The sequence below is a fragment of the Sceloporus occidentalis genome, unplaced genomic scaffold (genome assembly GCF_023333645.1).
Source record: "Sceloporus occidentalis isolate IW3139 unplaced genomic scaffold, rSceOcc1.0.p SCAF_33, whole genome shotgun sequence".
Lineage (NCBI taxonomy): Eukaryota > Metazoa > Chordata > Lepidosauria > Squamata > Phrynosomatidae > Sceloporus > Sceloporus occidentalis.
The window spans coordinates 1,894,939-1,967,027 of NW_028317013.1; the positions used below are offsets into that span (position 1 = coordinate 1,894,939).

The 72,089-nt window shown below is 40.6% G+C and overlaps 2 protein-coding genes across 2 annotated transcripts; both read left to right on the forward strand.

Moving 5' to 3' along the window:
- Window positions 1-21,953: 21,953 nt before the first annotated feature.
- On the forward strand, window positions 21,954-25,608 carry LOC149298319 (uncharacterized). Its single transcript, XM_089487545.1, has 5 exons — window positions 21,954-22,023; window positions 23,584-23,707; window positions 24,524-24,572; window positions 25,074-25,163; window positions 25,532-25,608. The coding sequence occupies exons 2-5, from the start codon at window positions 23,585-23,587 to the stop codon at window positions 25,606-25,608; spliced, it is 339 nt and encodes a 112-aa protein (XP_089343671.1). The 5' UTR covers window positions 21,954-22,023; window position 23,584.
- Window positions 25,609-29,260: 3,652 nt separating this feature from the next.
- LOC149298320 (omega-hydroxyceramide transacylase-like) lies at window positions 29,261-44,346 on the forward strand. Its single transcript, XM_089487497.1, has 6 exons — window positions 29,261-29,459; window positions 31,316-31,548; window positions 33,145-33,210; window positions 42,065-42,274; window positions 43,024-43,134; window positions 44,251-44,346. The coding sequence occupies exons 1-6, from the start codon at window positions 29,261-29,263 to the stop codon at window positions 44,344-44,346; spliced, it is 915 nt and encodes a 304-aa protein (XP_089343623.1).
- Window positions 44,347-72,089: the final 27,743 nt, after the last annotated feature.

Here is a 72,089-nt window from a genome sequence, read left to right on the forward strand (position 1 = left end):
ATGTCCAGGCACTGCAGCAAGTCCAGCTGAGCGAAGAAAGTGATAGTCACATCAATTGTCTTTAAGGTGATGCATTTCTGTGACGTGATTGCCACGTCAATTGTCTTTAACCATAACATACATAAATCATAACTTATTTTATTAAGCAAATATATAGTTTATGTTAATGAAAGAACAAAAAAATCAGAACACACTTTAACTCATTTACTATGCCATGAAATGGAAATTTTATTTGAACTGCCAAAACTTCAATGAGAAAATTAGTGGGTGATTATTTTTTGTATCTTTCCTGATATTTTCAAACATTGTTTAAAATAATGACCTTTTCATTTCTCACTTTAACTTCTCTCAGACACAGTGTGAAAAATTAGTGTTAGAAATGACGTTTTGACCTAAAATTATATATTGGGCGACGTGTGTAAACATTTATTCCATTGCTGACATTAAACATGATGTTAAATCCCTTGCAGACTAGGAGTACAACAATATAGCATTTGAGATGGAAGCAACCAATCCATATGGCACTGTGCTCCAAAGTATTTATATATGGTTTTAAACTGAAACTAGGATTCAGTCTAATATAGACTTTTTTTATTAGGAACATTTTGAACTGAGACAATAACTGTATTGTAATGTACATATGAAATAACATATTTCCGCTAGTACCTTGTGCTGAGTCAGTTGGAATGTTGGAGTTTTGATTTTATGCACTTAGTCTGTTTAATAAAGGTTAAGTGAATATAATCAAAAACGTATACATTCATCAATTTCAGCATGACAGTGTCACGGTCTGCCCAGGCTGCGGAGCTGCATATCTGTCCTGCTTTAGTTTCTCTGCTTTGTTTTGATCCATTCCTGGATTTCCTTTTGCTTTGTTCTATTTTCCATTCCTTGCTTCTGCTCCGACTCTTTGCTTCAGCTCTGCTTCCTTTATTAGGTTTGCCCCACCTGTGTTCTGTTTGTCTCAGTCTGCAGTCTAAGGTATGTCTCTGTGCTGTGTTTGGTTTACATGTGTGGTTTGTTTTGTATCTTGTCAGCAGGGATTAGCGTTAGGACCCACCGTCATTGGAGTACTTTGGCGTAGTGGTGGGCTAAGCATACTATGGCCATATCATGTGACGAAATCTCCAATAGTTATCTTGTAGTCCTAGGCTAGTTTCTGTAGTCATGTTTGTGTGTCTTTATGTACCTTTGCCCTTCTTCCTTGAATCATCTGAGGATTCCGGTTCCTCTCTCCTCTCCCCATGTCCCTGTTAATATGTCCTATCCTTGCTTATAGGAGAAGCGTCCGAGGGTTCCGGCTCCTCACTCCTTCCCCTGTGTTCCTTGCCTTCTTCCCTGTCCTTTGTTGTGCCCTGTACTATGTATGTCTTGTCTAGTTATGTTTATTCCTCGTCTAGTGCCTGTTTATATTTTGCTCTATTCATATCTTGTTTCTAGCCACTTCTCATGTATATTCTATATCATGTTTCTTGCCTGGTCTCCCTTTCCTTGGCTGTGTTATGTGTCTGCTACATTAACCCTTTGCTTAGCCTTCATTCTCCCAGCCTGCAGCATCCTGCTCGTGATCCGTGTGATATGCTTCATGCCTGCTCCTGGGTGCCTGCAGGATTCGTTTTATTCTGGACTACATCTGCTGCCATATCAGGGCGCTGGTGTTTGGCTGCACTTCCTAGGTGCTCAACGCCTGGGTGAGTGTGGTCACCCTGCACCAGGCCCTGCCCCAGACTCCACTGCTGCATCGAGACTCTTGCAAACAACCATCGGGCGCGCTGGGTCCTTCTGCCATCAGCTTGGACCCAGTCCGTGACAGACAGTCACAATTAAAACAAACCACAAGTTGCTCAAGTTCCCAGAACCCAGAGTCGAATTGTAACAGAAAATATAGAAACTCGCACGTTCAGATGTAATTAAACCGACCACCAAATAGTCAAATTAAAAAAGTGGCTTAATGTGCAGTTAAAATTGACCCAGAAGTCCACTGAGTTAGAATTGATGACCAGCTCAATTGGTAGACTTCCATTGCATATTTGACCAACCGCTTTCATGACCTATATGACAGACTAAACAACTAACTCAACAGCTATAAGGTTGAAATTTACATTAATTGAATTGATCTTGGCAGCGACACAGTTGGATACTTGAAATGTCCATCTCAACAGCACTTTGACAGTAATGAGTCAAAGTTAATTTAGTAAATTTGGCTTGAACCATTTCAAGTAAATTCAGTTGCTGTGATTAATCCAACAAAGATTGGTTAATAGAAACTGATAGCAAGCTTGATTCGTGTTCATTTATCTGGGTATAACACATGTCATGTATTTGAAACTGGGCATACTTGAAGGTGGGATGACACGTTTTCAAACATCAAGGGTTCTACATTTAACTCTGAAGAAGAGTGGAGGTTTTCTGCCCATTCTACCAAGGATGCGAAGAAGCTTGGGCCAGATCATTGTTCTTAACATACAAAAGGTCAAATCTTATGTGGCAGTCACCCACTGGTATTTCATAATTTCTCTTAGGGTTGTAAGAATGTTTGCATGGAGTAATAAAAAAAGAATAGAAAACGGTATTTTCTGTGAGGTCACAAAAGTATGTTAATGTTTTGTCTAGGATAATGTCAGGACCTGACAGGAGAAGGTTATCCTGCATCCCAGGCATTGATGGTACATCCCTGACCATACTTTGGGGTCATCGGGTCGGAACTCCTAAAAATCTGGGGGAATAGCATTTTTACTGGCAGGGTATGTTCTTGTTCAGTAAACTGGGACAATAATTAGCATTCTGTTCTTCAGTGCATCCAGCATCTCTTTTCTCCTCAATCCTGCCCCTAAATCTGTGATTCTGTAAGCAATTTGAGCCTCACGGTGCAGCAACAGGAACAGAATCCTTATGGTGAGACAGCTTGGTGAAGTGCAGCAACAGTGGAGCAGAACAATGTAAGTTCAATTGCTCCACTGCCTGTGGCCTCTGGAAGACGATATATGCCTAATTTTTCTGGGGGGGTCCATTATCTGTCCCCACCACATGATTTCCTGGGGATCCAGGGGGGTGCATACCTGGGGGGGCAGAGTGGCAGCATATCTGGGGGGCAAAGTGCCAGCATATCTGGAGGGGGCAGAGTGGCAGCATATCTCAGGGGGCAGAGTGGCAACATATCTGGAGGGAGCAGAGTGGCAGCATATCTGGAGGGGGCAGAGTGGCAGCATATCTGGAGGGGGCAGAGTGGCAGCATATCGGGAGGGGGCAGAGTGGCAGCATATCTGGAGGGGGCAGGGTGGCAGCATATCTGGAGGGGGCAGGGTGGCAGCATATCTGGAGGGGGCAGAGTGGCAGCATATCTGGGGGGACAGAGTGGCATATCTGGTGGAACAGAGAGGCATATCTGAGGGGCAGCATTGCATATCTGGGGGGCAAAGGGGCATATGTATAAGTAAGGTGCATTAAAATGGCTATTAAAATACAGTGCGTTAGAATACTGTTTTAATATTCCACTACTGTGTTTTTTTTCAAAAAATCTAAAATGTTTTTAGGGTGTGGCCTATAATCGCATGCGGCCTATAATGGAGCCAATATGGTATCCTTACTGGGTTTACTTTTGCTTGACTGCGTCTTGTCTCTTTGTATGGTTTCTACATTGAGTTCAGTTAGGTCTACTGGAGGCAAGGTGAAATGATGGTCTCAAATGAAAATGCTAAAAAGTATCCATTTCATTCATCGTACAAACTGCACACCTCATTGAATAGCTTTCGGGGCAGGCTTTTCAATTATTTGAATGTAGCATTTTCTGTACGTTCATACCGTTCATCGTTTGCGGTTTAGTCAGGTCAAAGAACTGCTTACTCCATTCATGCCAAACTGAGTGGCAAATTTGTAGGACTAAAATTATACAAGGCTTTGATATTTTCTTCACATGTACAATTGGCATCCATTACCAGGAACAGGTATGTTGAGGTAGAGGTGGTATTGCCTCCCTAGTGGGTTCTAATTGTTCAAGAAGGATCACAGCACGTGGGAGCTCGCACCATTTGTGACCAGGAGTGAAGTCATGAGTGTGGGAAAAGTGTCCATATAGCCACCTGGCCATACTTGCCCCAGGCCAAAATGTGCCAGCCTTCCCCTGCCTGCTAAATGTTTTAACATACTTAAAATTGGAAATATATTAACAATCTGACAACATATCCATACACACAAAAGGTATTAAGCATCTCAGCTGGATCCCTAAGTATGTCTCATTATTTATTCACCTCACCAGAGCTCTCAGTATGACATATTTTAGTCAGCTCTCATGCTGGCACTGGACCTTTACAAATTGGCTTATATTGTTCATAATAGATTGTAACAAACATTAATGATTTTTTTTACCTTTTGCACTAGCACTCCAGGTACTAAACGTTAACAAGGGGCAATGGCATTTTTCTTAAATCACTTTCTGTCCATCAGACATAATGATGGGTTTTTTTGTAACAGAATTTATTCAACTCTGTTAGCATTAATAACATATATCTAACATTTGGGATAATGTGCTTCTCACATATGTGAATAAGACATAGTTGCCATTATTTTAGTTTTGGACATAAGAACACGTCCCACTTCATACACATTTTATGTGTGAATTATACTGACCCTGGCCAGAACTTGACTGCTCCTCCCCAAATTCACAGGGAGGGCCCCAGAGAACTCCTCCTGACATCTCTTTAGGGATTACATATCAGCAAAAAGACGATATGCTTCTTATGTTGGAGCTTTATCTTCTCCCACATTATACTACATCCCCAAAGGGGTGTATACAGGGCATATCAGAGCCATTACTATCCAGGCAGGGCTGTGGGTCCCAAACTACTCAACATAGGGCATGTAGGAGCAGATCTCTTGTGGATCCCCCTATCTGTTTTCTGGCTCAGTATGGCTGGATTTGAAGTTTGATGTGAGAGGGCACCTGGGGACTGGGGGTTGCAGCCTGGGTACTGAATGTCCTAGTTAAGGGCCATTTTTGGTAATTTTATGAAGTATTCATTAAATAATTGAGTTGCTAAATATCTGTGACATTACATGCAGACGTTAAAAAAAACACCCTGTTATGGTTTTAGCTGCTAAAGACAGACTTGTGGTTACTAATATCCATATAAAATATAAAAAACTGAAAGCCAGAGAATAAGCTAGCCTTTGGTGCCACTTTTTCTAGGGCCAGCTCTAAAAGAGTCAGTTTGCAACAGTAAGAATAAAAATTTCAAGATGGCAGCTCCCAGGAGCTGTGGTTATGTCACAAAACTACACCTGATAGTTCTTGTTTCACTACTATCTATCTGTTATGCCGACTAGTTTACCAATTCCCGAAAACTACTTATGTGCATGGCTCATCACTGCAGCATGGCATCACAACTGTTTGTTTGGAGCTATGCAATAAAACAGAATATGTGCATTGGAACAAAGAAAATAGATTTGAGTTTTTCACAAATAGGTATTACAATATACCATATGAAGTTGTTTATATCACTTACAGACAACATAAACCAGAGAAGAACTGTGTCTAATATGTCTGCATTTGTTGAAACTGTTCCTCTGCTTTCTGAAGAGAAGTCTGCTCATTACCATTCAGCCGATGATGTTGACAGACTTGAAGTCATTGATTAAATTGTTGCCTAGCAGCCAGACAGGTTCACTGGATATCTGTTCTCATGGTAAGCCTATGTCCAACTTAATTTATAAAAATATTTTGTTCTGTGTTGTTTTTGTTGTTTTAATAAAAATGACAAATACAGGTCGTAGGTGGCAAATGGGTCACTGCAGTTGCAAGAAAAAGTAAATGAACCCTTTGGAAATAAGTGGTTTTCTGCATTAACTGTTTATAAAATGTGATCTGATCTACATCTAAAAAAAGAAAAAATGGTTCTGCACTCAACTCCCAGGAAGCTGGGTGCTAGCAGGAAAAACGGGACAACATAAACCCTCTTGAAGCACACAAACAAAGAAAAAGAATCCCAGTTAGGATACTTTATTTAGAGAAAGCAAAAAAAGCAATGTTTCGGCCAAACAGGACCTTTGTCAAGTAGAAATTGTACACAGCTAGACAGAATGTGAAAAAGTACCCATAATATATTAATTACTTTGCCCTGATTTGAAAATGAACCCTATATGCCTAGGATTTATATGTATATTGTCTGATATAGGGCAAATATTACAAATTGTACATCACTTTTTTGTCAAACTCTATTTTTTTAAGCATAACAGGGCAAGATGGTGCTCGCATACAGTATATCAAAACCACCCCATAAAACTATATGTTACTGAAAAGAAATTAAGTTTGTTTTTCACACAAACAATACATTTTCATTTCTTTCCCCAAAAATAAGTGACTTTTTATGTAACTGGGGAGCAGTGTAAATTGCGGGAAATTTTATTTTTAAAATTTCTTATGGGGCTAGATAGGATGGGAGTTTTTTAACTTTTATATATTTTTTACATTTTTATTACATTACAATATTTATTTTACTTTTTTTACACTGCACTCTTATCAGAGAGCAGTGCACAATGCATAGAGATCAACTTTTATGAACCCAGGGTTCTTTATTACCACAGGGACCTCCGGTGATATCAAAGGTGACATCAACTGGGTTCAGCCCTATGACAGCTCTGTTCTATGGCTGCAGCATACCTGCACCCACAATGACAGCACAGAAAACCCTGTTCTGAAAGCTATTCAATGATATTTGCTATTTGTACAAGGACTAAATGGACACTTTTTTGCACATTTACATTCAAAACCATCCAAATTTTCATCTAAACTCCACTGTATGCAACTAAAGTAAAGGTAAACGCCATACGAGAAACAAAAATTGCAGCAAGGATGTTTATCCGCAACATGGCTGTGAATTCTGCAGAGCCAATTAACCACCAATCAGGAGAGAGGAAAGGTACAAAAAGAGGTTGATTAAAGTTGGCATACTTCTCAGACATATTCTGGGATCTCTGCCAGCTCGTTAATTGGCCACTTAAAAGTTATTACAAATCTGGCATAGTTCCCAGAACAAGTCTGGAAACTTAGCCAGCTGTTGCAAAAATGTTGTGTTGTCTCTTTTTTTTAATCTCATTGGTGGTTAAGTGCTTTTGCCATTCTCACAGCATATGTTGTGGTGACAGTTGTTTCTGGCTCATGTGAATTTTTCTGAGAACAATCATTGTTGTGCATGTAGGAGCACGGAGCCGCTTCACAAATTCCAACATGCCTTATTTCTAGGCAGAAACCGCCTCAACTTAAAATAAAGAGAACAAGAGAGTACTCTGTGTTTTTTGAATTATTCCTGGTGAAATATTAGTCCGGGTGATTGTAGAGAAATAAATTAGGCTGAAATGTTTTTTCCAGTACACCCTAGCTATTTATGGAGCCAAGTCTTATAAGAACAGGAGATTATGAGCCTAGGGGTATAAAATCGCTAAAGCCATCCATGTGTGGAAACGTGCTTTAGCTATCATAACTTTATGAAGCAGCATCTAAATTGCAGCAAGTGAAGTAATAATTGACAATGCTGTTTGTTAGGACTCAAGTATTATAACCAAGAGTTCAAAGAATTGTAACTACAAATAGTCTATGATCTAGTACCCACATAGAGTATGTGTGATTACTTTTCAATCAGAATTTTTTAATTTCTTTTCACAAGCACTCATCATCCTACAGCATGACACATCCATATATTTTACAAGAGAATCTTGTTATCTTATTTAAGGAAGTCAGGCTCTGATAACAGGGAATCTCATGAAAATTGATTTTTAGGAAGAACAAAAGACCTAGGGTTATTTCTTATTCTTACGGTTGGTGAACATTTGAGAAACGGAAAGTTATTTTTAAGCTATAGATAATGCGCTGTCACGGAATCTTTTCAGATATTCACCTTTCAGCGTCCTTTTCTAAGTTATAACAGTATTTTTATTCTTATATAATAGCTTAATGGAAAGATCCTACCTAGACAGTGGCTATCTGGACAAATGTTATTTTATCCTCTTTGCTTTTCCTAAATTTAATTCCTTAGCAACATTTTATATTAGAAGCACTGTGACCTCAGAATACTCAAATTATAATAATATCCACTCACTGGCCACTTTAATAGGTACACCTGTTCAATTGCTTGTTAACCCAAATAGCTAATCAGCCAATCACATGGCAGCAACTCAATGTATTTAGGCATGTAGACGTAGTCAAGACAACTTGCTGAATTTCAAACCGAGCATCAGAATGGGAAAGAAGGGCTAGTTAAGTGACTTTGAACGTGGCATGGTTGTTGGCGCCAGACAGGTTGGTCTGAGTATTTAAAAAACTGCTGATCTACTGGTCACGCACAACCATCTCTATGGTTTTCAGAGAATGGTCCAAAAATAAAGAAAATATCCAGTGAGTGGCACTTGTGTGGACGAAAATGCCTTGTTGATGTCAGAGGAGAATGGGCAGACTGGTTCAAGATGACAGAAAGGCAACAGTAACTCGTTACAACCAAGGTATGCAGAATACCATCTCTGAACGGTCAATATGTCGAAGAAGATGGGCTACAACAGCAGAGGAGCACACCGGGTGCCACTCCTGTCAGCTAAGAACAGGAAACTGAGGCTACAATTCACACAGGTTCATCAAAATTGGATAGTGGAAGACTGGAAGAACGTTGCCTGGACTCGATTCCAGCTGTGACAGGTGTCAAGGTCAGACTTTGGCGTAAACAACATAAAAGCATGGATCCATCATGTCTTGTATCAACGGTTCAGGCTGGTGGTGGTGTGGGGGACATTTTCTTGGCACACTTTGGGCCCCTTAGTACCAATTAAGCATTGTTTAAATGCGACAGCCTACCTGAGTATTGTTTCTGACCATCCCTCTATGACCACAGTGTACCCTACTGATGACTACTTCCAGCAGGATAATGCACCATGTCACAAAGCTCACATCATGCCATGGCCCCCATAGATTGTCTTCTCCTGAGTATCCCCTGTTGGCTAGTACCCTTCCCCAGACCTGTTTGCAGCATTCCCTTCAACCACAGCAGTTTCTTAGTTTTAAGCATGGGCGCGCAATATCTCCCAGCACTTTATTCGCTCCTGAATGGAGGCGGGTGCATGTTGTTCGGTGATGTCACACAAGGGTTGCTGCTTGTTGTGACCATCCCTTGTTGTGACCATGTCTGGCTCTCCTGACCTTGGCTTACCTATTTGACTACTCTGATTTTCTGGCATCCTGACCCTGGCTATTCTAATCGCTAACCTGTCCTCCGGCACCCCGACTTTGGCATCCCTACAGACCATTCACCTCTCTCTGCGAAATCCCGGGTGACTCTCCTGTCCAGGCTCAACCTCAGATTGTTTGGTCATTCAGGTGAATACCCCCTCTGCTGCACTGGTCCTTTAGAGGTGTCCTCTCATTGCCTTCTCAGCTGATAACCATCATCCTGCATACCGAACTCCTCAATCAGTATCCTTATCCTAACACATCATCTCAAACTGGTTTACAGGAATGTTTACAGTACCTTGTAGAAAGTATGCCATGAAGAATAAAGGCAGTTCTGAAGGCAAAAGGGGGTCCAACCCGGTAGTAGCAAGGTGTACCTAATAAAGTTGTGGAAGCAGAGGTTGCTTGACTGTGGAATCAGATGCTTCAATCTTGCCGGCGTTATGTACCACCTGGTTACTCATTTGTGTATGCTTTCTTTTTCACCAGAACACAGGCGGATAATGTTTGTGCATTGAAGCATGATTGGTTCCAGTCTTCTTCTGTGAGGACTGTTTAAAGGTTAGCCCCCCATTGTGTCCTGTTAGGATAGTTACTGGTGAGGAGGATAGAGAGTGGTCAGAATGGAGGCCGAGGTCAGGATTACGGAAGACGAGTCAGCGAGTAGAGAAGCAAAAATCAGGATACCAGCAAACAGCAAAGTCGTAGTCCAAAGCCCGGTCAGGATACCAGAGAAGCAGCAGGAAGGTCAGACAATCCAAAGTCAGCAACAGAAGGGACAACAGCAGGGAACACTAGGTAGCACAGCACAGTATAGCATTGCACAGCAGCTCTAAAGGAACCAGAACAACTGAGCAATGAGCAAAGGCTCAATGCTGGCTTTTAAATCCGCCGCCTATTAAGCCACGCCCCCTGCGGCGCCTTGATGCTTGTGACGGGAGGACCTGTACCTCAACTGGGTACAACTGCCAAAACATGCTTCCCACGATCCGAAACTCCGCGGTTAACCTTTTCAGCACTGGACAGGTCTAGCTCTGACGAGATGGAGGGGGATTGTAGATCCAATGGAGCCACGCTGACGCTGTGGCTAGCCAAAGATGAGCTACACAATGTTGTTATTGTCCTAAAAAGGTTAATAAGTTATCATAGCAGCCTACATCAAGCATCTGACAGCACTAATGTTGAGGTGACAACGAAGCAACTATAAACATTTTTGAAAAAAATTAACTCTGCACATCTCTGAGGCATAAAGCTCCCTGATATTGGGTGAGGCAATCCATGCCTGGGAAGCGCAACATTCAAATCCCAGCAGCGCACCCCCCCCCAGTCCTCATCTTATAGGAACCAACATAAGTAAGTATTCCTTAGCTAATAAAAACACCATTCTAAACAATAGTGTTGTTGTGCATGAATGTGTGAGGCTAGCAACTTCCCAGGTGTCTAATAACAAGAAGCCTTTTACCTGCTTGCACTATGTGTGTAGAGCATCTCCCCACTCGGCCAGTCCACTGAAATATCCAGCGTGTTATCCACGAATAGAGTTCAGGATGCAATTCGGTACCTGTGCGACATCCTAGTTCGTAGGGTCCAACACTTGGGCCAAATACCTAGTTGTGTCATGAGTATACTCATGATCTGCAGCAAGTTTTGATTTTGGCTTGCCAGACTCATAGTTTTTGTGGAAAGGGGGCAGTGGAGTTTTGGTGAACTGGTGGAAGAGGCAGGTGGAAGGTCAAAGCACTAGGACCACTAGGCTCACAGATAATGTCACAATCTGAAGTGTGTGGGGTTCTGTAAAGTTCCAGCTAATCCTGTTGCAAATTGTCTGCTTACCGTTTTGTGACATAACCACACGGTTTTTCTGGTTACATTATTATTTGTATTTTATGGGTTTCTTAAGTTTTGTACCAAAGGATTAATTCCCAAATCCACAACAAAGTAATCGGAGCATTTTAAGGTTAATTTTCTGAAATGTATGACTTATTTGTTACTGCAAACACTTTTGGCATGGATGTTGGACCTGTAGAGTGCCGCATTTTGTAGCATGAAATTTCCAAATGTATTTAAATGTTTCATGTTTAAATAATTATATCTAGAAAGGTTTTAGCATTCATTTGTACCAGAAACCATGTTTTAGTGCTGCATTTAGTTAGGTATTAAACATTTCACAGATAATAAATACACCATAGTAACGTCTGTTGTTTCCTTTTCATATTTAGCAATGTTCTGTTGTGCTCCATGGTTTTATGTGCAGGGTATTTTATGTCAATTAATATTAAAGATTATGCCTTTTCGTATTTTCAATTCTTGGAGTATAACTGTAAGAGAACATTCATTTTACTTTGGTTATTGTAACACTCTTGACCTTAAGATGATTTATGACAGGGGCATGGCATCTTATTCTGTGGGTGACTCTAGGTGCTATAAATAAAACTGGTTCTCGTCACACAACTGTCCTTCGGTGAAGTGGCTGCTAAGACGAATTGGTCTTTGCTGTCTCATTTGGAAATAATAATACCATAATGCGATTATTGCCCCTTTCTGTTATCTGTGACAATTAAAATATGCAAGATATCAAAATATTGCCTGACTTCCATAACCACAGACATTAAGGTCTGTTTTATTGCCTAGCCAAATTTAACTGAGCTGTTTTGTTTTGTGCATGGCATCTGTCATATGTTCCCTTTCATTTTCACCTCAATCTACTTTTGCCTTTCTCCTTGGCACTACCTTGACACGTGATTGATGACCTGTTCCTCACTGTGCAATAGTCCTTTTTCCATCTTCTTGTCTAATATTTATCTCCTGTGTTAACCTGTTCACTGTAGAAATAACCTCCAAACCTTCCAATGTACAAAACGATGGTTAGCATCAGGGGATAAGGTCAAAGGAGTGACGTCAAACAAGCTACTGGATCACTGAACCGGATAATTGCATTAGATATCTGTTTTTCATGTGAAATTGACTAGTGGTCCCTATTTGAAAATTGACTTATCCAATAACAAGTCTCCATCAGTAAAACTGGTTGCTTTAAATACATGTACAATTATCTGTATTTAACTGCTGAAGGGGTAATGACAGAAATGGCTCAATCATAAATAAAATAACTTTGTATCAGCAATATTAAGCCGATAAGATCATCTTCAACAGCCTATTCACATTTGGCTCATAAATTATATCCTATTACGCTTAACTGGTCAGCTAATAAATAACAAAGCAAAATAATCGATTTTTAAGGTGAGCTTATACTGTGAGAAAGGCTTAGCTGTCTCCATATGCATAGTTAATGTTTAGAGATTTGCTGAAGGTCATATCGTGGATTTAACTATTCATTTTGCAGGGCCAGTTGAACTGTTCTTGCTAGGGTTTGTATCGAATGATCTGCAAAATTACGATTTCGTGAATAAACTCCTGAATATTCACAGCTTTAAAGTGTTGAGCTTATTACTTTTGAACCTAGCAGGGTAGATGTGGTTTCCCTGACATACTTAGGTATGCTTCCTGCACATACCACAAAAATAAAGAAAAGAGAGGTAAATCCAAATTTAACAGACAGTTCAAAATGGTTAAAGCTCATATGTATGTATGTATGTATGTATGTATGTATATATATATATATATATATATATATATATATATACACATATACATACCGTATTGGGTCAAATATAGGCCGCACTTTTTCCCCCCACTTTAAGTCTTTAAAGTGGGGGTGCGGCCTATATTCGGGGTCTAGCACCGGGGTTAGGATACAGATCCCCCGCAGCGGTGCAGGGGACCTGCATCCTACTCTCTGATACGCTCTGACAGCCTCCCCTGCCAGCACTTTCCACGGGGGGGGCGGGTTGCCGGCACGGGAGGTTGTCTAAGCGCATTGTGCAGACGGTCACCGGCTGCGGAGGTTGTTTACCCGCATCGCCGTAGCCAGTGACCGTCCGCACGATGCGTTTTATCTCTGCCCCCAAGACTTACCAGGTGTCTTGCGGGGCCGGCGGGGGACATCTACGCAATACGCGTATACAACTTCCGGTGCCGGCACATCCGCTGAGTGCCGGCACCGGAAGTTGTATACGCGTATTGCGTAGATGTCCCCCGCCGGCCCCGCAAGACACCCGGGAGTCTGCTCTGGTAAGTCGGGGGGGGGGGCAGAGTGGCAGCATATCTCGGGGGGGGAGGAGGAGGACAGTGGCAGCATATCTCGGGGAGGGGGCAGACGAGGAGGACAGTGGCAGCATATCTCGGGGGGGAGGAGGACAGTAGCAGCATATCTCGGGGGGGAGGAGAGTGGCAGCATATCTCGGGGGGGGGGAGACAGAGTGGCAGCATGTTTTTTTGGTGCTTTTTTAAAGAAAAAAACTTTTTCTTTAAAAAAGCACCAAACTTTTAGGGTGCGGCCTATATACGGGGGCGGCCTATATCCGAGCCAATACGGCGCCACCGTGTGGTCAAACCTCAAATTGTGCATTCCAGAGGTGACATGCTCTTATGACCTCGGGTGAGCTCTGCCTTCAGGAAGTACCTCGCTCTCTCCCTGATTGGTGTAACTCATCGGTTTTGCTCGTGCTCTGATTTGTGCGGTTTCCCTAATTTTTGACCCGGCCTGCTAACCTTGCTCATGTTTGATGATTGTGCTCTTGGTTTTGGATTTATGGCATCAACTCGGCTTGTTGCCGACACTTCTGGTTCTGATTCGGCTTCATCTTGATCTCCTGGTTTGACCCGGCTTGTCCACTACGCCACTCCTCCGTTCCCTTCTCTCCTGGCTCGCTCTGCCCTCCAGGGTCCTACTTCACCAGACCATTATAATTTCCGTATTTTGAAAAACTGACATCTGAAAAGCCTGTGAGGTACACTTTATGAAGTGGGGGTAGTTAGCACATAAATAACAAATATACATTAATACCGTACATACAGATATATCAGGAGTTGAAAACCCTGAGAGTGAGCCTGCCATCTAGCCTTACTGGCAAAATTCTTCATGCTGATTACATGATGCTATGTCACATACCATACAAGACTGTGCATGCACAAAGCTTGTTTTTACTCCATCAACTGTACTGCAACATATTCGGCGGGACAACAATTCAGGAGTGTCCAGAACAATGCACAACTATTGGCAACTATGCAAAATCATTAAGACATTTTCTCTTGTTTGAATAACTAGTAATATGAATTTTCTTGTTGTGTTGGTACAGTCTTAAACACAAAACACATTGTGAACCTCTATAAAAGAATGACAGCAGGGTAGGAAATATTGACTGGTTCTGTCTTTCTGAATGAATGAAACTGTGGCACATAGTTTACATTTGTGAAAAGTTACAAAATGACCTTGATCAATGGGATCAGGTGCCCTCACTCGGTGACAAAAGCACTCAATTTTTATTACTATAACTATGGTCTGTGAAAACATTTGGCGCCCTCAGCTGGTTAGACACAAAAGTGTCTGCTTGAAATGACTTGCAGTGTGTCTCTTGAAAATACTACACCAAACAGCATCAGATAATAAGATCATTTCTATGTAATTGGTGCGGTATGAGAAAACATCACAAAATAGTTAGGTCCAGAAATATTTGGACACTGACACACATTTTGTTAGTTCCGCTGTTTACCAAACTAAATACAAGTTACAGTTAAAAAAATGAATATGGGCTTAAAGTGCAGTCTCAGCTTTAGTTTCATGGTATTCACATGCAAATTGGAGGGAGGGTTTAGGAATAACAGCTGTTTAATATCTATCCCTAATATCTAGCCTTTTCAAGGGACCAAAAGTAATTGGACAATTGACTCAAAAGCTATTTCATGGACAGGTGTGGGCTATTCTTTCCTTATTTATTCTTCAATTAAGCAGGTTAAAGGTCTAGAATTAATTTGAGGTGAGGAATTCACATTTGGAAGCTGTTGATGTGAACCCACAACATGTGGCAAAATTCTCGATGCAAGTGAAACAGGCCATCCTTAGGCTGGAAAAAAAGAAAAAATCCAACGGAGAGATAGCAGGGACATTAGGAGTGGCTAAGTCAATAGTTTAGTACATTCTGAGAAAAAAAGAATGCACTGGTGAGCTCTGCAACACAAAACAGCTTGGGCATTAATGGAAGACAACAGCGATGGGTGATCATAGGATTCTTTCCGTGGTAAAAAGAAACCCCTTCATAAAATCCAGCCAAGTGAAGAACACTTCCTGAGAAGCATACCATTATCCAAATCACAAAGAGAAGACTTCACAAGAAAATGAAAAACTCTGGAAAAAAACCTTGTCTTATATTCGTGCAAATACTGGCTGCTCAGATTCAGCCTGATTCAGCAAAGTTGATTGGACAGTTCATCACTTTACAGATGGACAATGACTCAAAACATCCTATGAGTTTTTTTAAGGCAAAGAAGTGGTATACTCTGCAATGGCCAAGTCAATCATCTGATCTCAACCCAATCGAGCATGCATTTCAGTTGCTGAAAACAAAACTTAAGGCAGAAAGACCCATAAATAACCGAAGACAGCTGCAGTAAAAGCCTGGCAAAGCATCACAAAGGAGGAAACCCAGCATTTGGTGATGTCCATGCATTCCAGACTCCAAGCAGTCATTGCCTGCAAAGGTTTCTTGACAAAGTATTAACCCCTTAAAAGATTAAAGCCCTGTCTGGCACTTCATTTCATGAAACAAGCTTAGAAAGTGATCATAGATCGTTTAAACGGTGTTGCTGTAGTGCCTCAATGACGAGGCATTCAGCAACACCGAGATCGGCATCAGGGGCGTCAACATCTGAAGAAAGCCCTTCTTGTCCTTGAAAAAACAATATATAACTTGTGTGGGTACACTAAATGGGTGAGGAGAAAATTACATCTAAACACGAGCACCACAAAAGTGCTAAAACAGCCTAGGTCCCAAAGGGTACAAAAAGTAAAAAGCAGCCTGGTCCTTAAGGGGTTAAAAATAAACATTTTATTTATGATCCTGTTGATTTGTCCAATTACAGTTGATCCCTTGAAATAAGGGGTATGAAAATATTTCATACAATATTTTTGTTCAATCCATTGAATTAAAGGTGTAAGTCTGCACTTCAATTGCATCCAGCTTGTTTCATTTCAAATCCATTGTGGTGGCGTACAGAGCCAAAATTGTTAAAATTGCTGTCAGCGTCCAAATATTTCCAGACCTAACTATATATACTTAATCCTTCCTCATTTTGGTGATATCGTACATGTGTAGGATTTTCAGCAACTGCTTTAGTTTGGATTGCTTGGCCTGTACTATGAGGTATTTTGAATTAAAAAAACAAATACAGGCATGTATTATGAAAAACAGCAGTCCCAGTTTATTTGATCATGGGATGATCAATATGACCCCATTTGATCATCATGGGATGACTCAGAGCTATTCATTGATTCATTCAAAGATACAGGTAAGGCATTCAATGTTGCATACTTTTTTTGCCTCTGGATAAGTGCAACTATAGAATAATACCCTAAAATGTGCCCATCTGAAAATGCCCAAATATATGTTTTTATGTTTTTCAGTTATTTGAAATTCAAAATAAACATATGCACAAGGATGTTGCTAGGGCTGAAATTTTCAAGGATTTCTTTGCTAAGTCGCTACGTCTTGTATTTCAAAGAACCTCATAACAGTACATTTTGAAATACAAATAACCACTGAATTTTGGTAGGCACAATATGATGGCATTTTAAAAACAACTAGTCTTTAAAGTATTTTGGGGCAACTATTCATTCTATACATGATATTGACAGACCCCATTTATGGACCCAATTCTATGACCCCTCTAAATCTTAATTGGCTTTAAAGGATGTGAATAATTCATAATTTGATGACCTGCCTAAAATCAAATCCTCAAGTGCAGAAAGTAGACAATAACCATCTACACTTAAAGGGATCATCGGGCCATTCTGAGATATAGGAGAGATCCTTTTATATATACACTGTTTTCCTCTTACTGGTGGCAAGTGTATCACCTGCAGGGAGATTTGTTTGGCCATTTACATCCCCTGCATGATAAATAGCATTTGCCCTTCTCCTGCTATTTATCATGCAGGAGACGCATATGGCCAAACACATCTCCCTGCAGGTGATACACTTACCACCAGTCAGCTACAGCTCGAGCTTGGCAAACACTATGAGTAGGGATCTAAATTAATTTCATAGATGGTCGATTTCATTAAGCTATTTTCTCTGATGACAAACACAATAACCACTTTTTAATCTTTAGTTGTTTTTTTCTTTATAAACAGAGTTGCTTTCACTGTTTTTAGTATAAATTAACTACCTATATGTTTTCTTTATGTACTAGTACTTATCGAGAGTAATTGCTGTCACTTATTGTTATTAATGCTAAATGATGGGTTATGTACACTACTTTTCAAAGGTTTGGGGTCATTTAGCCATTTCCACAGAAAAGAAGGACATTTCTAGCAGTGCTAACAACTTACACTACATACACTGTATGCACCTGAGGCTAGAGTGGCAATCTGGTCTTTAGCAAAGCTGAGAGGCTGGGACATTCTTCGTGGCATACTTTCTGCAAGGTCCATACAGACATGACGGCATCACGCAGTTGCTGCAGATTTGTCAGCTGCACATCCATGATGCGAATCTCCCGTTCCACCACATCCCAAAGGTGTGGAGGCCATTGGAGTACTCTGAACTCATTGTAATGTTCAAGAAACCAGTTTGAGATGTGAGCTTTGTTACATGGTGCATTATCCTGCTGGAAGTAGCCATCAGAAGATACGTACACTGTGGTCATGAAGGGATGGACATGGTCAGCAACAATACTCAGGTAGGCTGTCACATTAAAACGATGCTCAATTGGTACTAAGGGGCCCAAAGTATGCCAAGAAAATGTCCCCAGATCATTACACCACCAGCAGCAGCCTCAACCGTTGATACAAGGCAAGATGGATCCGTGCTTTCATTTTGCTTATGCCAAAGGCTGACCCTGCCATCTGAATGTCGCAGCTGAAATCGAGACTCATCAGACCAGGTAACCTTCTTCCATTGTCCAATTTTGCTGAGCCTCTGTGAATTGTATCCGTCTTAGCTGACAGGAGTGACACCCGGTGTGGTCTTCTGCTGTTAAGGTTCGACGCGTTGCGCGTTCAGAGATGGTTTTCTGCATACCTTGGTTGTAACGAGTGGTTATTTGAGTTACTGTTGCCTTTCTGTCATCTCGAGCCAGTCTGCCCATTCTCCTCTGACATCAACAAGGCATTTTTGTCCACACAACTGCATATTCTCTTCTTTTCGGACTATTTTCTGTAAACCATAGAAATGGTTGTTCGTGAAAATCCCAGTAGATCAGCAGTTTTTTTTAAATACTCAGACCAGCCCATCTGGTGCCAACAACGCCACTTAAATCCCCTTTCTTCCCCAATCCGATGCTCGACTTGAACGTCAGCAAGTTGTCTTGACTACATCTACATGCCTAAATGCATTGAATTGCTGCCATGTGATTGGCTGATTAGCTATTTATGTAAACAAGCAATTGAACAGGTGTACCTAATAAAGTGGCCAGTGAGTATATTCAGGGTATATGACAGGACTAGAACTGACAGACCTATGCATTAAGTAGAGAGGGCCCTGTTCGCAAGCTTACAATCTAACTAAATCATAACTGCACTCACTGGTACATTAACCCCTTGATGACAATTGCCGGTCCGGGCACGTCACGGAAATTCATGTCGATAACGACAAATGACGTGCCAGGACCGGCACGTCATTAAACGGGTGCAGAAAGCGATCTATTTTCGCTTTCTGCACCGAAACGGCGTTGCTGTATTGCCTCGACCTCGAGGCATTCAGCAACGCCATTATCGGCACAAAGGGGCGTCAACATCCGCCATACTTTGTATGGCGGCGGACGCCCGTTTTAAAAGCGTTTAGGAGGCGATCAACGATCGCCTCCTAAACTTAAATGGTGTCGCTGGAATGCCTCGATCAGGAGGCATCCAGCGACACCAAACACTTACCTTTGGATGGGCTGTGACCGCTCCGGAGAGCGGTCACAGCCGCAGCTGCCGGTAATCTTCGCCATCTGCAAGATGGCGGCGGTCCGGGAAAATTCAATAAAGAAACAATAAAGTCTAAAGAGTTCGCTAGACGGTCTCCAGACCCTCTAGAGAACTCTGGCTCCACTTGCAGGTTGAATATAGGTACTGCATTCAACCATGCAAGTCAATGGAGCTCAGCTTTCTAATCACAGTGTGATTAGAAAAAATAAATTAAAAATAAAATAAAATTAATAATAATTAGAAAAAAAATAGTAAAAAAACAGTAAAATGTAAAAATAATTTCCCACTGATGTCACTATCAGGGGAACCTTCAAGTTGAAAAAAAATGTTAAAAAAATAAAAAAAGGCAAAAAAAAATATATATATATAAAAAATATATTTTTGTGAGCAAGTCCTAAAATTAGCATATTAGCTTAAAACAATTCTCGCATGGAAAGAGTTAAAATACTGGCATATTAAATGCCCATGGGGTGTCTACTTTTAAAAAATGTATGATTTGATGGGGTAAATTGAATTGGCCGGGTTCAACAAGGTCCCAATTAACACGGGGGGAAGGATGGCCACACATCTAATTTCCAATTAGAAAAATGCACACGTACCAAATGTGGCCTTTTAGTTCCCCCCAAAAATGACAAACCCATGCATGTGGGGTATCACTGTACTCAGGAGATGTTGCTGAACACATATTGGGGTGTCGTGTGACAGCGGCATATACCAGGAGCTGTAAATTCATACATAAAGTAGGTGTGTGTGGGAAAAATACACACACAAAAATACTACTGCAAACTTTAAAAAAATGCTGGTGGTAAAATGTGTGCATGCAAAGAGTTAAAATACCAGCATTTAAAATACCCTGGGGTGTCTAGTTTTCAAAAATATATGGTTTTGTTGGGCATACTGAAATGGCCCGGCTCAAAGATGTACCAAATAGGGCACAGGCAGTGGATCCCCAAATGCCAAAGTTCAACATTGAAAAATGTGCATGCCCCAAATGTGGCTCTTTTGCCCCCGAACAGCCAGGCAAAATCATTCATGTGGGGTATCACTGCGCTCAGGAGATGTTGCTGAACACATATTGGGGTGTTTTGTGATAGTGACATATACGAGAACTTTTTAATTCATACCTGAAGTAAAATGTGTGTGACAAAACAAATGGAAAAAAATGACTATCACAAAGTTTGACAAAGACTGGTGGTAGATATGGTGCATGGAAAGAGTTAAAATACTAGCATTTGAAATACCCTGGGGTGTCTAGTTTTCAAAAATATATAGCTTTATTGGGCACACTGAAATGGCCCGGCTCAAAGATGTACCAAATAGGGCATGGGCAGTGGATCCCCAAATGCCAAAGTGCAACATTGAAAAATGTGCATGCCCCAAATGTGGCCCTTTTGCCCCCAAACAGCCAGGCAAAATCATTCATGTGAGGTATCGCTGTACTCAGGAGATGTTGCTAAACACATATTGGGGTGTTTTTTGATAGTGACATATACCAGAACCTGTTTATTTATACCTAAAGTAAAATGTGTGTGAAAAAACAAATGCAAAAAAATTACTACCATAAAGTTTGACAAAGGCTGATGGTAGAATAAGTGCTTGGAAAGGGTTAAAATACCAGCATTTGGAATACCCTGGGCTGTCTAGTTTTCAAAAATATATGACTTGATGGGGTAAATTGCATTGGCCGGCTTCAAAGATACCCGAAATGGCACATGGGGGGAAGAATTACCAGATTTGGAAAAAATGGCTTTGAAATAGCAAAACGGTACCTGTACTTATTGCTCCATAACGTGCAGAAAAAAGCAAAAAAACATAAAAACATTGGGTATTTCTAAACTCAGGACAAATAGTAGAATCTATTTAGCAGGTTTTTTTATTACCTTTTATAGATGAGTAAAAGATTTTTCAACTAAAAGTTAGAAACAGTCATTTTTTTCTAAATTTTTCACCATATTTTATACTTTTTTTAATAGTAAATAATACGATACAATCAAAACAATGTCATCTAAAGAAAGCCCTTCTTGTCCTGAAAAAAACAATATCCAATGTGTGTGGGTTCAGTAAACGGGAAAGAAGAAAATTACAGCTAAACACGAGCAGCGCAGAAATGTTAAAACGGCCATTGTCACGAAGGGTACAAAAAGTAAAATCAGCCTTTGTCACGAAGGGGTTAAACACATGAACTTGGCAAATCTGTCACTCTTTTCCCCTTTGATGGTTTAACTACATAAAAAGTAAACGTTTAAGAAACTTCCTAAAACCTCTATGGTAACAACACATAAATAGGTTACAATGCACAGCCACATAGAATCCTACTTCACAGTAGCGCAGTAAGCATTTTATAAAATGCATAATTTACTTATGAAATCTCTAGTACATAGCACTCCATCGTGGCGGGCTACCCAAGCCCTTATCCGCAAGGTTCATAGACCCCGCTTCGAACGCATAAGACGTGAGATGTGTGCGCGTGCGCTTGGAAGCCGGACGAGTACGCTGAACGAGAGAGCCTTTGTTCTGCGCATGTGCAAGTGCCGTAACATGCTCAAAACTGTGTAATTTGTCCCAGCAAAACACAACAGTTTTTACCCTTACCTACGTAAAATCTAGAAATTAAACTAAATGATTTGTAAACTAAATGTTTTGTGCTGTAATTGCCAGTCTACGTTCTATGACCTTTAACCCGGGAAGCCCCTGCGCCTTTCTCTTGGAAGCCCCGTCCCTCCCTTCTTTCTCTCTCGGTTCCGGACTACAGGAGCGTGCACATCGTTTCGCGTCTGTTAGAGACTTAAAAGTGAGTGTAATGCTGATATAGCCGTATTTTGGTGAGAATAATTGTCAGTAATAGAGGGGCGAATGATCATAAGATGGGACAGAGGAAGAAATATTCCCCAAAATTACATATTTTGTGTTAGTTTATACTTTCCACAGAGAGGTTTGTGGAGGCGCATATGGCGCTCACGTGAACCGTTCTGCATCTGCTTGGTAGGGTAACACGTAATTATTATTTGTAGCACAATAGCATATGGGCGAGTTTGAGGCTATCGTAGCTAAAATCCCAGGTTAGTTAATCAGTCTCATTCATCAACCGTTATGGTTAATTATATTAAAAAAAAACCTAGGGTCCACGACTGCATTGACTATTATAAAGCGATTCATATATACTGACAATCTATATGAATCTGAATTTTAGTTTGCAATGTACAGGCTTCTATAAATTACTGAAACTAGGACAGTACATATAGGGATTGAATTAATGATTTAACTAAGATAGAATCCTGTCTAATAACCACCCTCCTGGGTTGTTTCAACTGGATCTGGTCCAAGAAAGCATTAGGTTGCGACTGCCATAACCTTTATACCAAGTCACCAAAATCAGGAATCTGCACACACTCCCCACAGGAGCTCAGGTGCTTAGCTGGGCCAGCTCCCCAGTAAATCAAAATAGAAAAAGGCTCCAGGCACTCAAGGGTTCCATCAGGCAGATTTATTGAAGAAGGACAACAATGTTTCGACCTCACGATGAGGTCTTTATCAAGTTGATGATGGATGATGTCTATGTACCAACAGTTTAAGCAGCGCTCCTTACAGTACATACATTACAATGGTATAACAAAGCTAAGATTTACAGACAAGGGCAAACAATACACTTTTTTTCACCCAGCTTTCTTGTACAGAACATGTTAGTCGTACAGAGTCCTTGGAGGTTTTACACTTTTCACAGCGTAAGATGTCAGGTCACATAGCTGTCAAAAGGCTTTGTCTTTGTAATAAGTTCCCATTACATTCACCTAAACTTGTGTGTGCAAATTAGGTTACCTTATTTCCAACCCGCGAGCTGCTGTGAATGTACCTAAAAGGGTCTAAATTGACCTGGCTGTTGTTGATAAGCAATGTGTTCTTAAAAATATATAGATATCGATCTATAGATATAATATATATATATATATATATATATATATATATATATAATATAATGGTACTTGTGTATTATACCAATATTACTTTTTAGAAAATTAGGTACAACTTTCTGAAACTAAGATCACAGCTTCATGCAAATAACTGATAGAATGCATGTGTTCTGTGTTTCCCAAGTCACATTGCAGACATGCAGAATATATGGACTACAGATTCCTATAACCCTTTGATATCTGCGCATTTAGAGTTTTGTTTTACATTAAAAACAAGTTTCTGCTGCCAGTTAGCCCAGTTTATCGGTATCTGTAAATGGCAAGCTGGTGGGGACACTTTATTCAGCAGTGCTGGTGGCTGTAACTTACACACTATTATTAATCAATTTTGTTGCCATCTTTTTACTATTAATACAATTTTTTCTTTTATGCTGATCCTTTAGAATGCGTTACGTGGCCGCTTACCTGCTTGCCACCCTTGGTGGTAACAGCAGCCCCTCAGCCAAGGATTTGAAAAAAATTCTTTCCAGTGTTGGAATTGAGGCAGACGAAGAACGTGTTAACAAGGTGAGCCTTCGGCTAAATAAACTGCGTAAAGTCTGTTTGATCATAAATGACAAAGTTGGTGACAAAACTTCTGAGAATATTTGACTAAAGCTAACTACTGTGGAGGTCATAATGCAGTTGATAATTTGGGTGCATTGAACCTTACTATTGCTTTGTGCAATATCACTGTGTGCATTTCACTGGTGAACAGTAATGTCCATTTCTTTTATCCCACACGCCTGGGAAGCGGACATTGTTTACCTTATTGATATTCTTCCAGTGAAACAAGTAATATTTCACTGTGAAGCACCATTAATTTACTATGTAGGTGGCTATTGCCTGGCAGGCAGCACTTACTGTTGAACCCTGTATAATTGTCTGTCAATAAAACTCATGCCACCTACCTGCAAGAACACTGCAGAGAAGGCTGACAATAAGGAGTCAAAGCAAAATTTGGTGTGGCTGTTTCATTAAGCACGAGTGGTCCGAGCTGGTAGCTTGTTCTAAACCCTGTGAAACTGGAATTCTTGTCTTGTCATACCCCTTGAATATATGTACTGTGTTAAGCGCTGCGTAGATTGTTGGCGCTATATAAATAAAAGATAATAATATCCAAGTCCACTGGTTTGTTTATGCAAAGCAGCAGCAAAAATGTTTTAATGCAAAGAATTATTAAAGCACACAGGTCTGCAGTAAGATTTGTTTTTATTATTGTGTTTTTCTTTAATACATAGTAAAAATATTGCAACCATAGTAACCAATAGAAGAAAATTATTATTTTATAAAAACCAGATTATAATTCAGATTTCTGTCATTTTGTTCCCCTCCCTCGTGCAGGTGATCAGTGAACTTGGTGGAAAAGACCTTGATGTTGTTGTAAATTCTGGTAATACTTGTTTATTTGTAAAGTGTATAATAAAGATTATGATGAAAGTGGCTCATTTAAGCAGTTATTTTGATGTATTTTATTGTGGGCTGCATGCTACATACTGCAATACCTTTTTAACATATCACAAAATAGAAACTGAATGTTTATTGAAATGTTATTTTGAGGAATTCAGGACTCGTTATCAACTGGCTGATCAGTTTGGATCTTAAATGTACACTCCTTGGCTCTCTAAATTTGATTTGTTATCCTGTTGGGAAACAGGCTTTTAAGGAGCAAATAGCTTCTTCCGAGTAGTGCTCATATATGATTCATTTAGCGACTATAATAGCCATAGCAACTATACGTGTCGGGGCTAAAACTGTTACAGAATGTTACCTTAGTCTTAGGTACACAGTAGTCTATAATTTTCGCATGCTGAAATAACATTTGTATTTTTGTTGAATACAAGTATTGAATGTTTGCATTTTTTTTAACTGGATTTGATATTCTATTTTCCAGGCCTCTCCAAACTTTCATCAGTGCCATCTGGGGGTGCTGTGGCTGCAGCTCCTGCATCTGCTCCAGCTGCCGGAGGAGCTGCTCCAGCTGGTATGTCTTTATATAAAGTTTCACATTTTAACATATATCTAAAGATTTTCCGCATGGTTTACCACTGTGCACATTTTATTCTCTCCGTTTAACATTCAAACTGCATTCTATGCCATGCTTGTAACCATATTATCTAACACATGCATAGATGAAATTCTGTACACTACAAAGTGTGGGACTTTAGGTGAAGCCAAATTTAAATGTTTAGTGTATCCAGACGGTGATAAGTACCAACAGTTATTGCCTTTTGCGTGTAATGAGATGGACTTAATGCTTTTTATGAATAATTGAGTTGTTTCTATTACTATTGTTTCTTTTAATTTGTGATTATGGAATTGTGCTCTTAATGTTTTGGGATTTGTTTTCAGCTGACAAGAAAGAAGAAGAAAAGAAGGATGAATCTGAAGAGTCTGATGACGACATGGGATTTGGACTCTTTGATTAAATGCCTATTTTCCTAAAATAAAAAAATCAAAGTTCATGAAGACATGTTTGGTTTCTTATAAATTGTTTGATTTCACTGGTACAGGACTCATGTAAATTAAGAGAACTGAGGTACCGAGAATGAGGTGTGACAAAACAGGAGAAATACATGTACCTGCCATGAAGTTCTTGAATGTAGGTACTGGATTTAACGGTGCAGTGCATATCAATGGTTCTGGTATGTGGAGGAGCTGTCATAGAAGACTTGAATGAATAAATAAATTGCGGTCTTTGGGTTTGGATAATAGGTCTGCAACAGGGTTTAATATTGATAAATGTAAAAATCCCACGGCAGAATATAGCATTGAGGGAGTAATTTCTGATGACTTAAAGGTAAACGGATAATGCACTAAAGCATCTCTAAAACCAAGCAGAATCCTGGGTTGCATAGGGAAATACCTCACCTAGATTTTTGTCTTGCGGGCCATTTATCAGGAAAGGTTAAATAGTCTATAGTTTGGAAGACAGAAGATAGATGGGGGATACAAATGATTTAAAGTACAGGGGAAAGCTTATTTGAAAGGAGGAGTAATGTTAGAACAAGAGGTGATGGTGTAAAACTAGAGGATCAGAAGCTGATGTAATATGTGTAAGTTCTACTTTACTCAGAAGGTAGTAGATAAATGGGACAGTCCCCAAGCAGATGTGGTGGAGGCTAATACAGCAAGGGAATTTAAACAGCATTGTACAGACCTAAAGCTTTCCTCAGTAGAGGACCTGACTAAAGACTGATACGGATTTAAACTCCTTACATTGGAAAAATGGGCAGGCTAGATGGGCTGAATGGTTCTTATCTGCCATCAAATGCTATATTTTTGTATTAAATGGGCATATGCAAATAGGTATAAAGGAGTGTGATAATAGAACAAGAAATTAAAGATAATGCGATTTAAATAAAATTGTCTTGCCTACAAGCAGCCCTCAACCTCGTAGTGTTTTCTAGGAACAATGGAACAAACACTGAAAATGGAAGTGATACAAAAATTGTTTCAACACAAGGGCTCTAGAATTTTAGGACCATGCATATATACATATATATTTTGGAATCACTGAATATTCATTGACTACCATTCTGAATTGATGTTAGCATGTTTTCATTTGTTTTGTGGAAGGAATTATATGTCCTTCAGGTGATTTGAATAATCCACGGAGTCACGCTTGATACATAACAGATCGTTTAAAATTTCTTTTCATGGATAGTGGCTAGCCTATTAAAACATTTTTTCCCCCTTTGCAGTCGCTGGCACTATAGAGTCTAATATATATCAACATTACTGTGTTAAATACTCCATTAAAGTGTACATAATTTCCAGCATCTTATTAAAATCCATGACATCTATGGATGTCCCATGGTAGTCATTTGACCAAAACTGCATGACAGTTTATAAAAGGCATAAGAAGCCAGTATCTATTCATAAAAAAACATTAAGGAACAATTGTCCTGTCAATAGCTTGGGTATTTGGGGCGGATGTTGCCGGGGATTGAACTTGTGGCTTCTCTGGAGTCCCTTATTGGGTGGCCTGCCACAGTATCTATAAATCTGCGGTCAGTCAGTGTGCATCTGGCTATGTGTAGCCCCATGTGACAGAGCTGTCGTAGGGCAGCAAACAGCAATCGGGGCTCCCCATAGGCTGGTTGCCATCTCATCTTAAAAGCATTGGTTTTTCCCATCCTACAAGGCAAAAGCAAACAGCATTATACAAACATTTGTAAAGACAAGAGCAAGACTAAATTTTTACCCTACATTGCAATGTGACCACCATTTTTTACTTTTTCTGAACATTTATTTTGAGTGCACTGGATTTATCATGGGAGGGGTGAATGCAGGGTGAAGTGATAAGTTATATAACAGACAGTTTCTGGGGGCACTGAGCTGAAAGGGTGGGAGCATCTCCCTTTCTTGCGCTAGCAAATAAGCACCTTTAGGAAAGGCGTATGTCGTGGTAACCAAATAAATAGTTTTGAGCTGCAGTTGCTCAGCGTCTTAAGTAGCTTGTAAAATCCAGGCCACCCTGGCACCCAATAGCACAGGGCCCTTGTACAGGGCTAACTCTAGCCAGCTTTTAGTGTGTCGGAGTGGTAGATAAGTGGGCATAGGATAGGTATGACCAAACTGCATTCCCATGCCCATGAATCCAGAGGCCCTGGGGCAATTGCCCCATTGTTAAATGTACCCCTGGGATTGGGGACCCAGTTTCCATTCTGGCCTTACTTTTTGGCACTTGGACCATGGCCAACTTTATGTTCCACAGACATATGACACCTCTAACTTCGGGGGAAAAAGGGGAGCTGTGGGGATCAGCTTTCTTCCCTCTTTCAGGCACTCCTTTAAACATAGCCAAAAGCCAGCAAAGTCATAAAAGTAAAGTCTACAAAATTGGCAGATGGTTTTCACTGCTGAATTTCATTTTGGTTTCTACTCGGATATGACAGTTTTCGTTTTGCTAAAAAATAAACAAACAGTGGCCACCTCCACTTGATTATAAGTGGAAATTCACATTAAGTGAAAGCTTACACAGTGTACTTAGTATAACAATTAGAATACTTTTTTTCTGTCTTGTTAGTTACGAATTCAGCCGCAGTACATCATATTTATCAGCGTGCGGTAGTCTGACATGTTTCAGGCATAGGTTTTCGCATTACACCATTTACACACACATAAGTAAAACACAAACTAATCGATAGTAGTGCGGTGTGTCGATGCTCCTCAACAAAGTAACACAGTTACCAAACAGATATAAAGAAATAAAAAATACACAAAAAATGCTTAAGTCCTAGTGTACTGTAGCACAGTAAAAGCAACATGAATGCATTTAAAATACAATACATGGAGGCATACATTGATAAATATCAAATGGACATAAATGGATCAAAACTGTTAATACAAATAAATATAAAAGTTATACTTTTATTTAGATCCCACAATAATACACATTGATACATAGCAGCCATATAAAGTGCATTGAACCTTAATGAAGGGCAAAAAAAATCACCAACTATACACATTTGTTGAAATCTAGTAAGCATATAAATGTACCAACACAAATCAAGTTATTGAAGAAAAAAAAAAAGAACTCAAGTCCCATTCATGGTTCAAACCCTCAGGGTATCTACTTCCCAAAATGAAAATCCAGAACACTTTTTCCTGACTTTTTCTTTTCTTAATGCAATCCGCCTCCTTTACTTGGGAGATTAACTCTTTCAGTTGTTCCGGGAACAAGATAATTTTAGGATTATACTGGGCTTATACCCCTTTAAAGTGCAAGTCAGCTCGTTAACCATAGTAACACAGTGTGTTAAGTTATTCACGACAAGCACTACGTGGCTTTCAATCTTTCATGTTGTGTAACCTGCAAAACTATGTCTGGTATTTAAATAGTTATTTACTACTACAGAGTAAGTCTAGGATGAACTCTCAAACAAAGCCAGTTACAGAAAGCAGAAAACTAGGACGGACGCATGCAGGAGAACTTTTTTATTTTTATTATTATTATTTTTTTACATTCTCTGCATGATCCTTTCAAGGGATTGCTGTGGAAACATGATCTAGATTCTGGAGGGTTTTATTTCTGCAACACAGATAATCCAGAATCAAAACAACTGTTTTAAGGCAATGGCACAGGAGAAGGGCTCCGAAAATAGCCCTCTGTCCTTATCCTTTTCAGGCAGCGGTTTCCTTTCCTTGTATCAATTAGGAGCAGTGCAAGCCCTGCGGGAACTGGCACCTGAAATCCTACAGTCAGCACCGAGGGTTTATGGAGCCTCCGCCGGGTCTCTGGTGGCTGCGGCCGTAGTCTTCCAGACTAACTTGGGTAAGCAAAACAGAGCTAACAATTCAATGTGTATCATGTATGTCTGTAACATAACGCATGAGTTCCCAATACTTGCTTTATCCTCATTGTTATATATAAAGAATCTTGAAAGAAATATGAACACAAAAAAAATCACAATTGCAAAATTTTTACACTTTAAATTGGGATTTTTCTGTGCGCAATACCTATAACGCCATGTGTAGTGTTATGTGTTATTTTAGAGCACTTGTCTTAATGTTATTAGCACGGAATTTCATAAAATAGCAAAGGGTGCTAGAGGGGCAATTGTTCCCATGGGATTTACCTGCATACCGGTAGGAGTTTTGGTTTTATACATTGCGCCAGTGCTGTACACTCAAAGTATTTTTGATTTTTTTGAATGAGCTAAAGTCTTCCGTATTTGGGATTACATGAAACTTTCACACTTTACTGTGCGCAAAAAAAAAAAAAAATACTGCAGAAAAATATATACGTTATTATTTGTTTTAATTGTCATTTTGGATGCTTATGCCTGCAGAACATTTGCTTTAGTTAATAATTAATATTTTTTTTTCTCTGAGAATATGAACAGAAGGGCTACAATTTAAAACTGGATATTATTTATAAAGGTGTGGAAGATGTGAAAATGGTGGTAAACCATGGTAAAAAGTTGCATGCATAGATTAGTTTTGGTCAAAAATGACCCAAATTTGACAGCAATGCTAAAAAGTCTGACATATCATACATATAAATGTGTTGGGCTCGGAAAAATTAACTGTAATTAACCAAATCCAAGGTAGCTGCTTTGCATTTGCAACAGACGTACTTATAATTACTGGTAATTCCTATTCTTTTTTTTTTTCTATTTCTTTTGTTTCTTTTTAAAAAATTCAAGGAAAACAAAAGAAAGCATTCATTTTGAAGTTCCAAAGTACAAACATGCAACATTATCCTCTTCTATGACACAGGCATTGTATTCAATATTGTGTATTTTAAATAAAATCAAGCAAACTCATCAACATTAAACAAAAGCACAAGCATATTATTGTTGTTTTAAATCCTTTCTTTGACTTCAAAGTAGACTGTAGATCTTTTAAGCAGGTTAAGGAGTTATGTCCTGTTCCCACAACATTTAGAAATCATTCCATGTCTCTGGTGTTGTTCCAACCAAGTGATTAAGTCTTGTAAATTTACCTATTTTCCTCCTACTTACATAAGCTGTTACAAAATTCAGATAATGTTGGTATGTACATCCAGATTCGGCAATCGCCTACACCCCCACAGACACAGGTGTCCTTAGGGTAGGTCTCGCCTATGTGCAATGTAGACTGGAAGCAAATCCTTAAAAAAAACCCCTGCGACGCTGCGTGAATATAGTTGGCTAGATGGGGAGGGGACCAGGGAGATTAGTAGACGAAGATGAAGATTCTTCGTTTTGTGCGTCTTCGTGTACGTTTATTACACAAGAAGTAAAAGTGCTGTTGTTGAGGGACTATGAAAGGTGAGCTAAAGGAATATGGGAGGGTGTTAATGTGCAATGTTGTAAGCATCCTTAAAGGCAGGGAAAGGATAGATAGGTCGGGGGAGGGCATTCCAAAGGATAGGGGCAGCCCTTGAGAAATCAGAGGAGAGGATAGGAGATCATCGGATGTGCGGAGAGACCGGTTAGAAGTGTATTTAGAGATGAGTGAGGAGATGTAGGGAGGTGAACCGCTGTGAAGGGCTTCGAAAGTAAGAGTCAGAAATGAATCCTGAAGCGCGCAGGCAGCCAGTGAAGAGACTGACAGAGGGAATGGTGTTAGTAAAGCGATGAGTGAGGAAGTTAAGTCTTATAAGTTATGTTTTATCCTCTGTTATTAATTTTGTTTTTCTTTCAGAAGATGTAGCCAAAGTAATGTTGGAAACTGCAGCAGAAGCCAGAAAGACTATACTTGGTCCATTCTACCCAAAATTTAATCCACTCAAGAATTTACTCAGAAGTTTGCAGCAGCTTGTGCCTGACAATGCACACCAGCTGGCTACTGGTAGACTCCATATTGCTGTTACCCGGTTATCAGATTTGAAAAACATTATTATCTCCGACTTCAACTCCAAAGAGGAGGTTGTGCAGGTAAAAATTTCACAGACAAACTGTTATCTTTTAAAGTAATAGTTATTACAAAATGTGCGTTATTTTGCATTTTAGTATGAAAATAATATATGACGATGAGCTATATTCAAATGTGTCCAATAACCAGATAATATTATGTTGTTATATTATAAAATAGAGTTGTGGTTTTAACACCCTTACTTTACTATGCACTATGAACACTTGCACATTCCCCCATAAGGAGGGCAAAGCTGGCTCTGTGTAATGTATAGCTCAATGGCCAAGGAGACATTAGTTAAATATCTCTGCCCCATACAAGCTCCTCCTGTGGCACAACCTTACTGCCATTGGCTCTGCATTATGTATAATAAAGTCAAGTAGTTGAAACCAGGGTTGACCGGCACATTATCCTGGCATAAATTCTGCCTTTAGTAAAGACTTACTATAGCTTGTGCTTTGTCAGCAGCATTTTAGCTATTGTAATGGTATAATATCTTTTAACCGGAAACGCTCCAACACACACAATAGGATTTTCTTGCCACTTTAAATGAAGCCCAGTTGGTATTCTTTTAAGACAAGTGAGATATATGATCTGCCTTTTACTTTTAGGGTGAGATCCATATGATTCAACAGATGGAAATAACTTTTATTCTGCCTAAAGTCCTTAACAGCAGTAAAACAGGGGTAAACTAGGTAGGCCAAATTGGTTTTATTCACTGTCAAATTCTTTGTTTCAGGCAGACATACATACATAGCCAAACACACAATAACATGCATACCTAGGCAGAGACACACTTGCTTGCATACCTAGGCAGAGACATACTTGCTTGCACACCTATTCAGAGACACACTTGCTTGCATACCCAGGCCGAGACCCGCTTGCTTGCATACCTATTATTATTTTCTGAAGGCAGGTTTGATTTGAGATTCTATTCCACCAAAATTTGCAGGGCCCTACATAAGGTTTTAATCTTTACAATTGACAAAATGGGCAAACTAGATGGGTCAAATGATTCATATCTGCAGCCAATTTTATGTTTGAAGGAGAAGTCAAAGGAAAAATCCACCTCTCACATCAAAAACCAAGTCATTACAAAAATAACTTATACATGGGGAATAATACAATCAAGCCTTAGGCCCACAACTGCTTAGAACAATGGTATTATATGAAGAATACAAAATGTGTTTTGTATACCAACAGCCCATGGCTAGCTAGATACAATCTTTGTGTATTTTCAATAAAGTGCACCTGGAGCATCTATGGACACATTGAGCAAGGGTCCACATTTAACCGATATTCTACTTGTTAAGGAGAGACCCTAAGTGTTTTCAATATGCAGTATGTTTTCAAGCTGAGCAGAGAATTTGCAAATATTTAATAGTTTACATCACACTAGCTTACAGATTCCCGGTCAGAAAAAATATCAAACATCTTACGTTTAGTAACCTCATGTTTAGTTACAACAAGGCAAAGCTCCCCTACACAAGACAACCAATAGGCTAAGTAGCTGTGTTAAGTACGTTCTTGGGGTGGCATGTGGTGTGATGGTCTGTGTTGAATAAGAAGTTCTAATTTAATAAAATAACCTCTATTTCCTTTTTTTTTTTGTGCCGTAGGTTTTACTATGCAGCTGTTTTGTTCCTTACTACTGTGGTTTGGTTCCTCCATCCTTTCGAGGTGTGGTGAGTAATGCTGTTTATCTAAGTGTATATTTTGTAACCACATTTTTTATCTACTTATATGTACCACACTTTGGCAAAGAAAGGTTAATTTTATACGCAACTCATGACCCCATAAGTGATTTATACTTTACTGAGAGGATGATGGGTAAGTGGACAAGTGAATAAGACTGTGGCACAGAAAATAATATAATAGCATTTAACTCTTTTGCTTGGATAAATGACCTTGCTCCCTTTTCTCAGATGCAGAGAGAAGGTTGACATTTCTAAAAATGACAGACTGCTTATATATTCAGTGAGCATATGAACCAACGGCATAACTCTGAACAATCCTGATTTTTTTTTTTTTTTGTGGCTGTCCCATGTACCTGCTACTTTTGCGGGCAGTGGGCATCATATGTCAGCCTGACTGGTCCATGGAGCTGCAAGATCAAGGAAGGTAATTTTATAATAGGTCATGACCTAAAACTAAAGAGTCGCAATCTTAGATGTTATGTAAGTTTGTCTTGGGGCAACAGTACATCTACACAGATCAGCGATAACATTATGACCACTGACCATAACTCTTGTAAGCTGTTCCCGGTCTGCAGTGGTCCAAGGAAGGAAAAGAGCTGAACCAGTTGACAGGGTAATGGGCGGCCAAGGCTCATTGATGAGGGTTGGGCCGCGAAGGCTGGCCCGTGTGGTCAAATCCAAAAGAGAAGCTACTGTAGCTCAAATTGCTAAAAAAGTTAATGCACACAGTGCATCACAGTTTCTTGTGAATGGGGCTACGTAGCTGCAGACCAGTCAGGTTGTCCACTCCTGTCAACTGCCGAAAGCACCTACAATGGGCAAATGAGCATAAGAACTGGACCACAAAGCAATGGAAAAAAGGTGGCCTGGTGTGATGAATCACTTTTTGTGTTTATTTTTATTTTTTGCACCAAGATGCATCCATGGAGGCCCCGCCTCACAAATTACAGGACTTAAAGGATCTGCTGCTAACGTCTTGGTGCCAGATACCACAGCACACCTTCAGAGGTCTAGTGAAGTCCATGCCTCGATGGTTCAGGGCTGTTTTGGCGGCAATATACACACACACACACATACACACTAGAAATATTTGGCTTCTTATCTTTTTATACACCCTGTGACATGCCTCCCTTTTCCTTGGTATTTTTGTCAAGGATCTTGGCTGTAACCACAGTCTTCTAGGGTAAATGAAGTCCAGGACACATCCAGCTCAGCTTCAATGTTTATTTTAAAGGAATAAATAGCAGCAGTTATAAGTAGAATAACAGTCTTTGCGTTAGCACTTGCTTAGGACAAAACAGGTCACAAGTTACCATCAATACGGCTTTGCAGAGAGAAACCACCCCTCAGTTCATCAGCTCTCCTAGCTGGCATAAGGCTAGGTTTCCACTTGGGTTTTTTTCCTGCGTTTTCTTTCTTGATAAAAAACGCCAAGAAAACTGCCACTGCATTTTCCTGCGTTTTGGCGTTTTTTTCTGGAGTTTTTTCTGGCGTTTTAGCCTTTCTGTGGAAATTGCTTTTTTTGACCTTAGGCAGTTTTTCCAGCTTTTACAAGTTTCACCCAGCTAAAAGGGATTAGGTTAAATGGCAAGTATCTGCCCCCTGATGTCATTTACTTGGTAGAGTACTACTTAAACACGCCCCGGCGGACCCTTTTGTCTCTTTTCTGTGGTTTGTAAGGCATGCTTTATTCCGAATGTCTGCTCCTCTAGGAAGATTGGCCCCAAATGATGGTGCAAATTGTTTGCTGTTGCTTTTGGCACGCAGGATCCAGTTGATGCGTCGCGTATGTTTGTTTGTAATGGCATGTTTGTTCCAAATGGTGTAGAATTCAATATGAACTTTGTTTTGTGTGAAACTGTTTGTTTCCAGCCTATTTCTCGTAGGACACACAGATACTGGGTCCATCCTCTGCATTGTAACTGTGGAAAAAACGCCATAAAAAACGCCAAGGCAATAAACCCACATGGCTTTTTCATGGCGTTTTTTCTCTCCCATTGACTTCTATTGGAGAAAAACGCCAAGATTTCCTTGCAAAAAACGCCAGAGTGTCAACATGCTGCGATTTTGAAAAACTGCCACAGAGCCCAAAAAAGCAGAAAAACGCCAAAGAGGACTGAAAAAAGGCCAAACAAAAAAACGCCAAGTGGATATGGCATTGTGCGATTTCCTATTGAAGAACAGCTAACATCTGGCTGCTGCGTTTTTTCACAAAAAAAACGCCAGGTGGCGCTATTGGCGTTTTTATGGGCGTTTTTAGCAAAAAAACACCAAGTGGAAACCTAGCCTAACAGTGGCTTCCCTCTCTGAATCAGGCTCAATCCCTTTTACCTTCTGCCTGCTAATTAATCAGCCACAGGTGAGCTGCTACTTAGTCCACACCTGTGGAGCTCCTGTCCAGAATGCAGACTCTGGACTGGATTAATACAGCAATTAGTGCTGTTGGAGCACTGGCCCACCCTGCTCTTCCAGATGCTCCGCCCCAGGGACCCTTACCATGTTTTGCAAACTGCCAGTAGTACAGTTTGTAAACAAGCAACATCTTTCCCTGGGACATATTTTAAAGCAGGCTACTATTGACCAAGGCTGGTCTAAAATACCTGCCATCTATCACTTTACCACACCTTTTGTCACAACCCATAGACATTTACTTGATTGAGTTTATTTAAGAACAGAACAGACAAGGCAAATTACAATGCAGCACAAAACATCAGCAGCTACAGAGATAGCATTTGTGTACAATCAATTATAGAAACAGTACACCAGAAACACTCAAATGTGCAACATACAAAGAAACGTTAATCATGACATACAGTAAAAGGAACAAAAAAAATTAAGCTGTTATGGGGCGCAAAGCTAGCGGTATTATGACTGGTGTAGCACCTCACAAACATCTATGCTAGCACACAAATACTTACACATTCATGCTCGTACATGCACTTTCACATACATATTAACATACACTTATACATAAACATTAGACTTGTGAATTTGGATTTGTACGAAAGGGCCCTTCTGACCGGACAATTATGAACCGGAACAAGTGGTTACAGTTGTTACCTGGGCCACCAAGGGAGACAGGCCTCACTCCCAGTTGCAATCCCTGTAATTTACGTCACTGCCCTTACTGGTGGCTAGCAGGTGGAGTGCTTTCCTGACACTAAATGGCTGCTTCAAGCAGACCGTCAGTGACAAGAATTGGCAAACAGAGTCCCTCCAGCACCAACAGTTGGAATCTTAAAACAGACAGGAGGCTTCATATTATGCATTAAATCCTTCTTTACTACTCCCAGCAGCAAATAGTTAACAGAGAAAAAAAAAAAGTGGTTGAACAAGAAATCTATAACACAGGTAACCAATCAATAAACAGCAGGTAGAATAAGAGCAAGGTCCCCCCATATATCATCCTCGTTCTTTGCTGCTCCCTGGAACAGATAAGTATCCTGCACATTTACTAGATTACTATTTTGGCATTTCCTAATTATATATTTTTCACCTACATCTGCTAGTTTGTGAAATACATATTCACATTTCCTTCTCTTTCACACACTGACCGGGCTGACCCCCAAGACTCTTATACCTCTTTGCGGTCTGTATTTTGGTTTCCCTGCATGACTTACATGACTGCAACACACCTGGTTCCGCCCCCTCGTACTCACAAGCGTTGCGGACCCGCCCCCTTTTCCCAGCTGGTTGTCAGATGTTCTCCCGCTCTTTTTGTTTTCCCTCACAGTACACAGTCAGAGTTTTGGGATTACTTCAGGATTTAGTCATTCTTTCTCCCTACTCACCCATTCTGTAATTTAGTACCCCTATTATATTGTTTCCCTCATGTCCAAAGATTGCTCTAATATGCCTTCTGAGGACATTAACCCCTCTCCTTCCCCTGAAGGGGATTCTGTAAATGAGGAACACATCCAGAGGATTTTAGACTCAACAGTTAATAAAACTGTTTCTTCAGCAATTGCCTCTGCCACGGCCTCTATGCAGGATTCCATTGCCCAATCTGTGGTATTGGCCATTGCCCATTCCACTGCAGGTACACCTAGTACCTCCCATACTTCATACCACAGGACCCCCTCTGACCATTTCTGGTCAGCAGAGGAGTCTGTACGCCAGCTAGCCACTGGCATTAAGAGGTCTGGGAAGGCCACCCAGAAAAGACGTCATTGTTCTATTGACGCACCCCAAGAATCGCCTAAAAAGCATAAGGGGCAATCTAAAGATGACAAACAGACCTTACGCTCTGAGCGTAAAACTACCGAAGGCGTCAAACAACCCTTCACATGACCCTCTACCCATGAGGAAGACAAACGGGCACGCAAGGCTGCTTTAAGGAGCAAACCTGACTCCTATTTCACCTCTTCTTCTACCGATTCCTCTGATTCTAACTCATATTCAGACGATTCGGAATACAAGCCTCCCACTTCATCAGACTCGGAGGCTCAAGAGACTGACCCTCATAATGGGGAAGATAAAAATGCACCAGTTTTACTGGATTCAAAAGGGCAACCATTGTTTGACCCAGAGTTAATTGCTCACCCTCGCTCAGCAGAGTGGATTCCGAACACTCATATTTCCAAATATTTCATGACCTGGCTAAGAAAGCCTCTAGATAAGGCAACACGTAACAAATTAAGGGCTGAATGCCCCAGGCCTACCTTACCTAATAAAGTCGCGCAGACCCCTGAATTGGATCCTACTATGGTCAGTTTCCTGTCCAAATCAGGAAAGAATCCTAACAAAGGCCTGGACAGGTCTTTTAAATCATGCCGGGACAAGGTGTTGGACATAACAGGCCCGCTGGCAAAAATGTTTGAATTAGTTGAGGAAGCAGAGAGGACGGATACATCTATTGACAACAGAGTTATCAAAGGATGGCTCCAAAGGGCTATTTGTTTCCTAGGCAACGCAAACTCCTCACTATCAGTCGAGCATAGATGCTCGATCCTTATGAAGATTGACCAACAACTCAGGTCTCCTATTCGGGGACTCTTTCATAAAAGATATCGGGAAATATGTGAATATTTTTACATCCCTCGATAAAGCCCAAAGTTCTATTAAAAAAGTATTCAACCCAAAGGTTTTTGGGAAGGCTGGGAAAGGCAGGGGCCACTTTCCCAGCCGTTCATCTCAGAGATACGGCTCCAGAGGCTCTCGATCCTCATCGTACCAACAGTACAAGGAGACCTCGGAAACCTCACCCTTCTTTCCTCAAAGAAGCCGACCTTGACGGACCCGAGGATACCGAGGGGCATCACGATCCAAAACGTCGTCCTGTAGGTCCCATAACACCTATGCTTCCCCAGTAAACTTGGGAGGCAGACTGGGTCATTTTTTCCATATATGGGAACAGATTACATACGATCCATGGGTTTTAAACGCCATCAAAGGTTACCTGATAGAATTCGTAATCGAACCCACCCAGGTGACACCCCCTGGTCCCATTCATTTCTCCACACACGACCAATTATTAGTCGACAACGAGATTACCGATCTGGCATCCAAACAGGCCATTATTCAAGTCCCTCTTGCCACTCCAGGCTTTGTGAGCAATATCTTCTTAGTAAAAAAAGGATGCAGGCTACAGACCTGTCATAAATTTAAAACATCTAAACAATTATGTCAAATACCAACATTTCAAAATGGAGGGAATACATTTTCTCAGAGATTTGTTAATTTTCAACGATTGGTTTATCAAGATAGACCTAAAGGATGCTTACCTGACGGTACCCATCCATCCCTCACACCAACACTTCCTCCAATTTATTTGGAAACGCCAGAAATGTCAATTTACATGTTTACCATTTGGTTTATCTTCAGCACCATGGTGCTTCACAAAACTACTCACACCAGTAGTCGCTCTATTGAGGAGCAGGGGCATACGACTTATAATTTATCTAGACGATATCCTCATCATGTCCCAAGACTGCCAGACACTACGCACTCATATGGGGTGGATCATTTCTCTACTTACGGACCTGGGTTTCATCATCAACGAGAAGAAATCAGTTTTGATTCCTTCTCGGGAAATTGAATTCTTAGGTTTCCTGGTCGACTCTCCTTCCTCCTCGGAAACTAAAAACTATTCGCAAAGAGATACGTTCAGTACTCAACAAACATTTAATTTCGCTACGCAATCTAGCTCGCATTGTGGGTCTCCTCTCAGCATCCATTCAGGCTGTTTTCCCGGCCCCGCTACATTACCGGGCCCTTCAACGCCTGAAGGCCCAACATCTGCGGGAGGGCCTGGGATATTCAGACGAGATCCCTCTGACGACAGAAACACGAGAAGAACTCTTGTGGTGGTTTCACCACATCTGCAAATGGAACGGGAAAGCAATTTTCAGTTCTTTTCCAGATTTGGTCATAGAATCAGACGCCATTCGACTGGGATGGGGAGCCCGTTGTGGCGCCATGTCTACCGGAGGGAAATGGTCCCCACACGAACTTCTTCTTCACATAAATTGTTTGGAATTGTTAGCCGGATTTTTCTCCGTCAAAAGCTTTGTGAAGGACAAGACCCATTGTTGTGTCCTTCTCAAACTAGACAACATCTCTGCGGTGCAGTACATAAACCGATTGGGAGGTACCAAGTCCAAAGCATTAGCGGATATTGCCAAAGAATTCTGGCATTTCTGTTTAGACAGACACATCGTCCTTCGGGCCGAGTACCTACCCAGTTTATCAAACACCATAGCCGACTTGAACTCTCGTTTCCTCTTGGACCTCAGTGATTGGATGTTGGACCCAAACATTTTCCATCGCATATCTTCCCTGTGGGGCCCATTCAGCATAGATCTCTTTGCATCGAGACAGATTTCGAGTTGGCGATTCATTTTCAGCTGGTGGCCAGATCCCGAGGCAAGGGGCCAAGATGCCTTCCTCCACTCGTGGTCGGAGGGAACCAATTATGCTTTCCCTCCATTCGCCATGATTGCCCGAGTTCTCCTTCACACGAAATCCCAGAGAGTGACCATAGCCATCATAGTACCTCTCTAGCCAATGCAACCATGGTTTCCCCAATTGCTCAGCATGATGATAGACGTACCCAGATTGCTCCCGTCACACGACCATGACCCTTGCGGGAGACCCCATCCACTGACTCTATCCAACCATCTACATCTGATGGCATGCTTGATTTCGGGTCAATCTCATCTAAACAAGACCTTTCGGACTCGACTAAGAACATCCTATCAGACGCCTGGGCTCCGGGTACCCGTATCAATTACGGATCAGCCTGGAAACTTTGGGTTCGTTGGTGCTTGGAGAGACACGTGGATCCCACACATGCCACTATAGCCCACATACTTAATTTTCTTTCCTTTCAATTTGATATGGGTAAGGCATATCGGACGCTAAATGTATATCGATCAGCCATTTCTGCCAAACACACCTCGATTGACTCTCTACCTACTGGTCAACATCCCCTGATTTGTAAACTTATGCGAGGTATTCGGTTCAAACGCCCCCCTCAACCTAAATACACCTGCACATGGGATGTTAATATTGTACTGCCACTTTTGAAATCCTGGGGACCTAATGACTCTCTTCCTCTAAGACTACTGTCCTTAAAGCTCACCATGCTCCTTTGCCTGATTTCCTTCAAACGAGTTTCTGATGTGAAGGCATTAGACCTCACCTCCCGAAACTTCTCTCCATCTGGAGTTTCCTTTTCAATTCTCAGACGTACTAAAACTCATACCTCATCTGTATTTTACCCGTCTTTTCCTGACCACCCTGACCTGTGTGTAGTTCACTGCCTTAGAACATATGAGACTGCAACTTCTTCCCTTCGTAATCCTACTCTTCCTCAACTTCTTATGTCTTTTCGCAAACCTTTTCTCCCTGTCTCTACGACGACCCTAGCTAGATGGGTTAGAACTACCATGGAGATGGCGAACATCGATGGGGGCTCATTCCACTAGGAGTGCAATGTCTTCTAAGGTTTTCCGAGCCGGGGGATCTTTAGCTGACATCATTAAGGCCGCTGATTGGTCTTCAGACTCCACTTTCAGAACTTTCTATTTTAAGCCTGAGGTCCATGTTTCAACTGTAATTTTGTGACATAATTGGCTAGATCATAGTGTTGAACATGCATAATATGAAGCCTCCTGTCTGTTTTAAATTTTTAGATTTTCCTAGCTTTGCGTATGAAAATATAGATTTTATTAAACACAGGAGGCGAATATTATCCGACCCAATTCACCCAACCCTGTTTTTTATACCGTTTTAGCATAAAGACTACAGCACAGCTAGCGATCTCCTGTTCATCGCCATTCAGTTCCGGTTACAAGATTTTTTTCCAGTTCACAGCGTGAAAGAGGATGATATATGGGGAGACCTTGCTCTTATTCTACCTGCTCTTTATTGATTGGTTACCTGTGTTTACCTTGATTGCACACCTGTGTTATAGATTTCTTGTTCAACCGCTTTTTTTTTTTTTTTCTCTGTTAACTATTTGCTGCTGGGAGTAGTAAAGAAGGATTTAATGCATAATATTCGCCTCCTGTCTTTAATAAAATCTATATTTTCATACGCAAAGCTGGGAAAATCTAAAATTTTTCAGATGTAGTACTACTAGCATTTCTATGAAACGGCTAAGGGCTTGAATCTTTATATCAGGAAAAACAGGCAGGCTAGATGAGCCAAACTTTGTTATATATACATACTGTGAGAGCCTTACAGGAGTGGTTATGGAGGAAATATTAACCCCTAAAATATTGTGATTGTGTCATAGAGACAATCAACCCTTCAATAGTAATATATATTGTGAATAATTGTATGCATTTAAATAACTTGTCTATTTCTTGATTGTAAAGTGTGCCATTTCTTTCCACAGAGATATATTGATGGTGGATGTAGCAATTTCCATCCCTTTTTCAGCCTTAAATCCATCCTTACAGTGTCTCCTTTCACGGGGGAGATTGATATATGTCCCCGGGACTGTCCAGTTTCTCACTTTTGTATTCAGATTTCGCATGCCAGTTTTCAGCTCTCATTGGAGAACTTTGGCAGACTGATTCATGCCTTATTTCCACCACAAACAACGGTATGTTCTGTATCTAAAATGGCAGAAAAATGCCATTGCCTGCAATAAAATATGCCATTGCCTGCAATAAAATATCATCAGTGTTTATGTGATAGAATAATTATTTCATAGAGAATAGTAGTGGAGTTTGTAGTTTAAAATTGAAGGTTTTTAATTGGTGAAAAATATACTTCACTTCCTATCATTTGACATGGAATTGCCATATATGATTAGATACATTAATTGTGTCAAGACAGTTGCCCAGTCTCTTAATAGTAAGTGATCATCCTTGTAGACAGTTATGGTGAGTGTATTATATATACCAGTAGACCTGCATTTTATGCTACATAGCATCTGCAAAAGGGATCGTGCCCACACAAGTCTTGTCAACTTAAATGACACCAGTATGGTAAGCCAAAATTAAAATCTTGCTGATTTAAATAAGGAGCAGATGGTCACTGGGTTGAGCTTTCTTAACGTAATGTGAAGCCAATGCGATTTAAGAAATTTATTTAAGAAACCATGAGCAGAAGCTGCGAGAGTACTCCAAAACTGGGACTGTTCTGTTGAAAATGGAACAGTAAGAAGGTATGAGTTGAGCATGAGACAAAAGTTCCTTAGTGTGTCTTTACCAGCAAACCATTTTAACATGGATTAGTCATAAAATTCTAGGGAATTTCATTAACAGATGAAGGAACAGGATTATGACACAGGAGTAGAAATGTGTTATCATTTAACGTCTGCTTTAACAGTTCTGATTCTATCCACAGATACTTACCCAATATTACTGCCAAGGTTATAAAGATGCCACTTGTTATCTTAACCAGATATCTGCTGACAAGATGTTTAAATCTCCATTCAAGAAAACCCTGAAAACTAAGGTTAGATGCAGGATTCTGAAAAGACACTGCGTGGACATCTTACATTAATATATCTTTTCTGGAATTGAATATGTAAAATTAAAGTCAATGGCTTTTTTTATCATGAAAAGATGTTCAAATGTAAATTAATTTATAATATATCTGTCAGAACTTTTATATGGTATTGTAATATGTAAAATTTATGTATATCATGCCATAAACTTTAATGACAAGTTTGGACGTGATTCTTCTTCTCAACGGCTAACACGGTACAAAACCTTTTTATAATTTCTTCTCTATATAAACACACACCTCCCACTTTTGCCCAATTTACCACAATACCAATATACAACATCCAATGTAGAGGCTATACAAAGAAAAAGAAAGCTCCACTATATATTTGCAAGAAATCAGGGCAGGTTAATGTTGCAGGCCAAACCCCCAGCAACATAATTGTACAAACAAAAAGTAGTTAAAACTTAGCTTTCAATATGCCCTAACAGAAAAAATAAACCAAAAGGGTATTTGAAATAAACTAAATAAGGAAGCAAATGTTTTCTGTATGAGATAATGGGGTAAATCAATATTTTGTGTTGGGTTTTGTGTTTTTACCGCTTTTCATGTGATCCACATATGTAACCTTAAATCAGGTATTTATCAATAGCTTAACTTATTGTGAACTAACATAGGTTTCCTTAGGTAAAATGCAAGAGGTTTATAAGAAAAATAAAAATTGGCTCAGCTTCCAATGTTGAAAATGTGTCCAAACCCCTAGCGCTCAAAAGGTTAAAGGTATGTTTATAATTCCACTTTTGTGTTTTCTTATTACAAAAGTACTCATTAAAGTAGAATCCAGCATCAGGCTATGAGTGCCAGTCGTGAATCAGCATATTTCCCAGTGGCCTGGCACTTGACTGGTCCAATGACTGTGTTGCATTATGGTATTTCCCAATGATATTGCAATATCAAATAGTGAATTTCCATGACAGGTCTCTTGTGCGTTACCTTGAATGAGCATTTACAAACTGACGTTAATATATTAAAATATAATTTTATTTTCAAAACAATTGTACATTGTACATTCACAAATACATTATTTATTAAAGTGGAACTCCCACTGTTTTTATATTTGCGTAGGGTCCTGCTCCCTATTACCCTGTGCTACGTAAGTTGTTATTTGATGAACCAGAATGGCAGGAAAACTTAGTTCCTGTCATCCAAGAGAGAGAATAACCTGTAGTAAATCCATTGTTTGTTGCAATTTGCCACCTTTCCCAGGCAGACTTAACTAACATCAGTCACCCTATATGTGAAGCCACATTTTTCTTACGTAAGGATGTTGGACATCATTTGACGTATACATATTTATGAGATTCTTGCTTATCTGAAAACATGGTAGAAGTTCCCTATAGATTTATTTTATTATAGATATTAGTATGTAAAATTAGAGAATATCAATGGTGAACTTTGTACTCTGTGTACAGAAATGTAACATTGTTTTGGTAGAAGTAAGCAATGTTTAATCAAAGTTAATACCTTGTATTGGGCCAATTAAAGAAAATCTGCTTTTTAAAGAAACAATATTATAAAATGTATGTGGCTCTATTAAACATCGCCACGTAGTATTTATACACACAACAGCATCAGTAAAATGTCAAAACAATTCAAGTATTAGCCATGTTGAAATAGTCATGAAAAAACACATAGACATGTGCGAATGTAAACATACAAATGTAAACAAAATAAACGTGAACAAATCACCCATTTTGAAATAACCATATCATTATTGTCCAATCAAAACTATTCTACACATTTGACTTCAGGAAACAAAGTAAAGACTGATATGCTGAGTTTAAGATTATTCTTTTAAAAGCGTTTGCCAAGTGTCAAGGACCAGGTATTTCTAACCATCTCTCATCTGACACATAATACATTGCTTCTTGGCTTCATGTCAGTTTTGTTATTTCCAGGAGTGGGTGAAGTGAAGTCAGGGTGTAGAATATAGATGCTTAGAGAATCTATAAAGTTGCACGTTGATGTTGCGGGGATGGGGGTACAGCTCTGACCCCCTGTACTTGTTCCAGAATGTCCTAGTCATTTCAAGTTTGCTTATATACCTTCATATGTTACAAACGATAGAGAATATTTCAAAACATTTCTACATTATTTGAATATGATTAGGAATAGTGTGTCCTGTTTACAAGTCCATTATTTGGCTAAACTTCTACACATCTAGCAAACCTAAATCACAAGATACACATTCATAAACCATGCAACTGTAACTAATTTTAACTTTTTTCTTTTAAATAAATCAGATTTGTGTAGAGGTAATATACGTTGTTTTTTGAATGGTTATAACCTATATTCTTTCCAGGCCATTGTACCTTATCCAGGTGTTTAATCATAGGGCCAAGAACAAATAAGATCCAAATATGAAAGGAATCAAACATTTACTATATACGAAAGCAAAGATTCTTCTGACCCACAGAAAAGAAAAACTCTAATATGAATACTGGATAAGCCAAAGTTTCATCAGTAGACATGCCAATGATTCCAGAGTATGATCTTCTGTGTACTATTCCAAATATATTCCAAAATGTAAACCTGTGTCTTCTTTTTTAATCAGGGCTGAGGGTACATTTCTTTGAGTCAGTGCTGTTAACCTGTAAATACACACAAAAATTTTAAATATCCTATTGATTATTTTCATCAAGTAGTCAAAACCACAAAGACCAAGCTTTGCTATATTTTTTTTGTTTAAAAACCAAACTTATTAATTATTGAAAATTGAATTTATACATTAATATATTAAATAGTAATGTATATTATATATGTTATGTATTTTATATATATATATATATATATATCTAATACATACACATGATATAAATGCAAACATGAGTATATAGTATGTAATGACACATTTTTTATTAGGCTAACATAAAACCTATTGGTCTTGATAATAAGGATTATTCATGTGTTGCCTTGTCACGTTATGACATTAATCCAGGTTACATGCTTTCTTCAGGTGACATTATTACCTAATGCTTCCAATCATGTTGAAACCTTAAGCAATGAAGCCTTGTAATATCATGCCATAGAGCTAAATTTAGAGTAGTCTAACTAACCACTGATTACATTTTATAATTTGAAGATAATTAATTACAGGACTTCCTGGTGATGCCATGCAACTTTGTGAACTAAGCTACATAGAAGCAATTAAGACACAAGTAAATCATTTAACATATATAAGTTGCTGGTATATTTGTATTCCGTGTCCTATAATTTCCTCCTTTCTCGTTACATTTTTATTATACACAGTATATTTGCAGATGATTCAATAAAGTAGTGGGAACACTTTGTAGACAATTGAATTAATCATAGTATTAGGAAAGACTGGTAACATTGTCAAGGTTAATCAAGGTTTATCAATGACCTGTATGTGCTGTAACTGATTATGAAAACATAAAAGGTCTTTTAAAATCTAATAAAGTTCAACTGCCGAACCAAGGTAGCTTGGCAGTAACTATTGAAAACTGTAAGCTAGCTAGGAAACACATAGGTTTTAGACATATGTAACCTTGTTCGGAATAATACTTGCTGGAGTATGTACCAGTAAAGTTGAGTTACGCAATGACTCCTTTAATGCCACCCATGAATTTTAATATTTTACTTCTCTAATAGAAGTATAGTATAAAAATTAGGTAGTTAGGCTTAATCTCATCGAAACATGTACAATAAAATTACTCTATATGCATCGCAGTTGTAACATGTGACAATAAACAGTAAACTTCCATGGATTTCTCCATAACCAAAACTGCATATTATAATGTGCACTCACTGTGTAAGTGACAAGTCTATATACCCGAATTTCCATGGCAACTGCACAGATCAGTACCTGAGGCTTACCTTGTCTGCCTTGCAGCGTGAAAAGTCAAAGAACGTGTCTTGAAGATATTGGTTTCCAAAGCCCATGATTCTGTTCACAGGATGGAATGCTATGCCAGCAACTTGGGCTGTAAAATGTATAGAATATGCAAATTGTATGTCATCTGGCATTGCAGAAATGTCTTTATTTTTCATTTCTTGGTCAATGTAGACATCTGCTAATTGCTTGAATGAATTGTAGGAAATGTTTTTCAAGAAACTGTTAAGTGTTGGGTCATTTTTCATCTTTAAAAAAAAGAAAGATTTGTTTAGTTAATTTGGTAACAAAATCTTGAGTTTTGTTTAAGAAACAATTTAGGAGTGTCTACTGAATTCAGCTAACATACCACAATATGTCAATACGTATTCTAGTCAATGAGAACTGACCTCCCTTGAAATCAATGCAATAGCAGCAGCCAACTACATGAATGCTACCTGAACACTGATGTTTTGCTAGCATTCATGTGATTGGCTGCTACTTAAAAAAGACCATATAAGTGGCACTAGTCATGCCTAAAAAGTTTATATTCTAATTCTTTTTGGTCTCAACAGATGAGCAAAGATCCAATAACCAAACAATCCATGCTCGTTTGACAGCCTGGACTCCCCCCTGGCAGCAGAAGCCAGCGTCGCTGTCTTTCTGCTGCCCGATCTCCTGTAACAGCTTCCGGCGCGAAGCCGGAAAGCTGTTACAGATAGAAATGCTCGATCGCGCGATCGGGCTTTTCCTTCCAGGTCACGTCACTACTTACGTGACCTGGAAGTTCACGGGAGGATTGGGTAGCCCAGCAGGGTCTATAAAAACAAATATTAATTATTAATACATTATTAATTATGCTTAGCATCCCCAGCCTACTACAGTGTTGCACCTTGATTAGCAATCAAGGTATGTCAAAATATACTACTGACCAACTGTTCATAATAAATAGGGATAATAATTCATAATAACATCAGCAATAACACTAACACCATAAATATGATTTCTTTATAAAATATATATTGCATATTATAATATACTTTGTGCTTATGTCAGCATTGTACATGATTGATCCTGGTAGAGATATGGTTTGTATTTACATTTTAAGATGGCTAGGGGGCTCCCTATGCCTCTTTCAAACCCCTCTGATCTCACAGTCCTGCATCTATGCTGGTCCCTGAAAAGTTGACTCTTATATACAGTTATATATGTATAACAATAATTGAGTTTGGTTTTCTAGCACTTGTTTAAAATGTAGTAAGAAATCAAATTAGTACCACCGGTAACAGGGGAGGGCTGGCAGCCTAAGGCCTAGGGGGCAAGTCTAGTCAAGTGGCCCATTGCGCCACCAAAGCGGCTGCGAGCGACATTGACAGCAGTCACTCCACTGGCGCCTAATGAAATTCAAGCGGCCGGCGTGCACGCACCGCGCCGCCCAATAGCCATGCCTCAGCTCTTTATCCAACCCCCTTTAAGACGTGGGACGAAGAGCTGAGGAATGGCCATTGGGTCTGACTGCTGCATGATGCAGGGGCGTACCTAGAGTATTTGGCACCTGTGGCAGATCCTGTATGTGGCACCCCCCCCACACACACACACTTTAAAACTGCATAGTTTCTATGGTAAGGCAAACATTGACAGGGGTAAAGCAAAATTGTTATCATTATATGCTGAGGCACACATTGACGGTGGTACAGCATAACTGTTATCATTATACTTAGGGATTACGCTGTACCACCGTCAATGTGTGCCAATACTTTGAGCCAGACACTGACAATACTGCAGTACAACCCCTATCACTATATACTAAGCCAAACATTGATGTGGTGTAGGCCTAACACTTCAGTGACTGGCTTAGTATATAGTAGGGATGCACTAAAATGAAAATTCTGGACCAAAAAATTGATAACAGCAATCACACTCCTATCATGCCTAGACAGCCTTCATATGTCATGCTATCCCCCCACACTTCCATGCAATCTGAAACCCTCATTCACAAACATTCATCATAACTACAGCATAACACCCATCACTCTCACTCTCTTACTAATATTTCCCTACCTTTCCTCTGGCACTGTCACTTTTCCTCCTCCTCTTCATTCTTCCTCTTCTTCTTCCTCTTCTGTGTCCTGTCCTTCCGGTGCGCGGAAGATGGTGGGCGTAGCTTCAGTGTTGTGCGCCGGGATTTGACATCAAGTCCCGACACACAGCCACAGTTGCCGCGCGCATCGTTTTTGGAGGCACGGCGGCCAGTCCCGGTGGCAGCCGCTTAGTTTTTAACTTTGCGGCTGCCATTAATGTTCGTCTGCCTGCCTGCCGGCCGACCGGCCAGCCCGCCGGCCCGGTTTGAGGGCGGCCTGGGGGGCAATTGCCCCCCGGCCCAGCCCGCCCCTGACCGGTAATGTGAAACTCTTTCATTTGAAAGCTTTGGTGCTTATTATCTTAATGGAACAATCCGGAATTGAATTCTAATTATCTGTTTTTAAAATTGATCAATTAAAAGTTAAGTTATAATTCAGATATCGATTATTACTCCTCCTTTATTTATTTTGTCTTCTATTTGATGTGTGATATTGCTATTTCTTGAGTAATTAGTATATTCATTGTTAATTCGGCTGATATACAGTATGTACAGTTATTAAACATTTGGAAACATATATAAACATACATAAATGTATATACACACTTGGTGCTTTGATTATCTGTAGAAAACCTGAATCTGTAAATATTTCCAGATAAATTTAATTAAAATGATTCTTACCTTACTATTCAACTCATCCCCTTCCTTGCAGAGAATAGAAACTATTGCTTTAATCAAGGCATCTGTAAAAAAAATATGTAATAAAAATAAATAAAAAAACATAAATATTGCCATACCTGTCACAGAAGATAAAAATGTAAAATACCATTAACATTGCATTGAGAGTACATTACTATGTATTCTTCTGTAGTTGGGGTGTCAGGTACATTACACTGTCCATTCATTTGAAGGGATAAAAAAATGAAAACAATACCTTTTGTGTTCAGTCAACATACAAAAAAGATGTAGAATCACATTTTTTGAGACCCCAGAGGTCTGTTTTTCAAATGGAAGGTACAACAATCTACCCATTTTGCCTTCTATTACTATCCAAAAAGGTACTCCTGGTATTGACACATAGCAGAATATTCCATTACCATTGTAATGGAGCTCTTGGCAATTGAATGCTCCACGGTGTAACATACCACAAGTAGCTTAGTGAAGATTGTGGGACGAATAACAAATTAAACGTTCTGTCCAAAGTGTGCTGTGCATCTATTAAATGAGGGTCATTGGAAAGTAGCAATAGACGTTGGTATAGTTAAGCCTAGGTCAATGCCTCACTCAACTCTTAATGCTTTGTTGCTCTGCTACACTGTTATATGACCAGTTTGGGGTTCTTTTTGAGTACGTGTTCCATGGTGGGTAGAACATTTCTTGAGAAACTATAGGCTTGTATTTTATATAAATACACCCCTGTCAGTAGGGAGTTATAAGGAGTAGCTGGGTTCTTTACAAAAATATGGTCCTGCCCAACATGTCTATCAATTCACTGACTACTGTACTCTTACCACATTCATCAGTATTCTGTGAGACGTGTGCTCCACTTCTTTCATGCGGGTCATCGCATTCTTTAACTATGTGCTCAATTTCTGCAGATAATTTCTGATAACATTCATCGTTTTTTTCTGTAGAAAACAAAGAACTGTGATCGTAGTAGTTTTTTTTAATATTTCACAATATTTTTAGAACATACAAAAAGCCATCAGCTTTTGCTTAGTCTTCTGATATGAATAAATTAAATCTCCAAATTAACATTGTAGGAAGTATCTACACTGGTAACAAGCAGGCTGCATTTGAAGTAGTCAGTTTTTTAAACCCTAACCATAACATTCTGCTTTTGTTACTACCAGTAAATTCTAGTAAAAAATGCAAATGATCTATATTACATACAGTACATAGATACATACTCAGTTTATACTGTATGTGATAAACATTGTTATGCAGTTCTTAGGAAAATCCCTACCAGTTTTGCCTGTTAAGGGTCTGTTGATGCCTTTCAGCGTAAGATGTGTAGGCCTTTTTAACTTGAAGTTGCACTCTTCTTTTGTAGGAGTAATTACCTTCCCTTGTTCAGAAGTACCCTTTGTAAAAGTAAGTACACGTTTGAGGCTAGTCTTCCGGGAACATTTTTTTGATGTGTGAGGGCCATTCTCTTTGGAGGAAGTTACTTGATCCTCAGTTGGACAACTAACTTCTAGCACAGTTTTGTCCACATTTCTTATTGGCATGTCTTCCTTATTTTCTTTTCTCTTGAATAAGCGGCTCATAAGTGTCTTAAACCATGACTGTTTTTTGGCATTAAAACAGTTTGCATCATCTACCCTGCTTTTAAACATGTTGTCTTTAACATCTGGTGGTAAACTCTCAATATTCCAATCTTGATTCTCTTCATTCTCTTCAGCTTTAGGTCCACATGCCATATTGCTCTTTTTCATATTAGCAAACTCATTACATTTTGAGGATTCACTGAGTAGCCCCTGATCTTTATTGGATTCATTCTCTTTTTTAAATTCATTTTCTTTTGTTTTCTCTGAGTTCCTTAAACTTCTCCTAACATAGATTTCCAGAACCCTTTTTGCTTCTTGTTTATCCAAAGACCTGAATGTTCTTCTCTGTCTGATTGCCTTGTTGGGGTTGTTTTCTTGTTCCATTTTATTCTGGTGTAATAAAGGAAAGTTGTAATGAAATATTACTGAAAACAAGTTCCTAACCATAGACAAAGTATCATTGTTCAATATCAATATCAAACTGATAATATATGTATTTCCTGTATATATTGGCCATGTCATTTTTGTTTTTGCAAATGTTCCCTTCCTCTCATACATTGAAATAACATTAGAGAGCTTGTAATATACTAACTACACCATGCCACACTACTGTAAGACTTGGCGAAAGACAAGTGAGGGAATGGTGGAGCAAAAGACACACCAATATTGTCTGAATTATTAAGTCTGCAGAAGAAGGACGATAACAGGGCACCTATACCACTGTTGTGCTTAATTACTCCTCTAACTGGTCTCAGTAATATCACTGGTGTTATCTCCATCATGCTGCTGTACTCAGCAGGGCATTGGGATACCATGTCATAGGCATAGGGGAATAATTCTTAGCTGCTACTAAAGGTCGGTCGGCAAAGTGGACTGCACTTGGCCAGGCCTACAGCTGCACCTCCTGTGAATATATAATTGACAATAGCGGGCTATGGAGGATAGCTGGTTTAACAGAAAATTATGGAATTGGCTACACAAAGACAATGCTAAGAAAAAGATAGGGCTAGACTGGAAATGAAAAGCAGACCTGGCACTTTAAGGCTAAATGTATTTAGCTAAATATAATATTATTATATTTAATGTATGAAGCGCCAACAAATTACACAGCGCTTTACAACATAAATGGGACAGTTAACACATACATAACATACACTAATGCATACAGGAGTTGATATGTTCTTCACATAATTTTTTTGCCTTTTCATAGAAATAGAAGAACTTTTATATAATATTTAAAAAAAAAAAAAATTCTATAGAGTATGATAGATCCATTCCATGTCAATGTAATTACAGTATTACCTGTATTACCTGTAAATATTTCCTATACATAACCTATAAGGGACAAATCATTTTATATAAATACAGCTTTCTCATACATTTCATTTTCTGTATGCTATTGGTAAAAATATTATAACGTTTATAAGATAATTATTTTGAGAAAAAATATTTTATTAGTAATATCATAAGGACATTTGAATTCTAGAGACTATATTCATTGTGCTAATATTGTAAAGCAAAATAAAATTGAAGTCATAAAAAATCTTCCCAAATATCTCACGCCCTTTCTACTTGAAAATAATTTTTAAAAGTCTAAACTCTCCCTTGAAATTTTCCCTTGAAACCAATTTCTGGGTACCTTGATAAAACACACAGCAGCATCTCACAAAACACAACTTCACAATGCTAGTTGTGATCCAATCCAAATTCCAATCAGCAGGGCTATTCCATTGGTTGCTATAGTGATAAAACTATTTTTCAAACTTTGCCCCAGAACCTGTTTTTACTCATAATCCATATTACCTGTTATAACTATTTGTCTTCTAATCCAAGTTGTTTTTAATAATGTTTCTAATATACACCCATGTTCTACTCTGTAGAATTACCTTTATTTTCCGTGTTACTGATTATAAATTGATTACGATTCAAATTCCAAAATAATGAATTTACTTTACAAAACCCAATTTACATATTCTCGGCTGTAATGTTCCTGTAATTCTGACAATCTGGTTAGTTTAAGGTACGATTGAACAAAGGTTTTACCTTACGGTTTCTTCCAGTGGAGATACGATTTTTCTTTGTTCAACTCCACACAATGTAACTGTGCTGATTCACTAATGTGTTTTGACTCCTGACACAGAAGTCACTTTGCGTGTATTGTCTTAATGGGAGGTAGTCAGAAACCAATCACCGCCTTTCTTTGGATTCCCCAAAATATGAAAGCAAACTGCAACCATAAATGGCTAGCAATGCATATTTCCTCAGCTACAGTGGAGTCAGACAATTATCTTATTACTTCCTGGAACATCTCAGATTCCAAGTTAAGAAAAAGAGGTGAAAAAAACATTACATCACTTCTGGTAATTCCAGTATTTCTTGTACAGCATTCAGGCTTGTATGAATGGCCTGTTTAGTGTCAGGTCATTTGTCATGTCCAAATTAATGCGTATGACACCATTAAATAAACATTTTTTTTATTTTCTGCATGCAACTTAATGTAGAAGTTCATGAGAATTCCCTATATGCTTTCATTCTCCTCTATACTGTGATAATACCAGTACCAGTTCCTTGACCCCTTCAGTACCAGGGTTTTTTGGTCCCTTTAAACCATTGCCATTTTTGTCATATGTCTATTCAATCATTATTGCCCTTTCCTGTGAGTAGTGTACCCATGTAAACTATATATATATATTTTCTCAATGATATATAGAGCTTATTTTTATACCATAGGTACACGATTAGCTGAACCCAATCTCTGACAAACCCCTTGTGCTTTAAATGACATTCAGTCTATATTTGATGGAGAATGTGGGTACCAGATCATATGTCTGCAGGTATACAGTAAAGCTACCTCAAACTCACTATGAAGTTATTAGAGCATTCATCCAGATGAAAAGAGACAAATAGCAAAAACATATATATTTGTTTTTGTATGTTTACTGGACATTACAGGGCACAAGTTGAAACATGCTGTTATATTGGGTCAGGGTGTTTTGCTAAGCCTGTGCAGCCTAACCCCTATCGCTATCCACTGAGCCAGACATTGACGTGGTAAGCCTCTGGTCTGGAACAGCCTGCCTGGTTTTCTTTTGAGGGAACTAGGGAATTAAAATATCAATCAGATGGATTAATGCTTTATCTACAGCATACCATCTAAAAGGCTTATAAATGTGTTATGTGTTTAAGATTACAACTGATCCAACAAAAGATACATCCAAACACATATCAATGGAATCACAATATGTATTCAGATATATCTCCTGAAGGCTAATGTGTTTTCTAGCTACAATAACTACACTTATCCAGGTGAATAGGTATATGGATACACTTAGCATAACCCCTATCACTATCCACTGAGCCAGACATTAACATGGTAAGCCTCTGCCCCTGGAACAGCCTGCCTGTGCCAACTGTTAAGTTTTCTTTTGAGGGAACTAGGGAATTGCGTCATTAAAATATCAATCAGATGGATTAATGCTTTATCTACAGCATACCATCTAAAAGGCTTATACATGTGTTATGTGTTTAAGATTACAACTGATCCAACAACAGATACATCCAAACACATATCAATGGAATCACAATATGTATTCAGATATATCTCCTGAAGGCTAATGTGTTTTCTAGCTACAATAACTACACTTATCCAGGTGAATAGGTATATGGATACACTTATGGAATATGCACCGATAAACCCACCCACTGGCTTATTAGGTTAAATAATCCCTGTTCTATCTCTTCTAACTATTAAGGTTTGAACTGAAAACTTTCGCTTCTTCCAGAATGCAACAGAATATTTTGGAAACAATAACAGGATATCAAAGAATCCACAATGCGGCTATGATATAACAATACAAACTTTTACTAGAGCGTTCCAAATATAAAACAATACAAATAACAGTACAATAACAATAATCCCCATATTAATTGACACACTTACAACAAATATATATATATATATAAGTTCCTATTTACAATATTGAAACATGCATGTTCATAATTACCTTCCCTGAGAGCCCCAGGTTAGTGATGTTCCTTTGTCTCTTTACTTTCTCTTTCTCTCCACCTTACTTCCACTACCTGTCCCTTGATATACTAGAGGGTCCCAATTAGGTCTACTGGGGATATCCCTGATTGGACCATGTGGTTGCCGTAGTTACCCTTTGAAGTGATTCCCTTTGGCCAACACCACACCCTGGGGTCTTTACAATCATGGGGCAGTAAAATGCAAAAAACCTGTCTTTCTTCCACACACCCTTAATCACGCATATCAGTGTTATCTAAACTAAAACAAAAGGTTTCCCAAAAATGTCTCATTCCCGGCCACCTCCCATGCATCTTGATTTAACTAGTATTAACATAAACCATGATATATATATATATATCTATGCATACACATATATACCTACATATGCATATCTACACACATGTACATCCATACACCCGCATACATGTGTCCATATACATATATATCCACACAACTGCTTATAGTGTAACACAACTCTGCACCTGAAACAGCCTACCTGTGCCAACTTTGCCCCTAAAAGAGTCTGCTTGTGTCAACTCTGCTCCTGAAAAAGTCTACCCGTGCCAACTCTGCCCCTGAAACAGCCTGCCTGTACCATCTCTGCCCCTGAAAAAAGCCTACCTGTGCCAACTCTGCCCCTGAAACAGCCTGCCGGTTCCAACTCTGCCACAAAACAGCCTGCTTGTGCCAACTCTGCCACAAAACAGCCTGCCTGTGCCAGCTCTGCTCCTGAAAAGGTCTACCCGTTCCAACTCTGCCCCTAAAAAAGCCCACCTGTGCCAACTCTCCCCTAAAACAGCCTGTCTATGCCAGCTCTCCCCCTAAAAAGCCTACCTGTTCAAACTCTACCTCCCTAGTCGGCCTGCATGTGCCACCTCTGCATCCACAGTCAGCCTGCCTGTCCCATTTCTGCTTCTAAACACTCATTCACTCACCCTCCCGCACCCTCTTACCTTTCTTGCAGATTTCACTGGTCCATCCAAGCTTTACTGGGGCTGCGCAGACATCTATGCAGCCCGACGGCCCCTTGCGTGGGTGTTACGCGCGCTGCCGCGGCTCCCTCTCCGGCTGCTAACGCCGGCTCGCCGGGCGTCGGCAACCCCACCTCCGTCCCGCACGCGGGTTGCCGACGGGTTACTCGCGCCGCCGCTGCACTCACCTTGGCCGCTGGGTCCCCCGAAGTCGGCGGCTCCGCCTCCGGTGCTGCCGCGGTCACTCGGGGGGCTTGCGGTCCTTCTTCGTCGGGCGCGCGCACCCGCTCACGCTCCAGGCACACGCGGGGAAACTGGTGGTGGTTCCAGATATCGCACCTAATATCAATTCAGGGCGCGACACGCTCTACGGCGCGGCTGATGACGTGAGTGTTACCTTTCCTATTTAAACCCCATTCGTTTGCCTTGTCTTTGCCCGTTCTAACGTTCTCTAGCGTTGGGTGTGCTATAGTTCTAATACTAGTTTGATCTCTGCCTTGTGTACCGACCTCTTGCCTGTTTAACCGACCACGATTCTTCTCTGCCTGCCTACGAACCCGGACCTGTTTACCGTTTTGCACCTGATCTACCTGCCCTGACCTCGGATTGTTTTTGACCTTGCTGCCTGCTGTTGCCCTCGACCTCGGACTGTGTTCTGGACTTTCTTTAGCTGTGCTTACCTGCATTGTTGGATCCCTCGTCTACCTGACCGTAACAGTAGAACGGGCCATACATGGATCCTGCGGATATGGCACGGCTGCAAGCCCGGCAGGATCTCCAAGACCAGCGTCTTGCCGCGCAGTCTACACAGCTCCAAACGCTGGAACAAAAGGTCGATGCCATGACCGATCTTCTGCGTTCTCTGACCGCCCTCCTGTCGGTTCATAGGGAGGTCTCCCACGAGGGCATGGGGGCTGTTGCTAGGTTCCCGCTACCCGAGAAGTATTCCGGGGACCCGAAGGAATGTCGCGGTTTCCTCAACCAGTGTATGCTCCACTTCCAAAACCATCCCCAGGCGTTCCAGACATCATCCAAGAGGGTATCATTTATCATATCCCTACTTAAGGGTGATGCATTGCTATGGGCCTCGCCTCTGGTGGAGCAAGAATCCTATCTGCTTGAGGACTGTCCCGCTTTTATGGAAGCCATACGAACTGTTTTTGATGCTCCGGGTCGTAAGGAGACCGCCGAGTCCTCTCTGCTTGAACTCCAGCAAGGCCGTAAAACCTTGGCCCAATACACCGTGGAGTTTCGCACCCTAGCCCATGAGACCAACTGGGAAGAAGGCGCCCTCAAGGCCGCCTACAGAAAAGGACTCAACGAAAAAATCAAAGACGCCCTAGTGTACCACGACACACCTCTGGATCTCGAAGAGTACATCGCCCTCTGTCTCAGGGTGGACAAACGAATCCAGGAAAGGACATCAGAACACAACAGAGGGAAAAGACCTGGGTCCTACACTCCAGGCCCCACAAGACCTTCTTCGTCTCCTCTTCCGTCCGTCTCCGCTTCGGATGAGCCCATGGAAATAGGAACCGTCCGCAGACTCTCCGAGGCCGAGAAAAGATATAGAAGAATACAAGGACTCTGTCTCTATTGTGGTCAAGCCGATCACCTGTTGCCTACCTGTCCCCTCAGACCGGTAAAAGAGAACGCTTAGGGATCACAGGAGGAAGCTCCCTAAGCGCATGCCGTTTCCCTATTCCTCCCAAGACACGCATGACAGTACCCATAACGCTCCGTTGGGAGAACCACTCTGTGGCCACACGGGCCTTCCTAGATTCCGGAGCGGCTGGCGTCTTTATGGACCAGCAATGGGCACTGACACATCGCATACCACTCCGCACCAAGGAAGCACCCTCTCTGGTGGCTTCTGTCGACGGCTCTCTTTTGGGAACAGGGATCGTCACTCAAGAGACCGAACCATTGACCCTGCGAGTAGGGGTCACACACCAGGAACGACTCACGTTTGAGTTAATCAAATCACCTCACGCCCCTCTTATCCTGGGATATCCGTGGTTCCGTCACCACAACTCGATCATAGACTGGCAAAGAGGCGAGATCCTATCATGGAGCCACCAGTGTCACAAGCACTGCATCATACCTTGTCGACGCCTCAATCTCATACTCGAGATCGCTCCTACTGACCCCAGGTCTCTCGTCCCAAGACACTACTGGGACTATTTGGATGTGTTCTCCAAAAAAGACGCGGAGAGACTACCTCCACATCGGGCCTACGATTGCGCCATCAACCTGTTGCCAGGCTCCGATCCACCACGGGGCCGCACCTATCCGCTGTCTGAACCGGAGAACAAGGCTTTAGAACAGTACATCAAAGAAAGCCTGGAAAAAGGCTTCATTCGTCCGTCCTCATCCCCTGCTGGTGCCGGTTTTTTCTTCGTGGCCAAAAAGGAAGGCTCATTGCGGCCATGCATCGACTACCGGGGATTAAATCGCATCACTATAAAGAACCGTTACCCGCTTCCCCTCATCACAGAGATCTATGACCTCCTAAAAGCTGGATCTCAGGGGTGCGTACAATTTAATCCGTGTCAAGTCTGGGGACGAATGGAAGACGGCGTTCAACACCAGATTCGGGCATTATGAATACACCGTTATGCCCTTCGGGTTATGTAACGCCCCTGCTATATTTCAGACCTTCGTCAATGACGTTTTCAGGGATATGCTCCTGTCCCACGTCATCGTGTACTTAGACGATATCCTCGTGTATTCTCCTACGCTTGAGTCCCATCGACATCATCTGAGAGCCGTGTTACAGAGACTACGGGAGAACGGTCTGTATGCCAAGGCCGAGAAATGCGCCTTCGAGAAAACCAGTCTGCCCTTCCTTGGATATATCGTCTCTTCCGACGGTCTCCATATGGATCCGGCTAAACTCGAGGCCATCACAGCATGGCCTCTCCCTCGTACACTCAAAGCCATCCAACGGTTCCTTGGCTTTGCCAATTACTACCGGCGCTTCATCCGGAACTACTCCGCCATAGCGGCTCCCATCACCGCCATGACGAAAAAGGGGGTTGATCCTACCCTATGGACTCTAGAAGCCAGAAAGGCGTTTGACAACCTGAAAAAAGCCTTCATCTCGGCTCCTGTCCTTCTTCGTCCGGATCCAACAAAACAGTATCTCATGGAAGTCGATGCCTCTGAAACCGGTGCCGGGGCTATATTGTCACAACGCAAAGACCAAACCACGAAATACCATCCCTGCGCCTTCTTCTCCAAGCGCTTTTCCGCAGCCGAGCAGAACTATGACGTCGGCAACCGTGAGCTCCTGGCCATCAAAATGGCATTTGAGGAGTGGCGTCACTTACTAGAAGGTACCGAACAACCTGTGGTCGTTGTGACAGACCACAAGAACCTTGCGTACATTGAAGGAGCCAAACGGTTATGTCCTCGCCAGGCACGGTGGTCGCTCTTTTTCACACGTTTTAACTACTACATCACCTACAGGCCAGGAACCAAAAACATCAAGGCTGACGCTCTATCACGTCAATTCGATTATCTACACGATCGGCGGTGCGACGACCCCATCATACCCTCCACGCGGCTCATCGCCAGCTTGTCCACCCACACGATGAGCCGAATCCGTATGTCCCAAAGGACCATCCCGGCCAGTGAACGTCCTCCTCCAGGTCGTCTCCATGTGCCTCCCAAATATCGCACGGACGTCCTTCGCTGGGGTCACGATTCCCTGCTGGCGGGACACTCTGGCTTCCGGAAAACGATGTTCCTCATCCGTCGTTCCTTCTGGTGGCCGTCCCTGGCCAGGGATATCCGGTCCTATCTCGCTGCCTGTCAAACGTGTGCACGACAGAAGTCCCCCCGGACGCGTCCACAGGGTCTCCTGCATCCACTTCCCGTTCCTACGGCTCCCTGGACACACGTCTCTCTGGACTTTGTCGTGGATCTACCTAGGTCCCAAGGAAACACCGCCATCCTGGTGGTTGTTGACCGCTTCTCCAAGCAGGCTCACTTCATCCCTTTGCCGCGCCTGCCTTCCTCTATGCAACTGGCCGACATCTTCATCAAGGACATTGTCCGCATACACGGTCTTCCTCTACACATGGTGTCCGATCGAGGCACGCAGTTCGTATCCAGCTATTGGAAACACCTTTGCCGTAAGCTCGGCATACAACACCACTTGTCGTCTGCCTACCACCCACAGACCAATGGGCAAACGGAGAGAACAAACCAAACCCTCAAGCAATACCTGAGGATGTACAGCAACGTACGTCAAGACAACTGGGCATCTCTCCTCCCTCTCGCTGAGATGACGTACAACGGGTCCCTGCACGACTCCATCGGCAGTACCCCGTTCTTTGCTGCATTGGGTTACCACCCGGTGATCCTGCCTCCTCCGTCTTCTCGGTCCTCCTCTGCTGTTCCGGCGGTCGACCGTCGAGTGACTGACATGCGGAAACATTGGAGTTCCCTTCGCAACATTCTCTCCAGTGCCCAGCATCGCTGTAAGCGAGCGGCTGACGCCAAACGATCATTTCCACCGGATTACAAAGTGGGTGACAGGGTGTGGTTGTCGACTCGCAACATCCGCTTGCGCCAACCGTCCAGGTCCTTGGGTCCCCGTTACATTGGGCCCTTTCGCATCAGTAAACGTCTTAACGACGTGTCCGTGTCCCTGGACCTCCCCCCTACCATGCGGATTCCACGGTCCTTTCACGTCTCCCTGCTCAAGCCTTATGTCTCCAACCGTCACTCCGTTCCTTTCCAGCCTCCTGCTCCGCTTGTCGTCCGGGGCCATGACGAGTACGTCGTCGAGCGGATCCTCGATTCCCGTCGCGTGCGGAATGGTATCCGGTACCTTGTTGCCTGGAAGGGGTACGGTCCTGAGGAGCGGACGTGGGTGCCCGCTCGCTTTGTTCACGCTCCCCGTTGCGTTGCTCGCTTTCACGCACTTTACATAGTAACATAGTAACATAGTAACATAGTTCATAAGGTTGAAAAAAGACCAAAGTCCATCAAGTTCAACCTATATACATATTGTGTCCCTACTGTGTTGATCCAGAGGAAGGCAAAAAACCCTTATGAAGCAGATGCCAATTGCCCCATACCAGGGGGAAAATTCCTTCCCGACTCCAAATATGGCAATCAGAATAAATCCCTGGATCAACGTTCTGTCCCTATTAATCTAATATCCATAACTTGTAATATTATTGCTTTCAAGAAACACGTCCAGGCTCCTTTTGAACTCTTTTATTGAGTTTACCATCACCACTTCCTCTGGCAGAGAGTTCCATAATCTCACCGCTCTTACTGTAAAGAACCCCCGTCTGTGCTGGTGTAGAAACCTTCTTTCCTCCAGCCGTAGAGGATGTCCCCTTGTTATAGATACAGTCCTGGGTATAAATAGGTCCTGGGAGTGATCTCTGTACTGCCCCCTTATATATTTATACATAGTTATTAAGTCCCCCCTAAGCCGTCTTTTTTCCAAACTAAATAACCCCAATTCTGATAATCTTTCTGGGTACTGTAATCCTCCCATTCCCCTTATTACTCTGGTTGCCCGTCTTTGAACCCTCTCCAGCTCCACTATATCTTTCTTGTACACTGGTGCCCAGTACTGTACACAGTATTCCATGTGTGGTCTGACTAGTGACTTGTACAGTGGTAGAATTATTTCCTTGTCGTGGGCATCTATGCCCCTTTTGATGCACCCCATGATTTTATTTGCCTTAGCAGCAGCTGCCTGACACTGGTCGCTACAGGTAAATTTACTGTTAACTAAAACTCCTAAGTCCTTTTCCATGTCAGTCGTCCCCAGTGTTTTCCCGTTTAATACATATTCCCAGCCTGGATTTTTCTTCCCCATGTGCATAACCTTACATTTATCTGTGTTGAACCTCATCTGCCACATCCCAGCCCAAGCCTCCAACCTATGCAGATCCATTTGTAATCGTGCGCTGTCCTCTATTGTGTTAACCACGTTACAGAGCTTAGTATCGTCTGCAAAGATTGATACTTTACTATGCAATCCCTCTACAAGGTCATTAATAAATATATTAAAAAGAATAGGACCCAAAACTGACCCCTGTGGTACCCCACTAGCAACAGTCACCCACTCAAAGTATGTACCATTAATAACCACCCTCTGTTTCCTATCACTGAGCCAGTTACTTACCCACATACACACATTCTCCCCCAGCCCAAGCATTCTCATTTTATGTACCAGCCTTTTATGTGGCACCGTATCAAATGCTTTGGAAAAATCAAGATATACGACATCCAGCGATTCACCCCGATCCAGTCTTGAGCTCACCTCCTCATAAAAGCTGATCAGGTTAGTTTGACAGGACCGATCCCTTGTAAACCCATGCTGATATGGAGTCATACATTTATTTTCATTGAGATACTCCAAAATAGCATCTCTTAGGAAACCCTCAAACAGTTTACACACAACAGAAGTTAAACTAACAGGCCTATAATTCCCCGGGTCACTTTTTGTCCCCTTTTTGAATATTGGCACAACATTTGCTATGCGCCAGTCCTGGGGAACAGACCCTGTCACTATAGAGTCCTTGAATATTAGAAATAGGGGTCTGTCTATTACATTACTTAACTCCCTTAGAACACGGGGGTGAATGCCATCTGGACCTGGTGATTTGTCTATTTTGATTTTTTTTAGGCGGCACTGCACTTCTTCCTGCGTTAGACAGGCGACATGTACTGAGGCATTTATCTCATCCTGCTGTATATTACCTGGCATTTCATTTTCCTCTGTGAATACAGCAGAGAAGAATATATTTAATAGATTAGCTTTTTCCTGATCCCCATCTATAACTTCTCCCTCATTACTTTTTAAGGGGCCAACGCTTTCATTTTTAACCTTTTTACTATTTATATAGTTAAAGAACATTTTGGGGTTTGTTTTACTCTCTTTGGCAATGAGTCTTTCTGTCTCCAATTTTGCTGCTTTTATCTGATTTTTACATATTTTATTTTTTTCCCGATAGCTTTTTAGTGCTTCCTCACTGCCTTCCTGTTTTAGTAGCTTAAATGCCTTTTTTTGCCATTTATTGCCCCCTTTACATTTTTATTTATCCACATTGGTTTTCTCTTGTTCCTGACTCTTTTATTCCCATACGGTATGTACCTTTCACAGTGAGAATTTAAGATATTCTTAAAAATCTCCCATTGAGTGTCTGTACTCTTGTTTTTGAGGACATTTTCCCAATTTACAGTGTTAAGGGCTTCTCTTAGTTGATCAAACTTTGCCCTCCTAAAGTTCATAGTTCTTGTGGCTCCTCTAAGAGTTCCCTTATTGAAGGACAAGTTATAATGTATCATATTGTGATCACTATTTCCTAGATGCCCCCTGACCTGCACATTAGTTACTCTGTCAGGTCTGTTGGTTAATATTAAGTCCAGTAGGGCGCCCCCTCTGGTCGGGTCCTGTACCATTTGGGACAGATAATTATCCTTACTTATAGTCAGAAACCGGTTTCCTTTATGAGATTCACAGGTCTCGCTTTCCCAGTTTATGTCGGGATAGTTAAAGTCCCCCATAATAACCACCTCATTGTGATTAGCTGCCTTGTTTATTTGCTTTAATAATTGATCTTCTGCTGCTTCCATTATATTTGGTGGCTTATAGCAAACCCCGATCAGTATTTTATTATTTTTCTTTCCATATATTTCTACCCATAATGACTCCACATTATCATTTCCCTCACATATATTCTCCCGCATTGTGGCCTTTAGGCTGGACTTTACATAAAGGCAAACTCCTCCCCCTTTTCGTTTTTTCCGATCCTTCCTGAATAGACTATACCCCTGTATGTTAACCGCCCAGTCATAGCTATCATCCAACCATGTCTCTGTTATACCCACTATGTCAAAATTTTCTTCAGACATTATTAACTCCAGTTCGTCAGTTTTATTGGTCAGACTTCTGGCATTAGTAAGCATACAATTTAGAGGTGTATGGTTTTTTTCCCTATGAAGCCTATCCCTATTAACTATTCTAACCCCTCCCTCCGCTCCACCCCCAGGTACATTTGTAAGCCCCAGTTCTCTATCTACACTATCTTCCCCTTCTATATTGTAGTTTCCCTCCCCCCCTTTCCCTAGTTTAAACACTCCTCCACCCTTCTGACCATCTTCTCCCCAAGCACAGCTGCACCCTCCCCATTGAGGTGCAGCCCGTCCCTACCGTAGAGCCTGTATCCGACAGAGAAGTCGGCCCAGTTCTCCATGAACCCAAACCCCTCCTTCCTACACCAGCTTCTGAGCCACTTGTTTAGCTCCCTAATCTCCCGCTGCCTCTCTGGTGTGGCACGTGGTACAGGTAATATTTCAGAAAATACTACCTTGGAGGTCCTTGCCTTAAGCTTGCTACCTAAGTCCCTGAAATCATTTTTAAGGACACTCCGCCTCCCTCTCACTTTGTCATTGGTGCCAATGTGCACCATGACTGCTGGGTCTTCTCCAGCCCCTCCCAGTAATCTGTCAACCCGATCCGCGATGTGCCGAACTCGAGCGCCAGTCTTCATCCCGCTCCGTCGCGCTCGGTGCGCGCTCCTGGAGGGGGGGGTACTGTTATGCGCGCTGCCGCGGCTCCCTCTCCGGCTGCTAACGCCGGCTTGCCGGGCGTCGGCAACCCCACCTCCGTCCCGCACGCGGGTTGCCGACGGGTTACTCGCGCCGCCGCTGCACTCACCTTGGCCGCTGGGTCCCCCGAAGTCGGCGGCTCCGCCTCCGGTGCTGCCGCGGTCACTCGGGGGGCTTGCGGTCCTTCTTTGTCGGGCGCGCGCACCCGCTCACGCTCCAGGCACACGCGGGGAAACTGGTGGTGGTTCCAGATATCGCACCTAATATCAATTCAGGGCGCGACACGCTCTACGGCGCGGCTGATGACGTGAGTGTTACCTTTCCTATTTAAACCCCATTCGTTTGCCTTGTCTTTGCCCGTTCTAACGTTCTCTAGCGTTGGGTGTGCTATAGTTCTAATACTAGTTTGATCTCTGCCTTGTGTACCGACCTCTTGCCTGTTTAACCGACCACGATTCTTCTCTGCCTGCCTACGAACCCGGACCTGTTTACCGTTTTGCACCTGATCTACCTGCCCTGACCTCGGATTGTTTTTGACCTTGCTGCCTGCTGTTGCCCTCGACCTCGGACTGTGTTCTGGACTTTCTTTAGCTGTGCTTACCTGCATTGTTGGATCCCTCGTCTACCTGACCGTAACAGTGGGCCTGCAGCTTACTGCTGTGGTGCCCGCACACTGTGTGAGGAAACTCTTTTCCGGTGCAGGGGAGCAGGAACCTGGGCGGGAAAAAAGATTCCTCACACAGTGCTTGGGCGCCAAAACGGTAACCTGGAAACAGATGATTGTTATTGTGTCCTGATATGTAAATCCATAGAATTCAAAAAGGGTGTACTTTCTTTTTCAACGACTATATGTCTCTAAACCCATAATAGGCTTTACAGAAGCATAGAATTTAAAAGCAGATAAGAACCATGCAGCCCATCTTGCTCATTTTCTCTGCTGCAAATTAAGTTTATAGTTAACAAAAGTGAATTAATGTAAAGTGTTCCAGACAATAACATCATAAGCACATACAGGTCTAACGCTGTGAACTGTAAAAAGAAGGATTTCCTAGAGAATTTTATATGTGCTATAACAAAGCTCAAGAAGTTGAATTATAAAGTGAGCTTTGATTGCAAAGCCATGTTTTCTGGCAAAGATAAGCTTGGACTAGTTAATAATTAGTATTACTGTGTATTGTGTAGCAACTTAAAATGTTTTTTATGTAATGTGCAGCCTGTAAGTGTTTTCCAGTAAAAACAGTGTAACAATATTGTAATTTGAGATTAACACAATTTCACAAAAAGATGGTACGTCAAAATTATGATTTCTGGAATAACTTGCATATACTGTATACACTAAAATAAAGATAAAAACAAAATAGAGATCATATTTATAAAGGAGAGCAAAATAAATGAAAAACACACAAATCCTCACAGGCTTCAAAATCAACACAAAATTTATGGAAATATTAAACATACAACTTGTATATACATACAACATAACAGGTATTATATATATATATATATATATATATATATATGTCCCACAACCTGAGAGTTATAATGCCCATTAGCAACAAATTTGCACTGCACTTCATTTAGTTAAGAGTAGGATACAAAGGCATGTCAGTTTTATACATTGTAACATTGTGAAGTTATTTGCATTTCAGTTTTTAGTATTTTGACTAGCATTATTACAAAGCTGTTATAGTGATACTACAGGCCAATTAGGTGTTCAGATCAGGTCCAGATCTTCTGGAGCCACTTAGGTAGCTTGAGGCACAGGGGAGCTAGACCGACACAAAGCAGAGTCAAGATTGGCTGGGGTTGATGGCAATAGGTAGTTAAGATCCATCTGGTGTACAAGGTATTAATAGTAACTAAAGTGCTAAATAGTGCTTACTACTAGCACTGTTCTGCCAGTGAAATATCTCACGGCAAATCTTCAGCTATATCTTTGTTGGAGCCAAATATTTCTTTAGACTAAAGCTGCAGGAGGTTATATACTTTGTTTTTTATATATTCCTGAAAGTTTTCAGGATTCTAAAATCAGAATATGGTATAAAAATGGTAACTTATTGCTTTGTTCTTTATAATACTTATAAAAATTATATTACCCATTCAAGGGTCCAAAGCTAGACATTAGGGATGCACTAACATGTTTGGACAAATGGAAGTATTGTACTATTTTCAAAGAAATGTCCAGACTGCATTAGGATGGCATAGTACATTCTGCATTTTTTCACAGAACGGGGCGGATCATCTAAAGAGATCATGTCTCTCCCTTCAGCACATTGTGCAATCGCTTGTTTGCATCATTCTGACATTCCCTTCTGTCAGGTCTTAATGCTGACACCACCTGAAATACTGAAACTCAGAGGGGTTTATCCACACACTGCTAGGATCTCTGACCTCCCCACTACTGGCTGATCCCACACATTGCAATCAGGAATCCATGGCTATAGAGATATTCTTCCTGATCACTGCGTCTTCTCCATATAGTGTGATGCCCTTCTATGGGATAAACTGTTACTATGCCATCCTCGCAATTCTTTTCCAATTGTATCAGTCTTTTTTATCATATTCTCTTTGTGTCCTGTAAGATAAGTTAAGAGGTCCATCTTGATAAAGCTTCCTGTCCATAATAGATGTTTGTTCATAGGAACAGCATGCTATATAGCTTCTTGGAATCACTGTTGCTGCACACAAATGGGAAAAAAGCAATTATGTCATGCCAGCTTAAATGCATTTTCTAAGTGGATGGCACTTATGCTTTAGGGGCCCCACCTCGCAACTTACAGAACTTAAAGGATCTGCTGCTAATGCCTTGGTGCCAGATACCACGATACACCTTCAGAGGTCTAATGGAGTCCATGCCTCGATGAGACAGGACTGCCTTGGCGGCAAAAGAGGGACCTACACAATATTAGTACTCATAATGTTGTGGCTGATTAGTGTATGTATATAGATATATATTTTCAGTTTCTGTTTGTTCCATTTGGTCAGTGTATATTTGGCTTTTATATAATTACCAAGTAAAAGGAACAGATACAAAAATTTGTTTTTCTATTATATATATTTTATTATTATAAATTAGATTTTTTATTGTTATATTTGTTATTACCCTTTTTGGCCATAGAGGAGCTACTCACTTGGGGTATGGGTTTCTGTCACACAGCCCTTGTGCCCACTGTATGTAACTCAATAGCATATCTTGATAACTGCTAATTAGTAACTGAACCAAGAACAATAATGACCTACTTTTGTTGGGGGAGGTATCCAGTTGGTGATGGTTGATTTTTCTTATTGACTGTTTGATAAATGGATGGCTTCTGAATGCTCTTCTGTGAGACTTAATACTTGTTAGCAACTCATACAAAACATCACCTGAAATAATAAAAAAATATATGTTTTATGAGTATTACATAACATTGCATATCAAACTATATTTATGGAGAAGGATTTAGGTTACCTTTGTTAATCATAACTTTGTTAATTTTTGCAGATTTCTAGTTTTCCAGTTGACACACAGTTTACAAGTTTGTGAAATAAATATTCTTGCCAACATTCTTTTTTTTTTGGGGGGGGGGGCACATAAAGGATCCGCTCAGGATGCGGATTCTTACTTTCAGCCTAAAAAGACATTACCCAAAGCAAGCAAAATTATTATAAATATTGTTTTTGTAAAATATGCCATGAATATAAGAGTAAAATTTTCTAGTGTCAAGGGCAACTTATTACAATTAAATATATACCCAAAAACCAACTCGGCAGATTCAAATTGTAATGATTTATGCAACCTGAACTTGGAGAACGCTTCTTAAAGTCTTCCTTTGTAAGAACGCATAACCCTCTGCCATTCATGATGAACTTGCTGTCATCTGTCCTTCTCAGTGAATATTCCTCTTCTGCCCATCGTAGCCACTGAATAACATCTTCTTTGCTCCACAGGGATGGATGAATTCCTGAAATCCAGAAGACTTTGCAGAATCAGCTGTTAACTTGTAGATTAAAAACACCAATACACGTAACATTCATTTTAAGATTTGTATTAAATTTAACAAAAGCGGAGGAAAAAGTTGAATTACATACAGATTTACTGTAATGCATACTTTGGATTACATCAGATGAATTAAGGATGCATTAAATACTGCAATAATCATTCAGAAGGTAGACGACAGAGAGAGTAGCTTCAAGAGATGGTACAGATAGCCATGCATGAGGACATGCATAGCTGCTTAAGGGTCATGGCTAACCATGGGAGTGGTGAGGCAGTCTATGGACTAGCCCCAAAGAGCATTACATTGGTTCGGAGTTGGAGGAGCATTGGGTGGGGAGTGGGCATAGCTAAACTCCTGCTCTCCTGCCCTGGAAAACAAGGTGAGTGATTCATCTGGAGACGCCAAGTAAAATGCGGAGATTTCCCAAGTACGGTAATAAGCCACAGCTACACCTGTGTATTATGTAGACATGAGTATTATGATTGAGATTAAGATATTTTTTTATAATATATAAAATGTATAATTTAATATATTAAATATAAACATTGCATACACAATGTATTACTCACTAAGGCTTCCAGGTACTCTAAAAATCACTTCTTCGATAAAGAAACCAGGTGTCCTACTGGCGAAAGAGGGATCTTGTAGCAATGAAAATGCTGCAGGTTTTGTCAAGTATCCCACAGTTAACCCGTCCTGGAAACATGATAACAATGTCAGAAAAAACCCACAAAGATCCATAATATGTACAAAGTTGGACACTGCATTGAGTGGCAAAGCCCTATATTATGTAATCACTTTGTACGGAGGTTCTTTCCATTCTGCTCCCAAACTGTTGTTATAAAGGCTGTCTGATCCAATCAACAGCAATTGGCAATTTAACAGGTGAAAGATAACATTATGATGAAGAACAGTCATCCAGATTGTGATAAAATAAAGTTAAGATTCCTTCCACCATGGTATACACAAAAGGTAGGTTTTTAATTAAATATTCCTATTTGTGTGAACACAGTTGTGAACACAGTTGTGGTGGAGTGGGTACAATATGGCTATAAATAGTGGCCATTTCATATAAAGGGCTTTATGTAGCCTGTAATATAGGGACTTTTCAGTCCCCACACAAAAAAGTACTCAGTCACTCAAATACAAGTGCAAAGGGGAAGATAGTTACAAATAAAACTGATGTAACAATACTAACAATCATAAGAAGCTACTCTATAGGGAACAAGAAATGTCACTGTGCGAATGTCACATATAAAAAAAGTACCTAGAAATTATGAGAATGGCGAGATTCAATCTAATCTATTGAGCAATTAATGACATCATAAATTATGAACTAAATAAGTTATTAAAGTTCATAGTTTTCAATAGCATGTTAGCAAAAGTATTTTCTCTGTAATCCAAACAAATTTTAAGAGCATTTTGTTTAGTTTGTATAGAGTACCAGTAATCAGTGCCTGGTTTTGTACTATAGGACAATGTAGAAACAGAATTTGATGGCAGATAAGAATAAATTACCCCATCTGGCCTATCTGTTTTTTCCTGATGTAAAGGCTCTTTGGGCTATTATTCTATTATAGGACAATGAAAAAACATATAAACACAATTTAATGGCAATGAAACAGCATATTGAAAGACTTCAAGACACATGAACAAACTTGTTAAGCAAACAACGTTTGCAATTTTCTCAGGGTTTATGATTCCTAAGAGAGAAGTCAACTATAGTCTTTGTTCTAAGTTGCCCTTAGGAACCGGGGTCGGTAAGGTGTTAATACACAGATACTGGTGAGCCACTACAATTTGTTTTGTCCACAACCCTGCTGACTCTTTCCAGAGGTGGGCTGTGTCGGAAATGGGATATATTTGGGGAAAAAGGGGATTCCAGGTGCCGACACACCTTCATCTAGGGGTAAATAGCTTAAATCCACATAGCTCGAATAATAACAGGAAAATGCTTCTTTGATTGGAAAATGGAGGGTTTAATGCTGTGATGAAGCCTATGAAGGCTAACACACACAGGGTTACATTGGGAATGAAGTTGTGACTGCAACATTGATGGAAAGATTGTAACTAACTGCAGCAAGGATAGAAAGATTGCAACTAACTAAGGACATACAGGGAGTTCTTATAGGGTGGGATCAAAGGTTAATTTCATTAACATTCCTATTGGTTAACAATATCAAAAGACAATACTAACACTATCAAAAAACATACAATTTACAATCCTATAGATACAATCCTAGGCATACAACATCAAAAGACAATACCAACACTATCACACATTTACAAACAGACCGTACAGACAATGTAATACATGATTTACAATTGCCCTTTGATGTGGGCTTCGGGGGGGCTACATTTGCACTTAAAAAAGACATGAGTATAGCGAGGAAAAGGTGGAGGTAAAGAGACAGAAGAGAGATAACAAGGAAAGGGAGAGATAACAACATAGAGGACAGATAATGAGAAAGGAGAGAGAGTGTATATGTGTAAGTGTTCATATGTTAGGGCAAGTATGCCTAACGGAATTAGGCACGTGGCTGCAAAGGCAAGTGTAAGCCAGAATGCCTGTGTGTAAAGGAATGCGTGATCGTGCGTGCAGAAGAGCAGTGTATGTTTGAGTAAAACCCAATCGACTCATCCCCATCCAAGCAGTCCTCTCCTACTGTTTCACTTACTCCTCAACTACTGACTAGATTCTAAGCTCGCAAGCGCATGGTCCTCTTCTCCTTTTGTACCGGTTTGTTATTGAATGTGATTTTAATTTATTCCTCTGATTGTAACAGCACTACGAAATCTGCTGTTTTGTATTATTTTAAATAAAAACAAAAAAAACATAGTGTCTTTTGCTGAGTCCAGCAATCCAGCGGTAATATTACAATGGGGAAGAATGCAAAACTATTAAAATTAGTGTTAAGATTTAACGGTACCAAAGGAGAATAGGGATCTGATCTATTTTACACCCTTCGTGTTGCATGTAAGCAAGAAAGTCTAATAACACCACTCTTTATACTGCTGTATTAAAGGAACAGGACAGTGGCATATTCAACCATGACCTGGTTTTCTGCATTAATTGTTCATAAAATGTGTCCCAATCTATACCCAAGTCACAAGTATAGAAACACAATACTCTTAAGCTAATAACACACAAACCATGA

Coding starts and splice junctions, on each gene's coding strand:
- LOC149298320 (XM_089487497.1), top strand. CDS start 29,261: ATGGCACAGGAGAAGGGCTCCGAAAATAGCCCTCTGTCCTTATCCTTT. Junction 33,211..42,064: donor CTCCATCCTTTCGAGGTGTG/GTGAGTAATGCT, acceptor TTCTTTCCACAG/AGATATATTGATGGTGGATG. Junction 42,275..43,023: donor TATTTCCACCACAAACAACG/GTATGTTCTGTA, acceptor TTCTATCCACAG/ATACTTACCCAATATTACTG.
- LOC149298319 (XM_089487545.1), top strand. CDS start 23,585: ATGCGTTACGTGGCCGCTTACCTGCTTGCCACCCTTGGTGGTAACAGC. Junction 23,708..24,523: donor ACGAAGAACGTGTTAACAAG/GTGAGCCTTCGG, acceptor TCCCTCGTGCAG/GTGATCAGTGAACTTGGTGG. Junction 25,164..25,531: donor CGGAGGAGCTGCTCCAGCTG/GTATGTCTTTAT, acceptor ATTTGTTTTCAG/CTGACAAGAAAGAAGAAGAA.